The 60,948-nt window shown below is 32.8% G+C and overlaps 5 protein-coding genes and 1 long non-coding RNA gene across 6 annotated transcripts; 5 read left to right on the top strand and 1 right to left on the bottom strand.

The window, feature by feature from the left end:
• Positions 1 to 1,263: 1,263 nt before the first annotated feature.
• On the top strand, positions 1,264 to 3,053 carry LOC111994563 (probable BOI-related E3 ubiquitin-protein ligase 3). The gene is given in 4 exon segments (XM_024026452.2): positions 1,264 to 1,936; positions 1,939 to 2,171; positions 2,173 to 2,265; positions 2,426 to 3,053. Coding segments are annotated over 4 exon segments (954 nt in total). The 5' UTR covers positions 1,264 to 1,890; the 3' UTR covers positions 3,008 to 3,053.
• A 6,223-nt stretch (positions 3,054 to 9,276) lies between these two features.
• Positions 9,277 to 17,050, top strand: LOC111994531 (probable CDP-diacylglycerol--inositol 3-phosphatidyltransferase 2). Its single transcript, XM_065772262.1, is given in 9 exon segments — positions 9,277 to 9,546; positions 10,291 to 10,394; positions 10,898 to 10,937; positions 11,113 to 11,148; positions 15,200 to 15,265; positions 15,352 to 15,466; positions 15,544 to 15,600; positions 15,700 to 15,798; positions 16,719 to 17,050. Coding segments are annotated over 9 exon segments (678 nt in total). The 5' UTR covers positions 9,277 to 9,445; the 3' UTR covers positions 16,779 to 17,050.
• Positions 13,134 to 14,507, top strand: LOC136067037 (uncharacterized). Its single transcript, XR_010628558.1, has 2 exons — positions 13,134 to 13,382; positions 14,403 to 14,507. It is a non-coding gene; the product is annotated as an uncharacterized LOC136067037 (long non-coding RNA).
• Positions 17,051 to 22,451: 5,401 nt separating the features above from the next.
• LOC111994565 (chloroplast protein FOR GROWTH AND FERTILITY 2) lies at positions 22,452 to 27,100 on the bottom strand. Its single transcript, XM_024026454.2, has 2 exons — positions 26,651 to 27,100; positions 22,452 to 23,556 (listed from the first exon to the last, which is right to left on the bottom strand). Exons 1-2 carry the CDS (start codon positions 26,960 to 26,962, stop codon positions 22,717 to 22,719), a joined length of 1,152 nt encoding a protein of 383 aa, XP_023882222.2. The 5' UTR covers positions 26,963 to 27,100; the 3' UTR covers positions 22,452 to 22,716.
• Positions 27,101 to 42,204: 15,104 nt separating this feature from the next.
• LOC111994542 (SKP1-like protein 1B) lies at positions 42,205 to 43,219 on the top strand. The gene is made up of 2 exons (XM_024026432.2): positions 42,205 to 42,605; positions 42,837 to 43,219. The coding sequence occupies exons 1-2, from the start codon at positions 42,297 to 42,299 to the stop codon at positions 43,065 to 43,067; spliced, it is 540 nt and encodes a 179-aa protein (XP_023882200.2). The 5' UTR covers positions 42,205 to 42,296; the 3' UTR covers positions 43,068 to 43,219.
• Positions 43,220 to 55,984: 12,765 nt separating this feature from the next.
• On the top strand, positions 55,985 to 57,151 carry LOC112029087 (uncharacterized). Its single transcript, XM_024061780.2, has 2 exons — positions 55,985 to 56,066; positions 56,193 to 57,151. The coding sequence occupies exons 1-2, from the start codon at positions 55,985 to 55,987 to the stop codon at positions 57,005 to 57,007; spliced, it is 897 nt and encodes a 298-aa protein (XP_023917548.2). The 3' UTR covers positions 57,008 to 57,151.
• Positions 57,152 to 60,948: the final 3,797 nt, after the last annotated feature.

The raw sequence follows: 60,948 nt of genomic DNA, 5'->3' as shown, positions 1-60,948 counted from the left end.
TTTTAAATTTCCTAGAGAGGCCATTTAAAGGGTTGATATTTATGTGGATTGTAGTTGTTGAATACAGGACATGCGATCAATTCTTTTCTAAATTATCTTAAAACTTATTTGATGTATTGGTTTGATAGTAAAAAATAATAATTATAGAGTTCACGTCATATATTGAAATGTTATCACATTTATTAAGAAAAAAATTAAGATGGTATCTAGACCATAGGAACAAAATGACATACACAGATACAGTATACTAAAATATAAGAAATTTTTATTTGTTGCTATATGTGGTAGGATAAGTCTGTAGCCTGCCCTGCACTAATAAGATATACATGGAGTTTTAATTTGACTTTATATATATATATATATATATATAATATGTGTGTATATATATATTAGAGTAAAATTATGGCCAACTTTATACCTATTTTTTTTATTGATACAATAGTAGTTCAAATCTATGTGTAAATTTATAAGATTATGATTATTATTTCTCTCAAGTTTGATTAGAATAATCCTCTTTAATTTTGGAATTTCGCTTTACCTTGAAGTCCAAAGAATAAGAGGAACAACGATTGAGAAACAATTTCAAAATCCTAATTGATAAAGGATTTTTGTTAGATATTTGATTCAAATACCCAAAAAAATAGTGATAGTGATTAAGAGAATTTGAAGTCTGGAAGATATGCGTTGTTGTAAAATAAATCCTCACATACTCATTGATAGTGATAACATTAAAGAGTATTTGAAGTGTGGAAGATATGCATTGTTGTAAAAATAAATCCTTATATAATATATATACTCATCTATTAGTTCCTATAATATTGTGTAATTCTATCTTTAAAACATAAAAACACAACTATTATCAAGCAGTAATTTTCTCCAAGGTACTAAATTTTCAAAGGTAAAAAATTCTAGTAGTACAACTCAAATTTAGCTGTTACATTATATTGGAACAAAACTGAGATGGTATACTTAATTTAACAATCTTACCAAAAATACAAAATACTATTTATTTTTCTCAAAATAGAATAAAATAGTTTAAATGAAACAGTTTTTATTTATTTTTATACTCCCCAAAAAAAAAATAGAAATACGAGAACCCAAAAGAAAAAAAGAAAAAAAAAAATCCTATTCTTCAGCCTTTCCAAATGACCAAACTGACAAATCTCTGATTCTCCTCCTCTCTCTCTCATATAAATGAAAACTGACTTATTCACAGGGCTCAGAGACTCTCACACCCATATATATATAATACATATAATATATGTGTGTGAATGGACACACAGAGTCTAGGAATTGAATATCTTCTTTATTCAAAGAAAGAAAAAACGCCCTCTGAAATCTCTGACCCGATAGTTTAGTCACAAAATCTGCATGTGTACGTTGTTGCATACCGCGTCCCATATATCTCTCTCTCTTTAATGCTTAGACTATAGAGAAAAAAAAGGTAGAAAAAGTTAAAGATAGATAGAAAAGAGAGAGAGTATAGTATCCTAGGCTATCTCTCTTTCCCTTTCAAGTTTTCAGTTACTTTAATTCAATCAAATTTATCTATTACGAGTACTATTTAAAAATTATAATCACACTTCTTTCTTTTCTCAATTCCCCATATATGTATATATATAAGCACCACACCCCACACCCTACACCCCCACCACCTTCGTTTTTTATATGTTCCTCAAAACTATAGCAATATAGAGAGGGAGACCATTAGAGAGACACACACTACATGGAGTCCTTATGATTCAAGAACAAGTTTTGATGCAACCCCATTTGGTTATTTGTTAGAGAAAGAAGAGGGCTTGTTGCACTTGATCTGGTTTGGTCTGGTTCTGCTATTTTTGTGTTCTTTTGTTTTCTGAGAGAGGGTTGGTTTTTTTTTTTGACAAAGATATGGCTATTCAAGCGCAGTTGTATTCAGAGAATCATGGGTTTCCAATTTTGGGTCACATGATTTGATCATGGATAATGGTTGTGGCGTTGGTCTTGGCGGTTTCAATCACTTCAGTTTTGATCTCCAACAGAAACAACAACTGCAGCAGCAACACCAACAACTGCAACGCTTACAACAGATTCAAAACCAGCAGCAAAGGAATCAACAAAACCCCTTTCTTGACAACGGTAGTTTTATTGCTTCTACTTTGAAAAACAATCCCATCACCACCACCAAACAACAACAACAGTCATCTACCAATGCTGCATTCTCAAAGCATAACTTCTCAGTTTGAGAAGCAAAGGCAGGAGATTGATCAATATCTCAGATTACAGGTTAGAAAAAGCGTACCTTCAAGTAATTGAAAATTTTAATACTCTTCTTACATTGTTATAAATTGGATATTTGGATCAATGGAGTTCTTCTTAAATTGGTATAAATTTTTGTGCATTTTATAATATCCCATTGGTTTGCTTTTTTTTCTTGTGGAAACAGAATGAGAGATTGAGATTAGTATTGCAAGAGCAGAGGAAGCAACAATTAGCAGTGGTGTTAAAGAGAATTGAATCAAAAACGTTATTTTTACTGAGACAGAAGGACGAGGAAATAGCACAAGCGGCTAATAGAACAATGGAGCTTGAAGATTTCTTGAGAAGATTGGAGGCAGAGAACCAAGCGTGGCAGAGAGTGGCACAAGAAAACGAAGCCATGGTTGTGTCCTTGAATAACGCATTAGAGCAAGTTAAAGAAAGAACCCCTTTCGGCTTCTTTAACAATGATGCAGAGGACGCGGAGTCTTGCTGTGATGTAAATATGGAGAAAGACGAAGAATTATTACAAGAAGTAGTACAATATGAAACAGAGGAAAACAGAGGAGTGCTAGAAGTGTGTGAGCTTGAGAATAAGAGAAAGTTGATGATGATGACGGTGTGTAAAGGCTGTAATTCTCGAAGCTCGTGCATGTTGTTCCTTCCTTGCAGGCACCTTTGTTCATGCGAAGTTTGTGAGCCTCTGCTTGATTGTTGTCCTGTCTGTACAAAGGCAAAGAAGGCTAGCATAGAGGCTTTGATTTTCTAGGCAAATTTTCTGGGAAAAGTAAAGAGGGAAGGAAAAAAAAAAAGAAGAGGGAACATTGAAAATATGCTTGGATTTGACCTTAGGATGATGAATGAACAGAACCCATTTCGATGTTTGCACTGTTTTTAGTTTTTTAGCATTTAGAATCTTTAATTTTAGATTTAATTTGTACCTTAAAGAACCAAAAATCAATTGAACAGATTATATAGGACAGCATCTTTGCCTTTCATGGGTTTATTGCTTTTCCCTTTTTTAGATTGTTTTTTTCTCTGTTTTAATTTTTTTCTTGGCTGTGGTAGAAGAGGTAGATTGATTTGATTTGATTATTCATATCAGATTTTACCAATTATTTTGCCTTTGGCAGTGTTCTAAATTTACAGTGACAGGAAGGATTGAAAGCAATGTCAGGCACACTAGCCTGTCTATCAGTCCATGTCCACGCTTGAGTTTTGTTAAATTGGCTTAAATAATTTTGTGTTCTGAAAAGGATAGGAAAAGCATGCTGCCAAAGCTAGATTAGCAGAAAAACTTCACAACTGCGAGGAAAAGGACACCCCATTGTATGCATTAGAAACACCCAAATTTGCCACTTCATAATTGCAAGTCTGTTTTTTTGGCTTTGTTTTTTTTTTTTTTTTTTTTTTTTTTTTTCTGCAAGTATATATTTTAATGATTGATATTATCAAATGGTTAATTTTTCTTGGAACATGACCAAAAAATAATCTAGTTTGGATATCAAATACCTTGTTTATAAGGATTAGTAGAATTTATTTATTAATTTTTTGATAGGGTGGTAGAATTTATTAGTCCTTGGGAAATGTCAAATATAAGCATTCATTGATATTGAACACTAAGTTTTAAGAATAGAAAATTGAGTTGTTTATGTAGGTAATCAAATACGTAATCAATCCCATACAAAATAGTATTAGCTTGGAATGCGTGCTTTGAACTTGCCAAGTTTTTATTATTATATACATATATACACTATATGCCGTACAATTTATAATTTATTGCAGTCTATAGAGTTTAATAAGGTTGGAGATTTATCACACGCATTATAGGTTTTATTATATGTCTATCTCATGCACCCTTTGGTTGTCGCTCTTAGGTAGAAATAATAATCACTCACTCCACTCCAAAAACAACCAAATATCTTTCATAATCTCTATTACTAGGCCATGTCTGTCTATCATAATAAGTTTAATGCTTGACTTACTAAGGCATGTCTGTTTCAATTCAAACAAATGATAATGCATTGCACACGTTAATGGGGTTGGTTTCAAACTTTCACTCATAAATGAAATGTCACCCAATTCAACTCCATTAGGCTATCATCAATGCACATTTTGATAGATCAACCTACTACTTGATTGTATATATACACACATATTTAATATGATCATCTCAAGGTACATCATTTGTTTTTTGGAAAAAAAATATCAAGTTGCATTGGTGTAATTATTGTTTAATATTAAACAATTAATTAGATTAACATTTTCAAAATTACAAAGTTGGAATGCCCAGTTTTGGGTTTCTACATATTATTTAACATCTCATCTATTAATTAATGATTTGTTTAAAAAAAATTAAAGTAGAAAAAAAAAAACTTGAAATTTAAACTTGTTTTATATGATATAGTTATTGATATTGGATAGATTTTCAACTTTGCTCGGGGTTCAAACTTCGTGCTCCATATATATTTTTCGTCAACAAGAAAATTTATCAATCTAAGAAATTAATGGAATATTTTTTTCGCACTTTGAATTCAATATTTGAATAAAAGATGAAAACTAAAGAAAGAAAGAAAGAGAAAGTAACAAAGAAGTCATGGGACACTGATTAATTTGAGTAGTCTTTGGTGGATGTGGATTGTGGACTCATATGGTGGAAATGGGTATGGCGTTGACAGGAGATTTCAATTTTTCTTGTCCAATAAGTCGTCCTTGTTTATCGCAATTTGTTTCCACTAAACACCTACATCTTTTTTTTTCCTCTTTGTTTTTTTCACACTTTGATAATTGATTATAGTGGGGATTCATATGGGTCTTGGTCTCTAGCTACAGCTCTCTGTTTCAACGTGTCTACGCGTGTGTGTTACTTCCTTGCTGTTTCTCTAACATGCAAAGCAAAATTCATGGGGCCCTTGAAGATTTTGAGTAAGAAAATAACATGAGGGATTTTGAATAATGTTACTACCATTCACTTTCACCAAAATAGGTATAGTATATCATTTTGTGCTACAAGTTTGATATGATGTGAATGGTAAAAAAAGTGGTTGGTCCACGTACAGTTAACATGAAAAGCAAATACGTGGAGTTGTTGTGAAGATTTTGAGTGAGAAAATAAAATGAGAGACTTTGATTTGAGTTTCAATAATGACAATACCATATACATTCATGAAAAAATTTAGGACCAGAACCACAACTTTGTCACAGTTCCAACATGGTAGATTGTGAGTAGTGAAGAAAAAGTAGTGGATTTATGTACAAGTGTTAAACAGTTAATTATAGTCTACTACATATAATAGTTATAAAAAAAGTGTCATATGTGAAAAGCTGTGAATTATAGAGAAAAAATTGTAGGTCCATATGATAGTGAGAGAAAGCTAATTACAGGCTGCCGCATAAAACAATTATAACTAAACGTGTGATAATATATCATTATTGTTTTGAGTTTTTCCTTTTTATCTTGCTGGCGTGTTTAGTTAATGCTGACATGGAGGTAGATTGTTCATCCATGTCAGATTCCCAACAAATTTTCTAGGCTTTAATGGTGTGACTTTGAGGTGATATATACGATAATGAAACATAGCTTAAAAGTATTGTATAGAATCTTGAATTAGATGCATGGGTTTCAAATCAAATAGTGAAAAGTATAGGATTATGTTTTGTTGTTTGTCTGCTAATATTGCTATCCCATCGTGGTACTAGTTTAGTTTCATGCTTTCTACTCAGACATGGCTTTTCAATTAGGTATGGCTCCAACTCTTTAAACTTTTAATATTTGTTATCAACTTCTTATCAAAATTTATATGGAATTTTATGACTTTCATCACAAGCCAATCCGATCTATATTTGAAAATTTAAACTTATTCAAAGATTGCCTCTATATCTTACCATGAGTTAAGTCAAGCAAGTTAGATTAGATCAAGCTAACCTATAATTTTGAAAAAAAAAAAAATTTAAGCATTAATAACCACTTTTATATAAAATTACACAATATTTTATGAGCAAAAGAAAGACTTTTTTTTTTTTTTTTGGGGTTAAGGTATAAAAAACCAAACCCTAACAAGTTTGAATGTGTGGATCCAAACCTATTCAAATAAAATCTCAAACCCTTCCTACTATGGCATTGGATTAAGTCAAAAAAAACACACCAAACCAGCCTAACCCATTGGCATCCCATTTTCATTCTCCTACTATTGAAAGGCATTGCAATCAATTAATGTAATTTAGTCAAGAAAAATCTTTGACAGTCATTATTGTTATTATACAAAATTTCAAATCTTAATAGCTTGTTTGGACTAGAGAGATATGAAGGAATGAAATGAATTAGAAAGCTCCATTCCCTTATAAGCCCATTTTCTATCCCTCAAAAAATAGGAGGAATAGGTGAGAATGAAATGTGTTTTAATGAATTCTTGTTGAAGTCCTCATAATATCACTATTTTTTTTTTCTTTTTAAATGCCTTTTCTATACTTTTATTAAAGAAATGACATAATAATAATGTTGTTAGAAAATGATTCATTTCCATTCTTTTATTGACAAAGATTTAAACAATTTATGATATTTCATTATTTAATATTCTATTCATTCCATTTTATTCTTGTTCTTTCTAAACTCCCAAATATAGTGTAAAACTTCATGCGTGTTTTATGAATCTCAGAAAATATTTGTTCGCGTTCAATTCATTCTCCTACTATTGAAAGGCATTGCAATCAATTAATGTAATTTAGTCAAGAAAAATCTTTGACAGTCATTATTGTTATTATACAAAATTTCAAATCTTAATAGCTTGTTTGGACTAGAGAGATATGAAGGAATGAAATGAATTAGAAAGCTCCATTCCCTTATAAGCCCATTTTCTATCCCTCAAAAAATAGGAGGAATAGGTGAGAATGAAATGTGTTTTAATGAATTCTTGTTGAAGTCCTCATAATATCACTATTTTTTTTTTCTTTTTAAATGCCTTTTCTATACTTTTATTAAAGAAATGACATAATAATAATGTTGTTAGAAAATGATTCATTTCCATTCTTTTATTGACAAAGATTTAAACAATTTATGATATTTCATTATTTAATATTCTATTCATTCCATTTTATTCTTGTTCTTTCTAAACTCCCAAATATAGTGTAAAACTTCATGCGTGTTTTATGAATCTCAGAAAATATTTGTTCGCGTTCAATACAAGGGAGTCAATACCGTACCGGAGGCTGTACCGGTTTGCCCAACGGTACGGTATATTTCGGATACCGGTCAATACCGGAGTACCGTTTCGGGTTTACCGCTACTTTTTATATTTTTAAATAAATATATATATGTATGTGTGTGTATATATATTATAATAAATATAAAAGTTTACCATAAAACATTTCCTCAATTCAAAACTAATTATTCATAATTTTAAACTTTAGTATCAATTAAAGAAAAAAAAAACATACACACAATATAAAAAATAGAAAGCTTAAAAGTTACCATTGCATACTAAGAAAACAAACAATACTAATAAGTTAATGCAAATAAGTTATCATTCTACCCTAACAAAAATTCAAAAATTACAAAACTTAAATAAAAAAAAAAAAAAAACTTTTTTCTGTACCGGCCGGTATGCCCGGTACCGGCCGGTATTGCCCGAAATTGGCCGGTATGGCCGATACATAACCGGTACGGCCGGTATTTAAACCGGTACGAAACATTAATATTTCGATACCGGTATGCAACCGGTACAGTACGTACCGGCCGGTACGGCCGGTACCGGTACGGTATCGACTTCCTTGGTTCAATGTCAAAGAAATAGAAAACGATTTGTAATCTTTGAGATGAACGAACAATAAACGGTTTACTCTTTTTATTAAAATGAAAAACCAAAATGCAAATTATGACGAATTAATGACCCAAGGGGGCATCATCATTCTATGAAATTTGGTGTTTTCATAAACTCTTTGATCAACACCCAACTGAGAAGACGTTAGATATGAGGAGTTAATGACTTGAGGGGGCATTTTTATATGAAATTTATTTCTCTTTTGTCAATGATGGGCCACACTCATTAGCAACCATCATGTTAATTAGCAAAGAAAATTAAACCAATACCCTAAAGCCATTACTAAGCCATCTATAATATATCTTTATCATCTTACATACGTGTAAGATTGATTCCTACCCATTGCTTCTTCTAAGAGGTCGCTAGATGAAGACACACCAAGAAATTTGTTCAACATTTGAATATGTGCCACATTTGACGACATCCCTATTGAGTATTGAGTCATAGCCTAATGCATTGAATTTGAAATGAGAGGTTTTAAAGTTTTCGAACAGACTAAAACTCTTGCTATTATTGAGAATTTTCTTACTCTGAAAGGTAAGAATCATTCTAAATATTAAGATTGACACATGAAAATGAAAATGACCCCCCACCTGCCAAACAAAAAATAAAGAAGGAAAGTAAAAGTGAAAGGCTGAAAAGGAAATACAGAAATTAACTATATAACGAACCCATAGAAAGATTCAGCTAATAAAGAGAATCCCTGGATGGTGTTGCGTGCAATCTAAACAATAATTTCAAGGTTTGACCTTAAAATAGTTCTTAATTTCCTTAAGGTTTTTTCCCATTTGTTTAAAATATGTGTGATTGAATTGTTAGGTGTGTTTTGTGACAAGAAATGTGTACAGGGAAATAGTTTATTGGGCAGTTCAATATAGGAACTTTCCCATTAAGGGGTTTGCTCTATTTGTTTAAAATATGTGTGAATTGCATTGTTAAGCATTGTGTTTTTGACAAGAAATGTGTGCAGGGGAATAGTTAATTTGACAGCTCAATATAGGAGCTTTCCCATTATGGGTTTTGCCTATTGTTTAAAATATGTGTGAATTGCATTGTTAAGCATTGTGTTTTTGACAAGAAATGTGTACAGGGAAATAGTTCATTTGACAGATCAAAATAGGAGCTTTCACATGAGAGATTTTGCCTATTTGTTTAAAATGTTTGTGATTGCATTGTTAAGCATTGTGTTTTTGACAAAAAATGTGTACAGGGAAATAGTTTATTTGGCAGTTCAAAATAGGAGCTTTCCCATGAAGGGGTTTGCTCTATTTGTTTAAAATATATGTGAATTGCATTGGTAACCATTGTGTTTCTGACAAGAAATGTGTACAGGGAAATAGTTCATTTGGCAGTTCATTCATTTGTGAGTTTTGTGGAGAGAAGCTTTTTCAATGGCCAAGAGAACCGGAACCAGACCTGGGAAACTGTCTGTGTACCTCTACATTCCCAATATCATTGGTGGGTATTTGATTTTTTTAAGTACTATACTGTTGTTATGTTCCTGAATTTGATACTTGAAATTTTGTGCTGATGTTTCTTTGGTTGCATCTAATTCCACCCCAGTAGTGATTGATATTTGTGTAATGAGCACTTTATGAAAGGTCTAAATTTTGATTGATTTCTGCTACCATTAACCAAATGGACTGTAAGCTGTAACTCTCTATACTATGTTAGAGAGAAATTCTCCAACCCCATATGACCAAATTCCATTACTAAGTTACTGGTTATTTATTTTTAGACTTAAATACACTGTTGTTCCCTAAGGTTTAGCTCATGAGCGTCCTCTATGTTTAAATAGGTCACTTTAGTCCCTTAGATGACGTGGCCAAACTAAAAATTGACACTTCATCACTCAATAGGGACTAAACGTGATCACTTTAAGTTTGTTAGGTAAAATTGACACTTCATCATCAATAGGGATAAAATGGATCACTTTTAAGTTTTTAGGGTTTAAAGCGGCCACTTTAATTTTGCCAGGGACTAAAAGCAATCTCTTTAAACTTACGGGCTCAAATTGCTCATGAGCTAAAGTTTGGGGGACCAACAGTGTATTTTGGCCTTCTTTTTATGATATCTGTGTATTGGTTGAATGAATTTATGCTTAATTGAGTGCAGGATATCTAAGGTCATTATGAACATCATTGCCTTTGCTCAATGCTAAACAACAATGGCTTTTTTCTGTTCTATATTTTTCAGGTGAGAACCAATGTTGTGGGAAGTTTCTTTTGGTTTTGAGTATCATTGTTTAAAGTTATGTGAAAGTGGGAAATTTACTTGAGTTTGGTTTCAGCTTTGTATTTGATGCTCTGGATGGTTGGTGTGCTCGCAAATTCAATCAAGGTAAAGAATCGTTTATGGTTTAACTATGTTTTACTGAAGTAATCTAATGCTGAACATTTTATCCAATGGAGCTGATATGTGCCATAGTTGTGTGAATTAAACTAGTCATATGTAATTTTGCCTGTACATTCTCATGCCTCTTTTAGTCTTGGATTCACATGTCAGTTTTACTTTTCCAGCCTCAAGCTTTTGACCTTCACCTTTTGATGTAGTGGCTTCAACTTGATTTATTGCATATTTGTTGTTTCTTAAGGTGAATAGAGCATAAACTCAAAATGAAGAAGGAACCATATATAAAATTACTTGCTGCTTACTACGGCCTTATTTTGGAAATTGCAGTGTATTACTAATTAAAAAATTCCATATATTACTAGATAATACCATTTCTCATGTTAGTGACTTTTATTGAGTATAGTAATGTAATGATGTTTGTTACCTTTAAGAAACTGAAATAAATATGAGGTTTAGGTTTCATTCACATTTCTTTTTTCTTGCTGGTTCAGTTTCAACATTTGGATCTGTTTTGGACAAGGTAGTAGACAGGTGATTTTTAAGTTCTCTCTCTCTCTCTCGCCCGTCACACAATCATCTATGTCAATTTGATTTTTCTTTAGGTCTTATCCTTCTTTTTATACTCTTTTCTGTCATATATATCCACTGGGAAGTTGAATTACCTGATTGTGCCTATCTTGTTGTAATAATATGTTTTGTATCACAGGATTAGCACAGGTTGCCTGTTAGTAATTCTTTCCAAGTATACAGGTAAGCATTCTCTCAATTTTTCATTAAAGAAATTGCTTATTTTAAATGCATGCATATCTGAGTTTTTTTTTTTTTTTGGGGGGGGGGGGGGGNTCAAGGTTTGACCTTAAAATAGTTCTTGATTGTACATAGCATAAGTAGATCCATGTCATTAAGTATTACTAATTGAGTAAAATACGATAAAGAAGAGAGAGAGAGAGAGAGAGTCCAAAGGGCAAACTACATATTCAAAGAAAAACTCCATTCAAGGTTAAAGAACTCTTGCCATGCTCTGCATCCTCCATAATTACATATTCTTGGAAAATAATCCACACAATTTTTTATGAAAAAAAAAAAAAAACCCTAAATTTCTTAGGAATAAAAAGCAAGGAACTAAAAGTACAATTCAACACTTAATTAATGTTACAATAACTTAAAATCTCCAAGAATATTAATCCTCCAATCACATTTATTGTTATCTATATTAAAAAAGCTTTACAATGAAATTTGTATATATGTTTGAAAAGTAATTGAACTTGTAGGTTAATTACTTTTTTTTTTTTTTTTAGGGGAAAGACAACTCAGCTTTTATTAAGAAATACTGACTAAATCAGCCTAAAATACAGAAAGATATTGTGGTGGAACATCCTCCATCCACACAGATAAGTCTAAGATTTGTAAAGTATACCTAACTAAACTATGAGCAACCTTATTATTTTCTCTCTTAGTATGAGATAACATAATTCAGTAAAAAAACTAGAACATCACCACATCTACAATCAATAGACCACATGTTGTTAGAACCTCACTATCAGTGTTTAGTCTTGTCATTATGACTTGAGAATCCCTATTCAAAACAACTTGACTTAGTCCAATCTTTGAAGCAAACTGAAGGGACTTAGAGTTGTAAATAAGCCGAGCAGAGTGTTAAAAGTTCAAGCTGCTTTTATATATATATATATATATAACACTATTCAAGCTCAAGCTAACAACCTCATCACCAAACAAGCTTTTATGTTCAAACTTAGCTCATTTTCTTGTCAAGCAAGCTTGATTTGTTCGTGAGTTAATTCATTAACTTATTCTTTTCCTATAAATTGTGAAATTATGACTAAAATGTTTTACCTTTTCTTTTTCACAATTCTATGAATTTTTATTACAAATGGACCGTTTATATTATTAATAAATTACAATCAATAATTTAATATCATATAAACCTATTGAAAAACTTATGCAATATAATTTCAAGTCTAAATAAATATATTTTTAGACTAGAATACATAAAAAATATAATCAAGCTCCAATGTTCATGAATACATTATTTGGGTAAACTTGATTTGAAATATTTGGACCTCGGTACAACCCTTTCACAGCAAGTTAAAAAAGAGAGTAAAGCTATTGTGTACCATTCGTGTAATGATTACCCCATAAATATAAGTTATTGTGAGATAGGGGAGGGAGACAAGTGTCAGAGTTCAAGTCTCTAAGAGTGAACTTCACACATTTATACATTTAGATTAGGTTAAAGTATGATTTTTATTTCAAATTTAAAAATAATAAAAAAGAAGTAAAAACCCTTCCACCTAATCAATGTGACAAAACCCAAAAAATAAAATAAAAATTGCTCAATCTACAGTCTATACTACAACTATCCACCGAGCCAGCATCTCCTCTCTATCTCTTAAACATCATCAGCGGCCAAGACCTTGTAAAATAAAAACATAGCGAAACTACACTATTAGTTCATAAAATTTATCTTGTGAGCACAATTGATTTCTCAAATTTCACGTGAATGCTATAGGTTCCTCAAGTAAAAAAAATGAGTAGTATCAATCCATATGTTAACTTCTATTAGTAGATTACTTACGTAGCTAACATAATAGTGACTAGACATTTTTTTTAATAAAAAAATAACAAAAATTATTTTACACCATCAAGCCCATAACATGCAGTCTTTCATAAACAAAGGTGAATTGGTCATAGTTTAACAAATCTCTCTCTCTCTCTTTGGGAGAGAATAATTAGCCCAAAATGCATTCTTATCTTTTTGGGTTTAGGCCCAAAAACTTGTACATCCCCGACAAGTTTGGTTCCTATTACTTTTTGGGATTCTTTACTTTAACAAGGCCAAAGAATAGAACCCAAAAAGAGAAAGACACACAGAATAAACAATCTTCGAAGAATCAAACATACCGAGAGTTTTGAGGGGTTAGGTTTTGCTTTCAACGTTGGTAATTTTTTTCCCAGGTTGGTTTCCTATCTCAGACTTTGTTCAAATTTTTGTGTTCTATTTAATAAAGAACTTAGCTTGTTAAATTCCACTCTAGTGGGTCCCATTTCAGAGATCTGGGTTTCTCAATCTGGAGGGTCTAGATATAGTGGACCCATTTCCTCAATTTTATGTGTTTTTTAGATTATTGTTTGCTCTAATTGAGTGAATCCCTATTCAAAATAGGAACTTTCCCATTTGGGTTTTTGCCCATTTGTTAATATGTGGTGAATTGCAAGGTTAAGCATTGTGTTTTGACGAGGAATGTGTACAGTGAAATAGTTTATTTGGCAGTTCAATATAGGAACTTTCCCATTAAGGGGTTTGCCTCATTTTTTCAAAATATTTGTGAATTGCATTGTTAAAGCTTGTGTTTTTGACAAGAAATATGTACAGGGAAATAGTTTATATGGCAGTTCAATATAGGAACTTTCCCATTAAGGTTTTTTCCCATTTGTTTAAAATATGTGTGATTGAATTGTTAGGTGTGTTTTTGACAAGAAATGTGTACAGGGAAATAGTTTATTTGGCAGTTCAATATAGGAACTTTCCCATTAAGGGGTTTGCTCTATTTGTTTAAAATATGTGTGAATTGCATTGTTAAGCATTGTGTTTTTGACAAGAAATGTGTGCAGGGAATAGTTAATTTGACAGCTCAATATAGGAGCTTTCCCATTATGGGTTTTGCCTATTGTTTAAAATATGTGTGAATTGCATTGTTAAGCATTGTGTTTTTGACAAGAAATGTGTACAGGGAAATAGTTCATTTGACAGATCAAAATAGGAGCTTTCACATGAAGGATTTTGCCTATTTGTTTAAAATGTTTGTGAATTGCATTGTTAAGCATTGTGTTTTTGACAAAAAATGTGTACAGGGAAATAGTTTATTTGGCAGTTCAAAATAGGAGGCTTTCCCATGAAGGGGTTTGCTCTATTTGTTTAAAATATATGTGAATTGCATTGGTAACCATTGTGTTTCTGACAAGAAATGTGTACAGGGAAATAGTTCATTTGGCAGTTCATTCATTTGTGAGTTTTGTGGAGAGAAGCTTTTTCAATGGCCAAGAGAACCGGAACCAGACCTGGGAAACTGTCTGTGTACCTCTACATTCCCAATATCATTGGTGGGTATTTGATTTTTTTAAGTACTATACTGTTGTTATGTTCCTGAATTTGATACTTGAAATTTTGTGCTGATGTTTCTTGGTTGCATCTAATTCCACCCCAGTAGTGATTGATATTTGTGTAATGAGCACTTTATGAAAGGTCTAAATTTTGATTGATTTCTGCTACATTAACCAAATGGACTGTAAGCTGTAACTCTCTATACTATGTTAGAGAGAAATTCTCCAACCCCATATGACCAAATTCCATTACTAAGTTACTGGTTATTTATTTTTAGACTTAAATACACTGTTGTTCCCTAAGGTTTAGCTCATGAGCGTCCTCTATGTTTAAATAGGTCACTTTAGTCCCTTAGATGACGTGGCCAAACTAAAAATTGACACTTCATCATCAATAGGGACTAAACGTGATCACTTTAAGTTTGTTAGGACTAAAATTGACACTTCATCATCAATAGGGATAAAATGATCACTTTTAAGTTTTTAGGGTTTAAAAGCGGCCACTTTAATTTTGCCAGGGACTAAAAGCAATCTCTTTAAACTCACGGGCTCAAATTGCTCATGAGCTAAAGTTTGGGGGACCAACAGTGTATTTTGGCCTTCTTTTTATGATATCTGTGTATTGGTTGAATGAATTTATGCTTAATTGGGGGGTGTGGTGTTCTATGTAGGCCTGGCTTTATCTTCTTGTCACTGCTTGCCTTAGATATTGGCAGCCACTGGCTGCAAATGTACAGGTAGACAACCATCCCTATTTATAATCTTTTAAGTTCATATCTACTTGATGGATTTGGTTTGTTATTTGACAACTCTGCTGGATCAGTACTTTCTTGTCAGGCAAGGTTAGTCATAAAGATGTAAAAGACAGTTCTAATTGGCTTTTCAAGGCATACTATGGAAACAGGATGTTTATGGCATATTGTTGTGTGGCAGTTGAGGTAAATTTAACTTTGTTCAGTTTATTTACATGAGCAATAATCACTCTTCTCCTGATCTGACTGTTTCAAGTCTGCAGGTTCTGTACATAGTGTTGTTCCTTCTTGCAGAAAACCAAACTGAAAGTTTGATGGATGTAAGCCCCTTTTTATTTATTTATTTATTTATTGCTGTCTAAGGTTTTAGTTAATTCTCCAGGTTCTAGATTTCTTAATTGAATGATTTTCTTTTATAGGTCTTGATGAGGACTGCAAAGCAGAGTTTACTTATTTCTTCTATACTTGCTCTTAGTTTCTTTGGATGTGCAATCAAGCAAATTGTTAATGTTATCCAGGTAACAACCAATACCTTTATACTTCTGTCAGAACTACAGATAATAGTTAATAATACCTTAATAACTTCTATAAGAATTCCTATCCACCCAACTTATTTTGGACAATCAAGAACATTTGTAGAAATGAAGTAGCATTGTTTCCTATCAGAAAATACAAAGTATCATCATGCATTCCCTGAAGTTGGTAAATGCTGGATGCATAGGCTCATTTATTTGACATAAAAACAATGTTGTGGCTGGTCCCCATTCAAACCCTATTCTTGACATTAATTTTTTCTTTTTCCGTACTCTCCTTGAGTGGAGTTTAGTTTTGCCTTCCTATTCTTGTTTCTCTCTCCCCTATCTTATTGATCGTTGTAATCCGGGTTCTTGATTTGTGCCATTGTAGTACACTTCCTGTGTATTTGGTTGGTTTTTTTAATAAAATTTCTTACATTACTTATAAAAAAAAAAATATATATATATATATATATATTTTTTTGTAATAACATTGTGTATGGGATCTTGGCGATTTAGTGTATAAGAACATTGTTAGTTTTTTTAAATTAACTATTATTATTATTATTAATTATTTTTCAATCCATTTCATTATTGTAAATTCTTGCAATGCTATACATTTATTTGGCATTGGCAATGAATGCATAATATGCAGTAAAATTTCTATTATTTCATCAAGTTATGGATTATGGATATATCAAATTGTTCTTATATTGAGGTTGCTTAAATGGGTTCAGAATTTGTATTGATGCTGCTTATGGCTATCTTAAAGAACTCCTGCTAGGCACAGTACTTTTTTGCATTGAATCAACTGAAAGTTCTCTAGTAAATAATATATGTGAATTGTTATTATATGACTCGCTCGTGTTGTGTTTAAGTATAACATTTAATAACTATTTCTGGAAATCATTTCATTGTTGCAGATGAAGACTGCAGCAGATTTGTGTGTGCTTTATGACATCGACAAAAAGCAGAAGCCATGATATCTTTAATTGTTGATAGACATCTTTGTATCCTGCTGCCAGTGTCAAATACGTGTGTTCAAATTTTGCATCAAAAGTAACAAATATGCCGACTATCTATCAATTGATAATTACCTGATGCTAGTTTATAACTCTTAAGAGACAGCTTTCTCTTTCCCTTCTTTCCCCCTAGGTGCTATGGGGCCCTTGGCTTGAAGATGGTTTTGTTCATTTCATTTTTGGATTTTGTCTTTGTTTGTTTGTTTTTTTTTATTTATTTATAGTTTCCCCCATGGTCTATACTGTGGGAGTGGATGCCAGGAATTTACGTAGCTTGCATGCTATTGCCTAATTGGAAACTTGATTAGTGATGAATACTGAATTACTGATGATGATATTAGTAGAAGTCAAAAATCTAAAACTGACCCTTTAATTTTCAATCATTTTCATTTTAGTCCTCTAATTTTCAGTTTTGTCATTTTAGTCCTCTAACTTTTAATTGTTGTCAATTCGGTACTCTGCTTAATTCCAGTTATATCCTGCTGTTAATTGAGCCAAAATGACGTTGTTTTGGCTTTTTTTTATTTTACTTTTTTTTATTTTTATTTTTTATAATAAATTTCTGAATTAAAAGAAAAAAACTGATATTAAAAAAAAAAAAAAAACATTTAGCGTCGTTTCCCTTACCTGAAATCAAAACCAAGGACAAATCTAGCTCTGGCCATGAGCAGAACAAGGTGTTGTTCCCCTTAGTAGAACAATGAATTGCTCAAGGCTCCAGCTCCAGCCATGAGCCCCTTACCTTGGGGCGCTCATTGGTGACGAATCCTAATAGAACACCATACAATTAAGAAGCTTCAGACCAAGCGAGAGCGTTGTCACCAACAATGAACCAATGTGAAATGCATTTCAATCCAAAAGTTGTTGCGGAGGGTGATGAGGACCACAAGGGTGACAACCTTAGCAGCCGGAACAAGAGTTGAGACAAGAACTGCCGTTCCTTGTTGAGAATAGCATTTGCGAAGTAGGTGGCGGGAGTCGGGAGTGGAAGGGAGGGATTGGTCTTTGAGAGTTTGAGAGATGTCGTCTATGATTGCGCAGAGGTGTTGGACTGCCAAAGCGAGAGAGGATCCAATTGCAGAGGTCTTCATTGTAGTTGGTGATGGTGAGTGATTCTAGGAACAGTGTGGGTTCCCCTAAATATATTTTTTTTTTAATATCAGTTTTTTTTTTTTTAATTTTCTTTTAATTCTGAAATTTATTAACCGCAGGACATAACTGGGGTTTAACGGAGTACTGAATTGACAACAATTGAAAGTTAGAGGACTGAAATGACAAAACTAAAAGTTGGAGGACTGAAATGAAAAATGCTAAAAGTTAGAGGGTCAATTTTGAATTTTTGCCTTACTAGAATGCTGTTCAAACACTATATATTACTTTAGTACTCATTAATTGCTTCTTTCTACTGTGTATGACTAATTAGAGATAATGGTGAGTTCATGTTGTGACGGGTTTATTCTTCAAACTGTAAATGAACACAGAAAGTATGTGTATTTGTATATCTTCTGTCAATGATTCTATTGTTGATGTATGATAAGGTTGCGTTTAGTATTTGCTTAAAAAATCAATTTTTTTTAGACTAAAATGAAAAACTGACCTTCTAACTTTCTCAAGATTTCATTTCAGTCCTTTAACTTTGCTTTTGTTCATTTCAGTCTTTCAAGTTTCAGATTTATTCAATTAAGGCATTTCTGTTAACTTTTGTTAAAATTTTTAGAAAAAAAAAATTGAAAATATTTTTCAATCATTAATTAAATTTTTTTAATTTAAAAAATTTGAAGAAAAATTTATAAAATTGAAAAATTAACCACAACATATAACAAAAGTTGATGGAAAAACTTTAATTAAATAAACTTAAGAGTTAGAGGATTGAAATGAACAAAAATAAAGTTAGAGGACTCAAATGAAATTTAAAGAAACTTAGAGAGTTAGTTTAGCATTTTATCCTTTTTTTTTTTTTTTATACTATTTAGCTTATTTTTTGCTACTATTCATGGATTTCATTGCACTTTTTAGTACTATTCATGGGTTTTATTGTATTATTTCAGCTACTTTTTAACTTTATTTATAGTACTTTCAGTAAAAAAAATTTTAGTTTTACCTAAATTTGATGTCAATAATGGTGTACTAATCACAATCTGTCAGTTTAACAAGTAAAAAAAGTAGTTAAATTTGTTGTCTATAGCATTGTTGATCAAGTTGTAAAAAAAGTAGTCAAATTTGGTGTCTATAGCATTGTTGATCTTGTATCGAGTACAAGCAAGGACTTCTGTTTCCAAATATCATAGAATACAAAGGTCTCTCAAACACGGCATAATATTGCAAGTAGAAGAACAGTAATGATCACATTTAAAGAACTTTGATGATGATTTAACGAATTTCTTTTTTTTTTTTTTTTTTTTTTTTTACTATTTAGCTTTTTTTTGCTACTATTCATGGATTTCATTGCACTTTTTGGTACTATTCATGGGTTCTATTGTATTATTTCAGCTACTTTTTAATTTTATTTATAGAACTTTCAGTAAAAAAAATTTCAGTTTTACCTAAATTTGATGTCAATAATGGTGCGCTAATCACAATCTGTCAGTTTAACAAGTAAAAAAGGTAGTTAAATTTGTTGACTATAGCATTGTTGATCAAGTTGTAAAAAAAGTAGTCAAATTTGTTGTCTATAGCATTGTTGATCTTGTATCGAGTACAAGCAAGGACTTCTGTTTCCAAATATCATAGAATACAAAGGTCTCTCAAACACGGCATAATATTGCAAGTAGAAGAACAGTAATGATCACATTTAAAGAACTTTGATGATGATTTAACCAATGCTTGCTTCTTCTCTTTTTTAACATTTTTCTTTAGTCCACAGTTAATGCCTCTTTGAAAATGGTAAAGCAATTTCTACACTGAGCGCCCACACACACAGAGACACGAAGGGCAAGGAAACAAGTGCTTGCAAGTCCTCCAACAAATACAAGCTCGTTTTTGTGCTTGTTTAGATGTCCTTTTTTTCCCCTTATTTTAGAGTCAGCAATGGGAGGCCTAGCAGTTTGTGGACTCTCCCCTGTTAAATATGTAATGCGAAAATATGTCATGCGGCTAAAAGAACACGAGGATAATTATATTAATTGTCATATAGGGAATAATAGGAATTTTATTCCAAACTAGTTTGGGCTGAACCTTTTCTAGGAAATAATGCTAGAGAGTAGAGTCAACATTTTTCACAATTATTGACGTTGACATGACTTAGGCTCCGTTTGATTTGTGTTTTGGATGGTTTGCGTCTGCGTTTGACTGCTTTTTTTTTTTTTTTTTTTGACCAGCGCTTAGTGCATTGTTCATGGGTCATGAACAGTGCATCAAGGCAAATGAATGGTAACCCGTGCGTGAACAGTAACTTTTGTATTATTTTTTTTATTGTTTTTAGTTTTTAGCAAAATAAATAGTATCCAAACGGACACTTATTGACTTATTGTGATTGAAATATTGGAAAATTATTAAGTATTCTTGAGATACAATATCATGATATTTCACACTAATATATTCAAGCTACTTAATAAATAAATATGACAAAAATTCAAAAGGTAATCCAGAAAATTTAGTTCTTGTATCATGTGGCTTGCATTTATTGATGTGGAATATTAGAATGCCTAATAATTACTCAATATTTCTTTTATATGAGTCTACAACTCACCACACTATTTTTATCATGTACCAATTATAACATGTCATATCAGCAATATTTAAAAAATTATGAAAAATGCCAAACTTGACTTATCCCTTTAACTCCATAGTAAAAAAAAGTAATAATAATAAGAAAATTGTTTTATGAAGATGCCAACAGGACAAGAAGAAAAACAAGGGGCATGCAACTGATATCTTGCAATCAGTGGAGACCACACACTAAGCTCCAGATGATGTGAAAGATTGACTCCATACAGGTTACACAAGTAATACCTCAGAAACAATAGTGTGTGTCACAAACACGAAAACAGACGATTGTGATGATTAGATGACCTTAGAGCATTCACATCAGTCCGTGTATTTTACACGCCCATTTTTACACTAAAAACTTACTTTTTCTATTTTACACATCCTCTTTTACAAATTACCCACATCAATTCATCTATTTTATCACTACTTTTATTTAAATAATCAATTTTCTCCATTTTTTTATTATTTCCTCAACTACCTTCTATAAGGCGCGCGCTCTCTCACTCTCAGCTTATTTTTTTTCTCAACCATCATTTTTTCTGATTTTTCTCTCTCTCTCTCTCTCTCTCTCTCTCTCAGCCCATCTCCCTACCCATAACCCATCTCAATACCCACGAGCTCCGCTGCGCAGCTCTGATCCGAGCTCCGCTGCGCAGCTCCGATCCGAGCTCCGCTGCGCAGCTCCGATCTGCAGCTCCGCAGCTCCGATCCAAGCTCCCACAAGCTCCGCTGCGCAGCTCCGATCCAAGCTCCCACAAGCTCCGCGGCGCAGCTCCGATCCGCAGCTCCGCAGCTCCGATCCAAGCTCCCACGAGCTCCGCTGCGCAGCTCCGATCCAAGCTCCGCTGCGCAGCTCCGATCCTTTTTTTTTTTTTTTTTTTTGACCAGCGCTTGGTGCACTGTTCATGGGTCATAAACAGTGCATCAAGGCAAATGAATAGTAACCCATGCATGAACAGTAACTTTTTTATTATTGTTTTTAGTTTTCAGCAAAATAAATAGTATCCAAACGGACACTTATTGACTTATTGTGATTGAAATATTAGAAAATTATTAAGTATTCTTGGGATACAATATCATGATATTTCACACTAATATATTCAAGCTACTTAATAAATAAATATGACAAAAATTCAAAAGGTAATTCGGAAAATTTAGTTCTTGTATCATGTGGCTTGCATTTTTTGATGTGGAATATTAGAATGCCTAATAATTACTCAACATTTCTTTTATATGAGTCTACAACTCACCACACTATTTTTATCATGTACCAATTATAACATGTCATATCAGCAATATTTAAAAAATTATGAAAAATGCCAAACTTGACTTATCCCTTTAACTCCATAGTAAAATAAAGTAATAATAATAAGAAAATTGTTTTATGAAGATGCCAACAGGACAAGAAGAAAAACAAGGGGCATGCAACTGATATCTTGCAATCAGTGGAGACCACACACTAAGCTCCAGATGATGTGAAAGATTGATTCCATACAGGGTTACACAAGTAATACCTCAGAAACAATAGTGTGTGTCACAAACACGAGAACAAACGATTGTGATGATTAGATGACCTTAGCCTGGTTATCCCGTTTTAACAAACACTTTCTTGTTTAGCTATGAAACGGTCCATTACATTAGATAGCTGGCCAGATGTGCCGTCTCTATAGGTTCATTAGGTTGTACAAGTTTCCTATATGGATAAGGGTCTTTCAGTTTTCCAATTTTCACAAAGAGTTAAAAAACCCATGTAGCCTATACTCTCTCTCCCTTTTGTAGTTCTTGGTGGAGCCACAGGGTTTTATGTGGCATACACGTGTTCTAATAAGTCACACAAAACATACAGTGATTTTAAATGAAGCAATCAAAAAAGAGAGCATTACCTTTGATGAGACAACACAAGCATAAGACATTTTCATAACCATGTTGTTAAAATAATATGAAATCTACCATAATAGAATTACGAAAAAGTTCTCAAACTCGCTAGTTTCCTTTGTATGTTAAAAGTTTCAACCTTCATACAAAGAAAAAACCTTCAAAAGCAAAAGAAGATAATATTATGAGGCTGATTCTCAGAGGCAAAGAAGCTGTGCAGACGTACTTTTCCTGAAACAAATTGAATGATCCTTTCTGAGCTCTTTTTCTAACATTAAGGAGGCAAAATGTTGAATCTCCAAAGTTGGTAGGTTTATTAGTATAGGCTATACCCGAAAAACTGGCTAATGATAATGGCAAATCCAAGAGCAATTGCTACAAGGGAAGCAGCCCATGTGAGTTTTTCAGTTATTCTTGGTATCCTATCCTTTAATGCTTGACTACATGAGCCAATAAAGACCGTATAGCTTCCCATTGCAATCACAGTACCAACCAAGAACATAACTAGAAATAGAGCTCCGGCTAAGCGGGAAGGCAAAGCAAGAGCTGGCAAGACCATCATCAATGCATCTGGTTGGAGCCCATGGATGATCCCTGTGGCAAAAGTTGCAAAACCGACTTTCTTCTTCCCAACTGCTGGGTTGTCAAGGGCTTCATAAACACTAACATCACACTCACCATTTTCTAAGGCAACACATGGAGTGGGGACTTCTGAAGCCTCCCTAATGCCCATAGCACCAATAACAAGTAAGGTAATGCCCACAACTCTTGTGCCCCAAATTCGGAGAACCTCAATGTGGAGCTGATCCTTTAGCAGTAGAAATAGTAAGCCGAAAATAACCTGACCAGCATCATGGCCACACCCCCAGAGGGCTCCAACAGCAGCACTTTCCATTCGGGTACGACCAATAGAGAGTGGAGCTAAAGCAGCAAGGTGGTCAGGTCCTGATAGTGTGTGTAAGCAACCAGCAAAGAAGCCAGTCCAAGCACTAGTTAGTAATTCAGTCTGGATCAGTCTTTGCCCAACTGCAGCAGCTGCAGGACCCCCTGCCTTAGCTGCGCTTTGGAAGGTTGCAAAAGCTGCTGGCACAAAAACTGGCTGGAGTAAGATCATAATGAGAGCAGAGAGTGCCATACACGTACCAGCAGTGATTGCCTGAACAGTTTCCCAAATATATAAAATTTGTAAGATTTTCAAGCAAATAGGACAATTGACCATTTGAAGTTTAAAAACATAATTGAAGTGTTAGGACTTTGCACATCCCATTAAAAACATGACTATTTTAGGTAAATACACATTATTGCTTGTCAGTTGATCATATGATACAATGCCATTAACAATCAAAGACATTACTCTGTGCATTGAGTATACAAGAGTGCACAATTTTTTTTTTTTTATATAGGTAATCAGAAAGCTATTATAAATGAGAGAAAAATGAAAAAACAAGAAAGTCATGATGATGAACAACAAGAAATAAAAGAAACAAACAGCACAACAAACAGAGGGTGGTCAGGAAACTAAGCTAAGGGAGGACAAAAACTCAGAGAGAGAACAATCCATAAAACCCCAACAACGAGACCACTCCAAAAGACTACGATGGCATAAAACCTTTAACTCATCCAACGTGGATATGACAGCCTAGTGGATAACCTTTAACTCATCCAAAAGACTACACTGGCATAAAACCTTCTGATCACACCCAGAGTTCATCACAGTGACCTTAAAAGTCATGTATGATAGCCTAGTGGATATGACATCCTTTGTAGTGCTCCATGTTTGTGATTTGAACCCCACCTCCCCTTCCTCCACTATATCTACCCATCTTTAAAAAAAATGGCTTTACTTGAGCAGCATTGCAAGTTTTCAACTGTGTAAAGTTCCATCATTTCAGATGTGTTCAAATTTAAATGATTAATCCTGAACTTTCTTTCTACAAGAATTGAACAGTCCAAACACAAGAAGAGATGTGCCAACTAGCACCCAGTGCAAAACCACAAAAATCATAATGCATGAATTGTCATGCAATTAATAAACTAATGATTACAATGGAACACTGATCACACAGATGACACATTCAATATGGGTGAACTATACCCAAATCAAATATTAAATGAGAAAGATAGAATTGATTCAAGTTGAGGCAACAAGGTAGAAAACAACCTAAAATAACAAGTATTAAAAAGGGACATGTCGAATGATGAAAAAGAATACATGTGGCTAATGGTCACCCTATGGCCAGTGCCTAGCTCAACTCAATTATTTCATGCTCTCTGAGATGGATACCAAAAGCCATTGGTTAACTCTAATAGCTAGGTTTTGAGAGGATTATAGATGAGCTTATAGTCTTGTTACCGTATGCTACCAAAGGAAATGAGAGGCCTTTTGGTGCCAGAGCCATAGCAAGACCAACACTCTTCCAAAGTGGAAGATTCTTATTTCCTCTTTGGTGAAAGAGAAGGTCCTCAAAGCCTCTCCATTCCAATGATCATGATGAAGTATCCAATAACTCCTCTCAGAGCTCACAATCATCTATCTTTAAGAAAGAATTGAATCTGGAGCCTTCGAAAGCCAATATTCGGGTATAAAATTTGGTTTTTTTTTTTTGTGTTGCTTCCAATATAAACATATTAGGGACACCTGACTCTTAGACTTAGGACAGGTTGCCAAGGAGTGAGCAAATGCACTGATTATTATTGAGGATCCATAAATGACCTAAAATTTTGGGACTAAGGCCTGGTTGTTGTTGTAGATTTATGATCAAACAGATAACACATTCAATCTGGGTAAGCTATACCCAAATCAAATATTTGATGACTACTTTTGCAACAGAACAGTATCTCAGCACAAGTAAGGATACACAAACCTATTCCAACCTAAAACATCAAGGATCCAATGTATGCTTCCCATTAACAATTTCACTAAACAAATCTATTGGCATCAACTAATTCAGTAGTTCTGGATACTGGGTAAGTGTTAGTGGACAGCATGCAGACAGGTTACAGCCGTAGGCCTCCAATTCCATATCATAATGATGAGGCATTGTAAGGAGATCAAAAACTTATTGTATAATTGGATGTCGTACTAGAGATTTCTAATATACATTATTTGTGACAAAATACACAGATGAAACAGTATAAAGTCTGACTAATGAATAATCTTCTAAAGGAGATAATTTGAATGGCTGAACTTAAGCATTAAAATATTGGTGTAAGTATTAACTCTACACTTGGCACCAAGTTCATAAACCTTGGTTTTTCTTCCTGCGATCAAATTAACACCAATTTTTCTAAAAGTTATTTATCAAGCACCAACATTACAGAGAAAAAAACAAAAATACATTAAAAAAGGATTTTCAATACTAGAGTCTAGATGTATGTTTCTAATTTAATGCTATCAGGAATCTTTCGTGACAGTTAAAAGAATGAACCTGGCTCATAAAAAATATAGCAAGTTGCGTTAGCATATATAGGCTGAGCTGCCCAGCAATGTTTCCTAATCCTACATGACTTGCAGCCAAGTTTGCAATTTAGGTGAGACGTCCAAAAACCTACCTTGAGCAGGAAAATTATATAATACTCTGGGAGCAATGCCCCCTCTTCTCATATGAATTATGAGTCTCAGTCTCACCATGATTTCATTAGTGAGAGAAGGGAGCATTGCTCCTAGAGTACTGAATAATTACTCCCTTGAGTGGGTTCCGGGGAAAAAAAAATGTTCTCATTTTGATAGCCAAACAGATCCTCATAATCCAATTCCCAATCTCAAAAATCCTCAAGTCCTAAAAGTATTAGCCCTCTGATATCTTCAACAAATTTATGAGGCATTGTCATATTTTCTTATCCAAACAGGACTACTACATACACCAAACTTCAGCTCCTATCGCTGAATTATATATTTCCCATAAAAAAATCATAATTAAGGTACACAGAATGTTCATTAAGGAAACTTGAGAAATTCAATCCAAATGTTGGCATTATAAAGCATTTGGGCTCTCATAAATTGCTCATAAGCCATAAGGAAACAAAGGAAAATGTGAAAAAAGACCTCAAAGTTTCTTCTTTTTCCCTAAGTTTTCTCAAAAATCCAATCAAACACAATAGTTTCTTAAGAACTACCATGAAATCCACACAGCAAAAACAAAGAAGTAAATGCAGCATATGATCATTTGCAATAAAAACGGACAAACCCCCCAAAGGGAAATCCAAAAAATTTTCAATTTTTACACAAAATCATTGCACAAAGACCACACCTTTCGTTTCTCAGATGCCCCAACTGCGATCTGTTTAAGCAAATTGAGTTTTGGCACCGACCCATTTGGCGACCCGACCGGAGAAGAAGGCAGAGCATGTAAATTATCCAATGGAGACGATGAACAAGCAGAAAAGGGAGATGGGTTTTCGTTTTTGCAAGAGAACGAGCCAACTCGCCTCGACCCGGCCCGAGTTAGCGGTGAAAAGGCGAGTCTTGCCGAGTCAACTCGGGCGAGTCGAGGGACAAATGGGGAGGGTTTTAAGGTCAGCTTGAAAGGGGTTGGAGATGAAGAGTATAGAAGCCTTTCCATGACCTCTCTGGTCTCTCTCTCTGCCTGTGAAGAGGTTTAGAGCTATAGACTTTGAAAACAGAAGCAGAGAGAGAGAGATGTGAAAAGAGAGTGGTGGGGTTGAGGATAAAGTGGCTAAAAGAAAGTTAACTGAATTTTGAAAAACAAAAAAAGAGATTATAATAGTTTTAAAGTATTAAACTAAACCTAGCTTGATAAGGAAAGAAAAAATTGTCTTACCCCACAAAAAAAGAAAATTAAAAAATTTCTGTATTCAAAAAATTACTAATTATATATTTAATTTGGGGTGGAGGAATGAAAAAAAAAAATTGTCAACTTATCATTTAAAATTGAGATCACTTTATCTATATGTGACTTTGCTTCCATCTTAAAAAAGTTAGTTTATTTTACTATTAAGCACATTTTTGCTATTATTCATGAGCCTCACTGCACTTTTTGATATTATTCATAAATCTCACTGTACTATTTCAATTAACTTTTACCTTTATCTACCATACTTTCAGTAAAAAGTTTTCAGTTTTAGCAAAATAAGCGAATCCTAAACATATGACAGTGGAACTATAACAGCTTAGTTTGTAAACATTAATCTAAGTTTATTGTATTATATGTCTTAGTTGCTAAGAAAAAAATAATAATTTAGATAAATGAATAATAGAATATATATATATATATATATATATTATATAATAAAATGATGATAAATTATAACTCCTCCCCTAAAAAAAAATTAATAAAGCTAGTTAAGGGTTGAGCTTTTTTTAGGAATGGCTAGTTATTATTTATTCCAATTCAAGCAAACAATTTCTTCTTATTCTCCTTCTTATGTCTATAATATGAAACATTTAAGTATTATAATGTATTTTTACATTTTTTTCAAAAAAAAAAAAAAAAAAATCCAATGAAGTCACATTTCCCCATGACCTAACAGCTAACCAAAATCTGCATATGGAGCCCAAAACAAACAAAAAACCCTAATATTTGGTAGAATTGCTGAAAAGCATCTTGCACACGTGAAAGTCACTACCTAATATTTATACCTTCCTCTTGATTCTTCCTTCATTTTCTTTGTATGTTTCTTCCTTGTTTGATGTAGCAAATGGATCATATACATGTTCAGCATTTTTTTTTAAATAGAATTTGTGGAATCATTACACTCATAGGCGGAGCTAATGGGGTGCCAAGGGGGCCACGCCCCCCTAGATTTTGAAATTTTCTATTAATTTTTTTATTTTTTATATCTGGTAATAAATCTAAAAATTATACAAAAATATATTAATTGTTCTCCTGAGAAAATTTCTTGGCTCCGCCACTGATTACACTGAAATTTTGGTAATTAGTGGACAGACAAATGATGTTGATTTATCATTGATTTTATATATATATTTAAAAAAAAATTAGATTTTAATTTTTTATATCTATCCTTCATACCTATTTCATGGGAATGGCCAATGACTTGACTAGGGCTGTCCATGGGTCGGGCGGGTCGGGTTTGTGCTCAACCCGCCGGCCGACCCGACCTGATCGGGTGGAGGCTGCATCAACCCGCCGCCGACCGAGAAACTGATCGGATCGGGCGGTTCAGACATCCGGTTGGTTTCGGGCGGGTCGGTCGGAGTCAAGATCTGAGATACCGGCGAGAAAACGGCGAAAAGTCAGTGAGATTTCGCCAGATCTGGAAGAAATCTCACCTGATTCGATGAGATTTCACTAGATTTGGACGAAATATCACTAGATCTACTTGATAAGTCACCGAAATATGAAAATTTGAAGTCGGAATCTGGAAATTTGAGGCCGGAATCTGGAAATTTGAGGCCGGAATCTGGAAAATCTCGCCGGATTCTGGAAAATCTCGCCGGAACTGGGAAAAACTCACCGGAATCTGGAAATTTTGGCTGGAAATTCATAAACATCGGTCGGATCGGATTTTTCGGGTTTTGAGGGTGGAAAACCGAGACCGACCCGCCGGAGTCGGTTTTTGGAACAAATGACCCGCCACCGACCGGTGACTTGATCGGGTTTGCCGGTTTCGGATCGATTTCCGGTCGGATCCTCCGGGTGGGTCGGGTCTCGGATGGGTCTGGACAGGCCTAGACTTGACAATGTCGTTGGCCATCATCATTTGACTAGTCCAAATAAACTAGCGGCCTCATTGTGGCCACCACAATTAGCTCCTTAAAACAAATAGTTTTCCCTCACGTCTACTTCTCCTATTCAACTTGTCACCAACTTAGGCCACTTAAATAATTTATTTTTTTGGTGAATATGCTGCTTAATATTTAATGAAGGCCAATGATCTCTACATTAAAAGAGGCCATTCTCTCATATTTCAAGTAAGGATAGTAAATACCCATTATTTAAAAAAAAAAAAAAAGGTTAAGGATAGCAAAGTTGTTGGATTATGACTTTTTATAGCTTTTAAATAACTATAAGTTAGTAAAAGTTTAACTTTTTATTTTTTAAATAAACAATCTAATTTTAAACTAATAGATTATTTTTAANTAGGGCTGTCCATGGGTCGGGCGGGTCGGGTTTGTGCTCAACCCGCCGGCCGACCCGACCTGATCGGGTGGAGGCTGCATCAACCCGCCGCCGACCGAGAAACTGATCGGATCGGGCGGTTCAGACATCCGGTTGGTTTCGGGCGGGTCGGTCGGAGTCAAGATCTGAGATACCGGCGAGAAAACGGCGAAAAGTCAGTGAGATTTCGCCAGATCTGGAAGAAATCTCACCTGATTCGATGAGATTTCACTAGATTTGGACGAAATATCACTAGATCTACTTGATAAGTCACCGAAATATGAAAATTTGAAGTCGGAATCTGGAAATTTGAGGCCGGAATCTGGAAATTTGAGGCCGGAATCTGGAAAATCTCGCCGGATTCTGGAAAATCTCGCCGGAACTGGGAAAAACTCACCGGAATCTGGAAATTTTGGCTGGAAATTCATAAACATCGGTCGGATCGGATTTTTCGGGTTTTGAGGGTGGAAAACCGAGACCGACCCGCCGGAGTCGGTTTTTGGAACAAATGACCCGCCACCGACCGGTGACTTGATCGGGTTTGCCGGTTTCGGATCGATTTCCGGTCGGATCCTCCGGGTGGGTCGGGTCTCGGATGGGTCTGGACAGGCCTAGACTTGACAATGTCGTTGGCCATCATCATTTGACTAGTCCAAATAAACTAGCGGCCTCATTGTGGCCACCACAATTAGCTCCTTAAAACAAATAGTTTTCCCTCACGTCTACTTCTCCTATTCAACTTGTCACCAACTTAGGCCACTTAAATAATTTATTTTTTTGGTGAATATGCTGCTTAATATTTAATGAAGGCCAATGATCTCTACATTAAAAGAGGCCATTCTCTCATATTTCAAGTAAGGATAGTAAATACCCATTATTTAAAAAAAAAAAAAAAGGTTAAGGATAGCAAAGTTGTTGGATTATGACTTTTTATAGCTTTTAAATAACTATAAGTTAGTAAAAGTTTAACTTTTTATTTTTTAAATAAACAATCTAATTTTAAACTAATAGATATTTTTTAATAGTTGATTCTAAATTTTTTGAATTACGATTTTGATGTTTATTGCTATTTGTAAAGAATCATTAGAATCACAATCCATAGGTTGGGGCCTTCTCGTGAGTTTAAGCATGTCTTTGGAATTTGGTTTAGTCTTTTTTATTGAAATTTGTTAAAAATATAATTGTATGTAGAAAGAAAATTTTAAAAATTGCATATAAGTTTTTTTTTTTTTTTTTTTTTTTTTTTTTTTTTTTTTAATTTTTGAGAAAGAAAAATTGCATATAAGTAAACAAGCTAATAAGCAAAATGATGAAGGGGAAAAAAAAAAAAATCCAAATGCAGTTTTAAGTGAGATTTTGGCTTTAACTTAGCTCGTGCTTCTTGTGGATTTGGTCTGAGCCCTTAACTAAACCAAGGTTATGAGGTGGTTGAAAGATTAGCCACAGGTTTCATCCACTTTGGAAGAAGTAGGTGAGGCGGTGGACTTTGAATTGGCAGCAATATTGATAATTGGACTTTTCCTACTTTAGTTTTCTCAGCACAATTTAAAGTAAAGTGTTTGATGAGTTGCTTAATTGAAGTCCACATCTCATACATGAAAGCCGAAACACACACTTGCTCACGCTTGCCTCCACATTGACACATGTGGCCTCTCGATTGATTGTGCATGGCACACTCAGTCACGCACACAAGGACAAAGATAGGCCAATAATATTGGACTCCCTGATGTTAATTGTTTGCGTGAGAGGACTGAGTGATGAGTCCTTCGGGAGGCTATATATTTTGGGCTAGAAATGGAACATTCCACAATATAGTTGGGGCCAAAGCAATGGCAGATGGTTTCTGCATTAGGTAACCCAATGTGGGGTTTGTCTTTTGGGTCCATATCAAGTGGGTTTATTTTAGAGGAAGGTGAGAAGAATAGAATGTAGTTGGTTGGTCAAAACCAACATTTGGGTATAGATTTTGTCATCGGGTGCGACATAAGGATAGGCCTTGGCCCATTGGTACAGAACCAACCAGTTGACTTGCTATATTTCTTGGCTGCATTTTGGGCTAGGAATCTAGCACTTCTGTGAGGCCGATGCTGGCCCTTTCAACAAATCATTTAGAAAACTATTTAAGGCCTTAAGTAGAAAAAAGATTTCATACACTTACACACAAATCCGTGCTTCGTGCTTTCACTAAGGATACGTTCGGTACACTGAATGAAGATTACGATAAGAATTGTAATCTTTATTACTAGTAATAAAATGTATTGTAATGTAATAAGTAAACATATTCATTAGTTTGGGTGTGAGTTATAACATTATAATGAAACTTAATATTTATTTTAGAAAATATCTTATTCATACAATTATATCTCCTCAAATTTTTTTTAAAAAAATTTAAGAGAGATATGTGTTATTTTTTATGAATTTTTATTTTTATAATTGTTAAATGCATATGAAAATTTTGTTTATTCGGAAATATATTAAGTTTTTAAATTATTGCACTTACTAAGTAATAATTAATACAACTTTTTAAAGAGGAATAGTTATTCCTCATTTTTAAGAATAACTATTCATAAGGAATGATTATTCCTTTTAATAAAAACATAACAAAACTAAAGAATAACTAAATCATAGAAATAACTATTACATTACAATACTTATTACAGTCTACCAAACATGCCCTAAGAAACTGATTGGTTTTGTTATAAGGATTCAAAAACATGCTCCTTATTTAAGGGCAAAAGATTGAGTTTAGCTAACTTTAACTCAAAATCTCTCTATATATATATCTAAAAGCTGAAGGATAGCATTTATTATTGCTACACTTCAGTTGAGCCACATTATCAACCATATCACCTTTTTTTTTTTTTCCTTCATTTTTTAAACTTTTTTTTTTTTTTTTTTTTTTAATGATTGAAGAATATTTGCATTTTTGTTTTATCAAAATGATATTTGGATTTTTGATTTGGCGTGAAGCATGCCTATATATCATTCTCTATATCATACAATTTTTAAATTTTTAAGCACATATAGTATGTTCAAATCACACTCTTATTGCCTTTCGATTTTATCTATAAAATAAAATACTAAAGATTACAAATTTTGGCCAAAAAAATTATTGATAAAAATTTTTTGACAAAAATTTTTGCCAAAAAAATTATTGAAATATTGGAAAAAACTAACAACAAATGCACCACACATCATGCATAACTGGGAGCTACTAAAATTTGATCTTTTATGCAAATCTATTTCGACAAGAAACTCACATGTGTAATTGCTTATAGCCTGTTAGGAGTGAATGCGATGTTGGGAGCTACTAAAATTTGATCCTTTATGCAAATCTATTGCGACAAGAAACTCACATGTGTTACAGCCTCTTAGGGGTAAATGTGATGTAGAATTAGGAATTTGTTAGTCTAATGTTTAGTTGTGGTGGGTTTAAGGTTAGGAAAGAAGAAGAATTAGAGAGAAGTTAGGGCTATTTAGGGGTGAATGTGATGTTAGGGATTTGTCTAACGTTTAGCTGTGGTGGGTTTAGGGCTAGGAAAGAAGAAGAATTAGAAAGAATATAGGGCTGTTTAGGGGCTATGTGAACAATAATCCAATGTGCATATTGCTCAAAACACTCAATTTTATTAATCAACTCATTCTACTCCTTGAATACATTGAACACCATATATATATACTCATTCTACTCCTTGAATACATTAAGTGTACTAGTAGTAATATTAGGATTCCTAATAGTACAGGGACTACTAGTTAATCCTAATAAATTAAACCAAAGCCCATACCCATAATTAAATAAAACTTATTTAATAAAAACCATGTCCTATAACTATGGCCCAAACCCAACAATTGTAAAATTACTAAAATGTCCTTGACTCAAGAATAACCAAATAAAATATCATGTACTCTTATTCTTTGACTTTGCCTTAGTCTTAGACTTCCAAAGAAAATATCCTTTTTTTTTAACCATGTCATGATTCTGCTACCAATTCTTCCCCTTTGAAAATAACTCGATTTCATTGAGTTAGGAGCTGGACCAATAATGACATCAGAAGGCACAATTTTCTGTAACTCGATTTCATTGAGTTAGGAGCTGGACCAATAATGACATCAGAAGGCACAATTTTCTGAATAAGGAAGGAACTCTGTTTTAACTTCAAGTTTGCTTGTCTCTTGCACATGTAAGAGTGTACCTCTTGTTGCCTTTAACAAAAAAATAATTATTGGCACGTTCAGCATGGTGTGCATTGCGATCCCATATCCATGACCGACTCAAAATTATGTGACAAGGCTTAAGGGCAGCACATTACACATAATAGTCTCCTTAAACTTGCCAATTTCAAAGGTGACTAAGCATTGCTTATCAGCCTTCATCTTTGTACTTGTGATCCATGCGACATAATAAGGATTCAGGAGTGGCTCTACTTTTAAATTTTAATATCAATTTTTGCACTGCATCATCAGATATTGTATTAATACAACTCCTAAGATATTGCATTAATACAACTCCTAGTACTCTCAATTACCAAAGAACATATTTGTTTCTTGCAATTAACTCGAGTTTGAAAAAACTTTCCCCTATTATTTGTATAAATTTTATATTTGGTTCTTTTTTAGCTATTAATTGTCAAATTCTTATTTGATCTACTCTTGCCCACTATATGATTTTCGGATTTTAATTCTTTGAGGGCAAAATTGTGTGGTAGAATGGATTCACTATACGCTCTGATTAATTTGTTCAGGCTAAAATTTACAGGTATATATGGAAGAAAAGTCGATGGGGAAAATTAAAAATATTAGTTAGATTTTTATAATAAAAGCTTTCAGTACTAGATCTGAAAAAATAGGTATTCTTTGTAATTATAACATGACTAGACCGTCTACTCTTGTTATAATTACATAGAGCTACCTATTAAAGTTTGGGGAAAAATTACAGGTTTGAAGAAATATATACTTACCGGCTCCCCTCCTCAAATTTTAAAGTTTCGACTCCTTAAAAAATTTTATATAAAAAAGTTAGAAAATATAGAAATTTATATTAATTGGTTCCTAAAATTTTTGAACTAATCTAAAAAAATCCTAAATTCAACTGGTAAAGTCTCTAATAGTTGTATAAGAGATTTGAAATTCAATCCCCACCTATACCAAAAACTGATTAATATCTTGATCTGATGATAAAGAGCTATTATCACGAGTAGACAAAAACATTGCCCATCATCCATTGCTTATCCCATCAACCCTCCAAATACAAAACCCATTTTACCCTTTAACAAATCCCTAATTAATTAACAATATATATAAATATTTCTTAAACAAATCCCTAATTACCCAATTCTGTCTTACTCTTCATTGCAAGTGGTATATCTCACTCTCGCTCTCTTTCTCTGTGATGTACTCTACAATGGCTTGTGCATTTGTGTAAAGTGGTTTAACTTGAAAAGTCCCCTGAGAAGCCGAGAGGTGTTTGTGTGTGTTAATGTGTAATAGGGCTGTGGGCTTTAGGCCCACCTTGTTTGTTCGTATAGTACACATACTTGTACTACCACTTTGTCTCATATATAAAAACACTCATGTATATTTTATTTTTTGAGAAATACAATACATTCATTCAGTATTTCTAACATGGTATCAGAGCCACTGCTCTAACTTTCTTGTGTCTTGTAGTTTTTTTTTTTTTTTTTTTTTTTAATGATTGAAGAATATTTGCATTTTTGTTTTATCAAAATGATATTTGGATTTTTGATTTGGCGTGAAGCATGCCTATATATCATTCTCTATATCATACAATTTTTAAATTTTTAAGCACATATAGTATGTTCAAATCACACTCTTATTGCCTTTCGATTTTATCTATAAAATAAAATACTAAAGATTACAAATTTTTGCCAAAAAAATTATTGATAAAAATTTTTTGACAAAAATTTTTGCCAAAAAAATTATTGAAATATTGGAAAAAACTAACAACAAATGCACCACACATCATGCATAACTGGGAGCTACTAAAATTTGATCTTTTATGCAAATCTATTTCGACAAGAAACTCATATGTGTAATTGCTTATAGCCTGTTAGGAGTGAATGCAATGTTGGGAGCTACTAAAATTTGATCCTTTATGCAAATCTATTGCGACAAGAAACTCACGTGTGTTATAGCCTGTTAGGGGTAAATGTGATGTAGAATTAGGAATTTGTTAGTCTAATGTTTAGTTGTGGTGGGTTTAAGGTTAGGAAAGAAGAAGAATTAGAGAGAAGTTAGGGCTATTTAGGGGTGAATGTGATGTTAGGGATTTGTCTAACGTTTAGCTGTGGTGGGTTTAGGGTTAGGAAAGAAGAAGAATTAGAAAGAATATAGGGCTGTTTAGGGGCTATGTGAATAGTAATCCAATGTGCATATTGCTCAAAACAGTCAATTTTATTAATCAACTCATTCTACTCCTTGAATACATTAAGTGTACTAGTAGTAATATTAGGATTCCTAATAGTATAGGGACTACTAGTTAATCCTAATAAATTAAACCAAAGCCCATACCCATAATTAAATAAAACTTATTTAATAAAAACCATGTCCTATAACTATGGCCCAAACCTAAAATTGTAAAATTACTAAAATGCCCTTGACTCAATAATAACCAAATAAAATATCATGTACTCTTATTCCTTGACTTTGCCTTAGCCTTAGACTTCCAAAGAAAATATCCTTTTTTTTTTTTTAACCATGTCATGATTCTGCTACCAATTCTTCCCCTTTGAAAATAACTCGATTTCATTGAGTTAGGAGCTGGACCAATAATGACATCAGAAGGCACAATTTTCTGAATAAGGAAGGAACTCTGTTTTAACTTCAAGTTTGGCATGTCTCTTGCACATGTAAGAGTGTACCTCTTGTTGCCTTTAACAAAAAAATAATTATTGGCACGTTCAGCATGGTGTGCATTGCGATCCCCATATCCATGACCGACTCAAAATTATGTGACAAGGCTTAAGGGCAGCACATTACACATAATAGTCTCCTTAAACTTGCCAATTTCAAAGGTGACTAAGCATTGCTTATCAACCTTCATCTTTGTACTTGTGATCCATGCGACATAATAAGGATTCAGGAGTGGCTTTACTTTTACTATCAATTTTTGCACTGCATCATCAGATATTGCATTAATACAACTCCTAAGATATTGCATCAATACAACTCCTAGTACTGTCAATTACCAAAGAACATATTTGTTTCTTGCAATTAACTCGAGTTTGAAAAACCTTTCCCCTATTATTTGTATAAATTTTATATTTGGTTCTTTTTTAGCTATTAATTGTCAAATTCTTATTTGATCTACTCTTGCCCACTATATGATTTTCGGATTTTAATTCTTTGAGGGCAAAATTGTGTGGTAGAATGGATTCACTATACGCTCTGATTAATTTGTTCAGGCTAAAATTTACAGGTATATATGGAAGAAAAGTCGATGGGGAAAATTAAAAATATTAGTTAGATTTTTATAATATAAAAGCTTTCAGTACTAGATCTGAAAAAATAGGTATTCTTTGTAATTATAACATGACTAGACCGTCTACTCTTGTTATAATTACATAGAGCTACCTATAAAAGTTTGGGGAAAAATTACAGGTTTGAAGAAATATATACTTACCGGCTCCCCTCCTCAAATTTTAAAGTTTCGACTCCTTAAAAAATTTTATATAAAAAAGTTAGAAAATATAGAAATTTATATTAATTGGTTCCTAAAATTTTTGAACTAATCTAAAAAAATCCTAAATTCAACTGGTAAAGTCTCTAATAATTGTATAAGAGATTTGAAATTCAATCTCCACCTATACCAAAAACTGATTAATGTCTTGATCTGATGATAAAGAGCTGTTATCACGAGCAGACAAAAACATTACCCATCATCCATTGCTCAGCCCATCAACCCTCCAAATACAAAACCCATTTTACCCTTTAACAAATCCCTAATTAATTACCAATATATATAAATAGTTCTTAAACAAATCCCTAATTACCCAATTCTGTCTTACTCTTCATTGCAAGTGGTATATCTCACTCTCGTTCTCTTTCTCTGTGATGTACTCTACAATGGCTTGTGCATTTGTGTAAAGTGGTTTAACTTGAAAAGTCCCCTGAGAAGCCGAGAGGTGTTTGTGTGTGTTAATGTGTAATAGGGCTGTGGGCTTTAGGCCCACCTTGTTTGTTCGTATAGCACACATAGTTGTACTACCACTTTGTCTCATATATAAAAACACTCATGTATATTTTATTTTTTGAGAAATACAATACATTCATTCAGTATTTCTAACATTGTATCAGAGCCACTGCTTTAACTTTCTTGTGTCTTGTAGTTTTTTTTTTTTTGTTAGTATTTTCCGCTACCTCATCTTCTCCGACTAGTAAACCTTTTTGGTGCCTTCCCTTGACTGCTCTGTTGCTGTCAGAGGTCATCAGGATGAATCTCTGCCGCTAGAAGCTCTCTCTCCACCAACAAGACCACTGCCTTTGTCGTATTTGTCCCTCCGGACTTTTGTTTAAGACATATAACATATCCTCGAATAGATCGTCAAACGATCTAATCAACGCCAGAAAAAACATCTTCATCGGACACCGCACGCGCCTCCACGTGCCCAAAGTTCCAGTGAGTTCCTCCATGCGCTTCACGTGCCACTGGAAACTTGGCTTACATCATTTGGTTATTCGTTGACATCACTTGCTAACGTCATCTGCCACGTCAACCCTAACTATGCTAATGTCATCTGCTGTGTTAGCCTTCCCCTGCTGTCGTCATCTTCTAATTTTGCTGACGTCATCTTCAGTTGACTTGGACTGACAGTTGACCATTGACTTTCTACTGTTTGATCGTTGACTATTTTTGCTAGAGTTGACTTTTTGCAGTCCATGTGCTTTTTATCCAGTTTTTCGTGTAGATTTTATTTTTTGCAGTCCATTTTTGCATATTTTGCTTCTAAATGAAGAATAAGGACATGTCTTCTTTTTATTACAATAATCATCATTGACATTCCAACAAACGTTTTTTGCAATTTTTGCAAATGTTTTGGTCATAATATTGAAACTTGCTATCAACACAAAAAATAAGCTGTTTCTATTTCTGCTACTACTGTTGCTAAAACTGAAAGTATCCAACCAATGGCTCCCATCTCCCCAAAGTCCAAGTCTTCTAGTTCCACTATCAACATTTCCACAGTTGACCTTTAAAACATCACCGTTAATACCATTCATATGGTTGGTAATACATCTTATTTCTCTTCTCTCTCAGTTTCATCTAGTATGTCTCCGTCCTCTTAGCTTATGGGTTTTGCTTGTTGCAACCACATGACACCAGACTCATCCTTATTTTCTCAACTTGAACCTACACCATACCCTCTTAATATTCGCATAGTTTTCCATAATGTTTGGTCAAAATATAGGTCTGTCTCGACCTCCAACCTCTCGGTTCTTGGGGTCTTTATTGTTCCTAACCTTTCTTACAATTTATTTTCTTTGGGGCAATTAACTGAGTTGGGTTACCACATTACCTTTGATTATTTTTGGTGTATTGTGCAAGATCTGAGGGCAGGACAAGAGCTTGGGATCGGTCCTAGAGTTGGACATATGTTTCCTATGGACAACTTTCGTCTTTCACATGTTGCTCCTGTTTCTGTTGCTGCTGCAATTTCTTTTATTCCTTCCTTTGCACTTTGGCATGCCGACTTGGTCACGCATCCTCCTCTCGAGTACAACACTTGGCTTTTAGAGGTTTGTTAGGTTCAGTGTCCACAGAAAATTTTGATTATGTTTCATGTCAGTTAGGAAAACAACCAGCTTTACCTTTCAATACTAGTAAATCAATGTCCATTGATATCTTTGACTTAATTCATTCCGATGTCTTAGGGCCTTCCCCTGTCTCTAGTATTGGTGGATCTCGATATTTTGTTGTCTTTGTTGATGATCATTCTCGCTATAGCTGAATTTTTTATATGAAACATTGTTCTGAATTATTGCAGATATATTCTAATTTTGCAAAAATGGTTGAGACTCAATTTTCCAAACTTATCAAAATTTTCTATTCTGGTAATGCTCTTGAGTACACTCAATATGCTTTCCAAGCTGTTTTGCATTTCTATGGCACTATTCATCAACTAACTTGTTAAAAAAAAAAAAAAAACACACATATCTAAGTTCATGTTCATATTTTAATAAAAAAAACCTAACCGTTTTCATAAATGTACATCATAGGATTTGAAAAAAGAAAATTTGTGAAATTAAAATCCATTAATATTTAAGGAATGCAACAACACCAATAACAACTAAGCCTAAGTCTTAATCTAGACCACAAATCCTTGATAGATTAGTTAGGGTGACCACATACACTCTTTCCTCATTCTTTACGCTCTATCTTATTTGTAGGGGGGGTGAGGTCGAGTATGGAATAGAAACTGTGGGCCTAGCTCGAGGAGGGAAAAAGGTCCACCTGCACATCAATCCTGGCCCAACTCGTGGATTAGAGCGCAATGAGAAAAGATGAGGAGGTTGACCTCCCGAGGAGCCCGAGTAGCAAGCGTTCCTCGAGAATTACAAAGCAAGCCAATAGTACCAGAAGACAAGAAACCGAGGAAGGTGGAAGAAATGTGTGAGCAAAGAAGAAAGGAAATATCTAAATAAAGTAGCCAGCACCTCTGCATTTAATACACTGTACCAATTCAAATGGTTGCATTAATAAAGGAATGACCTTTAAATAGTAGCCTCACAGCTTGCAGCACAGTTTACCCCCTCCAGCACAGCCTTGATGGGACAAGCATCTAAAGGAAGGCCCCTAGCTGTACAAGTGGAGGGCTAGGATGCAATTCAAAGGACTATTTAAGGAAAGGAAACCCCTCCAAATTGAAAAAAGAGAAATTGAAAGAAAATAAAAGAACTGTGTAGGGAAACCCTGTATATGAAAAACTTGAACTCGATACTAATATTGGCTCCTCGACCAAATTTGAGAAAGTGTTAATTCCCAATTTGATCTTATATGAATGATTTATTGAATTTTTTTTTTTTTTTGGGTCTCAAACACAACATTTAGATCATAAGATTGCATTAAAGGTTACCTTGGAAACCCATAACTCTAAACAAATTAATGGCATTGGGCCTAATAACCTAACTCCATCATCCTATGTGGGCTTAGTGTATTGTCGGGCCCATACATTATTTTTTTTTACTTGGCTTTTTTAAACTAATATGCATGTCCAACATGCCAACCATTTTTAGGCCACAGGTCTTATCTTGGTAAGTTATGAAAAATTATTATATATAAATACAATTGGGCAAAATTTAGGTATAGTACTTAGTATTGTTTCTTAGATTCAATTTTTAAGATTTTGCCATGTGACTTTTTTTTTCTAGTGGAATGAAAGTATATTTTTTAATTAACTACTACATGACAGAATCATAAGAATGAAATTTAAGGAACAGTACTGTATATAAGTTTTGTCCAATACAATTTATGAATTATATTTAAAATATGAGAAAACATAGGGTCAGGAGCTAGCGTAAAAGTTGTGTTTTACGCCAACCAATCCTGACTTGCCACGTCCCTTTTTTTTTTTTTTCTTTTTTTTTTTCCTTTTTTTCTCTCTCAACAGAAAAGATTAAGCAGTCTTTCAAAAAACCTAACGGTTGACCATTAAAACACATATCTAAGTCTTCTCAAAAAAAAAAAAAAAAAACACACACACACACATATCTAAGTTCATGTTCATGTTTTAATAAAAAAACATAACCGTTAAGAAATGTTTTGTTTTCATAAATGTACATCATAGGATTTGAAAAAAGAAAATTTGTGAAATTAAAATCCATTAATATTTAAGGAATGCAACAACACCAATAACAACTAAGCCTAAGTCTTAATCTAGACCACAAATATTTGATAGATTAGTTTGCGTGGCCACAAAAACTCTTTGCTCATTCTTTACGCTCTATCTATCTTTATCTTCTTCTTTCTTTCTTTTTTCTTATATATATTACTTGGCTTCTTTGAGCTAATATGCATGTCCAACATGCGAACCATTAGGCCACATGTCTTATCTTGGTAAGCTATGAAAAATTAATATATATAAATACAATTGAGCAAGACTTAGGTATAATACTCATTATTGTTTCTTAAATTCTTCTCTTAAAATTTTGTCACGTAACTTTTTTCTAATGGGATGAAAGTTTTTTTTTTTTTTTTTTTGAAAGCAAGTATATTTTTTAATTAAATAACTACTACATGGCAGAATTATAAGAATGAAACTTAAGGATAAGTTTTGTCTAATACAATTTATAAATTATATTTAAAAAATTAAACAACACATCATAGTTCAACCTTAGTTAAACTTTGATCTGATCTCAACAACTTAGAAAGAACTAATTCTTTGAATAGTCCTGATTTCAAAACTATGGTGAAAGACTTTTTTTTTTTTTTTTGAGAGAATCTAGATTCAAGACTTGTGTGGACTTAATTTCCTTTTATCACCCAAAAAAACATGTAAATTTTTATTTTATTTTTTTAAAATTACATATCTTCTAGATACTTCTATATCGCATTTGCTTCTTAAATAAAATAAAAATCAATGAAAGTTAACTTCTTTACGAGTCCTATACGACAAAGGATAGGTTTGTTAGGTACCCTACACGAAATCGACGCCCCCTCAGTCTCCTTATTCTCTTATGAATACCTCACCATTCACCACCTTCAACCCTTTTCTTCCACAACTTCCAAACTCTCTCTCTCTCTGTCTCTCTGATTTGAACTGTGAAAACAACACTGTCTTCGTCTGAGAAGGTGGTGGAGAATATGATAACGCTGGTGAGCTCAGACGGCGAGACGTTCAAGGTGGAAGAGAAGGTGGCGATGGAGTCACAGACGTTAAAGGACATGATCGAGGACGGCTTTGTAGTAAGTGTAATCCCATTGCCCAAGATCGCAAGCCAAACCCTCTCACGCGTTATCGAGTACTGCAAGAAACATGTCGAGGCTTCTGATCAGTCTGAGGTCGATACCTCTTACCCTGTCGACAAGACCGACCAATCTCTCACTGCCTGGGACGACGAGCTCGTTAAGGACATTAAGGTCGACCAGAACATCCTCTTTGATCTCATTCAGGTACGTTGCTATAGGAATATTATAACTTAGAAATTCTTGTATTCTATACATTGTGGTTTAGTTTACTCCTTTAGTATCTTTTTGGTGTTTGTTGTGTGCATTACCTTAATATGTAGGACATGTTGTATTGACAGTATTCATTTACTTTCACTCTTTTATCTTACTGCTATCATTATCTTCTCTAATTTTCTATTCATTGTCTTACTTGGTGGATGTTACTCCTATTTTCAGGCGGCCAACTTTCTAAACATTAAGGGACTCTTGGATTTAATTTGCAAGACTGTGGCAGACATGATGGAGGGAAAGAGTGTACCAGAAATTCGCAAGATGTTTCACGATTATACTCCAGAAGAAGAAGAAGAAGAACAAGTTCGGAAGGAGAACCAGTGGGCATTTGAGCATGCAGTGATGATACTAATTTATTTATTTATTTATTTATTTTTTAATTTTTTGAGAATCTGAGTGATGAAACTTGATACAATGATAGTTCAGCTTTTGTTAGAAATCTCGTGTTGTTATGCTTTTAATAAACCTTAAACACATAGCTTCATTAATTTGTTTGTCAAAATGTGTTAAGATTTCTTATCATTATTTTATATATTGGCTTCGGTGTTTGCTATTTGCATAGTGTTTTTGCTTGCCTATGAGTACATAGCTTTAAATGGTACTTGGCAGACAGTGTATATCTGACAATTAAGTTATGGTGCTAATTAACATATGGTAAGAGCTCATAATCTTAATGTCGTCAACATATTATTTGGCTAGGCAATTTTTTTTAAGAAGAATTTGGCTAGGCAATAAAGATTTCATATTTGTCACCTCTATATATTAAAAGGATTTAGAAAGTTAGTTATGGTTTTAAAAAATGTTAAAAATACCCCTAATTTAATTAGATAATCCTTTTTTTTTTTAAATGGGGTTAAAATTAAAATTCAACCAAAAAAAAAAAACTACCTGATAAATTTTTTTTTTTTCTAAAAATTAGCACACTTTCTACTTAAATATACCTTACACATGTTTGATACATTTTTTCCTAAAAAGTAGCAAACATTAAACCAGTCGTTCACTCAGGGCCGGCTGAATGGTAGAGCAAGAGATGAGGTCGCCTAAGGCTCCAAGTAAAAAAAAAAGGCCCCCAAATTTTAACCAATAGGGTTATTTATAATCAATAAATAAAATAATATTTTTTTACCAGATGGAAAACAAATAAAAATAGAGAAAAATGCAATGTCCACAATATTTTTCACCATACTTTTACAACTAATGCTAAGTAGCAGACTATTACAACCTCTTATTGATGACAAAAAAAATAACTATAGTGATATTTTCAAATAGAAAACAAAAAGTAACTTAAAACCTAGGATTTGTTGTAAAAAATATTGCGAATGTTGCACTTCTAAAAAAAAAAAAAAAAGAATAATGATAAGAGTTTTGTTAGCAAACTTTTACTAGTTCTCATCTAAGTCTACCACTAACATTACTCTTTTATTTATTACTATCAATCTGCCACATCAACAAGTATGAAAAATTTTGTCAAATTTTTTCTGTCTATAAAATTTCTAAAAAAGAAAAAATTCTACATAATTCATGTTAATTAGTAGTAATTTTGCATCTAAAACAAAATAATCAAATTTCGTCTTATGCCCCTAAATGCATCAAGCCACTCCTGCATTCACTCCATTTCAAATTCTAAATTTTAGTTTCTTAAAAATTCTTTCTTGTGTAACCTCATTAACAATAGATAAATTCAAATTGAAAAATTACATTAAACTCAAAATAAAAAAAGAGCCTCATTGCGTGCTGAGGCTAGTATTTATTAAGGTATAAACTAATTATATGATACTTAATTCCTGGGTTTTAGAAACAATTTAGTGTGATAACAAGGTATAATTTAACAATAAATTTAGTGTGATACCAAACCTAAATTTAGGTTTGGTATGTGTTCGCCAAAAACAAAACAAAAAAACGGAAAAGAAAAAGGGTTTGGTATCTGCTATTTGCATGGTGTTTTTGCTTGCCTACGCCAACGAGCTCATAATTTTGATGACTTCTCCTATTACATGTTTATTAAGCTTATGTGATTATTATTACTAATTTTTTTGGGTGAGAGATAATTTATTAGTGTGATAATGTGAATGTTCCTTTTTTGCCAATGCCACATACCATAAGTTAGTGCAACAATGTTGATGGTTAAAATGCTTTGGAAGTTGAAGGGTGGAAATTTTATATTTGATTCTTTTTCAGCTGTTAATTGTAAAATTCTTTCGTTCACCAAAAAAAAAAAAAAAAAATTAGGTTTGGTATCTGCTATTTGCGTGGTGTTTTTGCTTGCCTACGCCCACGAGCTCATAATTTTGATGACCTCTCTCCTATTACATGTTTATTAGCTGGTGTGATTATTATTACTAATTTTTTTGGGTGAGACATAATTTATTAGTGTGATAATGTGAATGTTCCTTTTTTGCCTATGCCACATACCATAAGTTAGTGCAACAATGTTGATGGTTAAAATGCTTTGGAAAGTTGAAAGGTGGAAATTTTATATTTGATTCTTTGTCAGCTGTCAATTGTCAAATTCTTATTTCATCCACTCTTGTCACTACATGACCAAATTCAACCTGTTTTTTTTTTTTTAAATGATGGAAGAATATTTGCATTCTTATTTTATCAAAACGATATTTGGATTCTTGAGTAGGTGTGAAGCATGCCTATATATCAATCCCCATATCATACAATTTTTAAATTTTTTTAGAACATATACATAGTATGTTCAAATCACACTCTTATTGCCTTTTGATTTTATCTATAAAATAAAATACTGAAGATATTACAAATTTTTGACAAAAAACTTACTGATACAAATTTTTGGACACAAATTTTTGCTAAAAAAATTATTGAAATATTGGAAGAAACTAATAACAAATGCTTATATTTTGTTAGGGGTGAATGTAATGTAGGACAAATTAGGGATTTGTTTAACATTTCACGTGTGTAATTGCTTATAGCATGTTAGGGGTGAAACTGATGTAGAACAAATTAGGGATTTGTCTAACGTTTAGTTGTGGTGGGTTTAGGGTTAGGAAAGAAGAAGAATTAGAGAGAAGTTAGGGCTGTTTAGGGGTGAATGTGATGTAGGACAAATTAGGGATTTGCCTAACGTTTAATTGTGGTGGGTTTAAGGCTAGAAAAGAAGAAAAATTAGAGAGATTTAGGGCTGTTTAGGGGCTGTGTGAACAGTAATCTTATGTGCCTATTGCTCAAAACAGTTAATTTTATTAATCAACTCATTTTACTCATTGAATACATTGAGCACCATGTACATATACTCATTCTACTCTTTGAATACATATTAATCAACTCATTCTACTCCTTGAATACATTGAGCACCATATACATATACTCATTCTACTCTTTGAATACATTGATGTGACCTTTGGTACAAGGTAATATTTTAGGATTCTCAGGAATATTTAAAGATTCTCATATTTAGTTGCATATCACACTAGTGAATTTGGATTCCCCCTTTAACCTCCTTTAAGTAAGAATGTGGATTCCCTTTAAAATAGGTGGATATCCAGATTTCCAAACTTAAAAGAAGTTGTATTTTTTTTTTTTTAATAAATTGACAATTTTAACCATTTTCCCTTATCATTTAAGCACTTGAGATAAAATATAAAACAAATCATCAATATCTTTTCCTTTGTCTTCATTTCTTCCCACCAAAATAACATTGTCTCTTCCTGTCGAAACAACATAAACTGGATAGACAACTTTGTTGATATATTTATCTTTTCTTCCAATTTTAATGAATTTGTCATAATTTATAGTTTATTTTGTTTTTCATTATTAATTTAGAGGAAGAATATTATTATTATTATTATTGAACTCGATTATTAATATTTTTTTAAAAAGACTTATATTGGATTTACAAATCTAAGGATAGAATGGGAAAAATAAATAATTCAGTTAAAATTCCTAAGAATAAACTAAACATTATAATCTCATGTTCCTAAAAATCTTATTAGATTCCCAATTAAACCAAACATAGGAATAGTTACATTTTTAGGTATCTAGATTGCAAGACATCACATTCTCAAGAATCTAGATATTAGGAGTAATGTGGATTCCCACGTATCAAATGCTACCTGAGTGTACTAGTGGTATTAGGATTCCTAATAGTACAAGTACTACTATTTAACCCTAATAAATTAAACCAAAACTCATACATAAAGACCCATAATTAAATAGGACTCGTTAATAAAACTCATAGCCTATAACTATGGGTCATACCCAACAATTGTAAAATTACTAGAATACCCTTGACTCAAGAGTAACCAAATAAAATATAAAAAACTAATTAAATATCATGGATACTTATTCTTGGGCTTTGCCTTTGCCTTAGGCTTCCAAAGAAAATATCATTTCTTTAACCATGTTATGATTCCGCCATCAATTCTCCCCTCTAAAAATAACTCAACTTTGTCGAGTTGGGAGTTAGACCAAGAATGACATCAGAAGGTACAATTTTATGAATAAGGAAGGAACTCTTCTTTAACTTCAAGTTTGGCATGTCTCTTGCACATGTAAGAGTGCACTTCTTGCGACCCAAAATTATGTGACAAAGGCTTAAGGGGCAGCATATCACACATAACAGTCTCCTTAAGCTTGTCAATTTCAAAGGTGACTACGCACTGCTTATCAACCTTCAACTTTGTGTTTGTGACCCATGCGACATAATGAGGATTCAGGAGTGGCTCTACTTTTAATTCCAATTTTTGCATTGCATCCTTAGATATTGCATTTATACAACTTCTAGTGTCAATTACCAAAGAACATATTTGTTTCTTGCAATCAACTCGAGTTTGAAAAACCTTTCCCTATTATTTGTATAAATTTTATATTTGATTCTTTTACAGCTATTAATTGTCAAATTCTTATTTCATCCACTCTTGCCCACTATATGATTTTCAGATTTTAATTCTTTGAGGGCAAAATTGTTGTTGGGGTTTATGCTCTAAAATTTAATTTATTGACATGTCATAAATAATTAAATTGTTTTATTATATGAGATTATCTATAAATGAATTAATGGGACATTATCATAGTCCATGAGATGCATTGTATGTGATTTAGTCACAAAAGATATAAATCACAAGTTTTTTGTAAACTCAAAACGTAGTTAGTAGCCGGTAATGAAATTGAGCATTTCATCTGCGAAGACTATAATATATCAACTAAGATGATTTGTTTTGATAATGGAAGTGGAGACTTCTAGTTGGTGTGTTGATATGTTTTAAGAGTTAAGACATATTGAACTAGACCGCTGTGAAATTTATTATTCTCTTAATGACTGTCAAATGAATAATAAATCTCACGACTTCTATTTACATGAACTCTTAATCCTAAGAGAATAATGGACTTGATCATGAAGTGTAGGTTGCTTTGATATATCAATAATGAGATCTATAAGACACGATCAAAACCTCAGTATGTTAGGCAACCACATTTAGTGTTGATGAAACATATATTCTTAAGATGGAAGTCATAGTCTCTTAACGGAAATACAAAATATTCATTTGAGATAAGTTTAATGTGTTTGGTTATTCAGAGAGTTAGGCTCAACCACTTTAGTAAGGAGTTACTAAAATATATATTTATAGAATTGGATTTTATAAATATATGATGAATAATTTAAAGGATTATACCGGATATTTAAGGATTAAGATATAGTAATCTTTAAAGTGGCAGTCTACATTCATGACTTTGTATTACTACAAATATTTTATGAAGGGGTTGTATGTATAATAAAGTCTTGGAATAAAATTTATAGATAAGGCCTAGAGTGCAACTATATTTATATAGTGATATTAAATATAGTTAATGGTAACTTTAAATTTGTCAATAGTGAACAGAAAAGCCTAAGGCCTATTGGAACTAGTGTCTTATTGGTCTCTTTTGATCCCACTCCAAGCCACACACTGAAGCCCAATTGGAAATGCCCAAAAGGCTAGCCTAATTAGATAATCAGTTAGATATAAAGAGATAAACATACAGAATTTTGTACGTAACATGATAAAGAGCAATCATTGTGAAATGGTGTGTATGTGTGAGAGAAAGCCACTCTCTTATTTTCTCCCTTGTATTGATTGAGGGATCACACTTCTTGGGTGTTAATGGAATTGGAGTGAAGATTAAAAGTGTTCTCAAAGTACTTCTGATATTTTATTTTGAATTTCACTGCATCAAAGTACGCTTTCTATTATTTATTCAAGAATTCAAGGTTACGTGTTATCTCTCATGAATGAAATAGATCCGTGATTATTGCTTCCGCTGTGTGTTTTGTATGAGATGCAAAACTAGATTTTCCAACAATTGGTATCAGAGCGGTTTTCAATATCATGCTTGTATAACATGTGATTGAGTTTTTAGAATCAAAGAAAATAGTTTTCTTGGTGATTTAATTTTCAATAGTAAAGTTTATGCATAATTTTGTTTTGAAACTGCTGTGATTAATATATGTGATATATTGGTTGTTGATTCGGAAACCATTGGCTTGATATTTGTTTTACTTATGGGTCTGAAATGTTTTGATAATCATGGTTTCATGAATTTATGTATTTCTTTAATCAAGATTCATGAAACTCAAATTACTGTGCAAGATAATTAGATAGTGTCTTTAAGTTTCATGGAGCGAATCTACTGAACAAACGCTGTAATAGATTGCACAGTTTGCTTTCTATGTTATTAGCGTTGGAATTCATATGCCATGATTTATATATGTAATATATAGATTGAAGTTTATCCTTGGCCATAAACTTCTAGATGATTTGTTGTTTGGATATAGTTATTGAATGTAACTGAAATAACTGTCATGTGCGTGCATTTGGTTATTGCACCGGTTGGATATAGATGTATATCTTTGCATGATTTCGTGGACCCATGTGGCATTTTCAATCTGCCATTAGCATGTTTTTTTTACATGTTTATTATAAAGCCTTTTGATTTTGCTAGACCTGCATGTATGAATGAATAGCTTTCATTCTTGAATAATGAACATGTACTGTTAGTCTAGTGATATATATACGTGAATTCATGTGAGTATATAAATCTAAATTATAGATTTTCACATGATGTTCCTTTCGAAATTAATGCTAGGATTATGAAATTAATTCCTAATAAGATTAGGATTATGTTTTCAAGGTTTCTAGCATTATTAGGGTTCTTGATAATGATCTTGAAAACCTTAATGTTTGATCTGTAAATATTCGTTGATAAAATCAAAAGGTGTTTTTGATGGAAGAAAGCAATGACGATGTCAAAATCAATTCTTGGAAAATTCTGAAAAATTCAGTTATGCGAGTTTTGATCGATTGATAATTCTCTTCGACCGATCGAATGTACTTTTCGATTGATCGAACAGGATTCGAGAATCAATCGAACAAGGTAGAAGCTAAGTGATGAATTTCTTCATTTTTCGATCGATCGAGTAAAAGGTTCGACCGATCGAAGGCACTGAATTTTGAATTTTCACTTGTTTTTGACTAAGTGTTAAAACTTTGATAAAAAGCAAAGCTATGTGATTAATTTTATAGTAGTTAAATAGAACTCTTAGTCCTAAATTGTTTTATGATTAAAAGTCCTTAATTTATTTTAATTAGAGGTTTTTAATGAGATTAAAATTCTAATTAAAATTATATAGTTTCTAATGAGATTAGAATACTTTATCTAGTAAATTAAGGATAGAGTTCTATATAACTAATTTTTTATTCATTAGTGTTTAAGAAATCCTAAATAGTTTAGGACTTCCATTTTAGTTAGTGATACTAATGAGATTAGAGTCTTTATCAAGTGCAAGGTTATTAGTTGTGATGAGATCACAATTATTTAAGAAAAACCCAAATAACGAGTGGAAATGCTAAAATAACCTTTTTGTTAAGTTTATTGTAATGTGAATAGATACGTTGTCTTGACTTCGAGTCTTGCATTCCAAGTGGAGGGTATTTACTTCACAGATTACATGATTAAACTTCTTTGTGATTGCACAAATGTTCGTTACGCTATAGTGACGTGACTTAGTAACATCACATCGAATTTAAACAATTAAACACATTTGATGTGTAGGGTTAAAATTGTGATAAGATCACAATGATTTCAGGACAATCCACTTGTTTCAAAATTTCTAGTGCGAGAGAGATACAAGGGTTGGATCTTACAGCCTCCATTATCGGTTCATAGTGGTGTGGGGTAAGCATCTCGTCTTGGCGTATATGCCTCGCGATCCCAAAGGAGGATGTTTACTTCATGGTACTACAAGATTGAACTTACCCGTTTAAAGTAGTGTGAACAAGCACCTCGTTTTGGCGTATAAGCCTCGCAATCCCAAAGGAGGGTGTTTTGTTTCATGGTACTACAAATTTAAACACTATAAAGGGAGGGAAAGCCACTCTCTTATTCTCTCCCTTGTACTGATTAAGAGACCACACTTTTTGGGCATTAGTGGAATTAGAGTGAAGATTAAAAGTGTTCCCAAGTACTTTTGATGTTTTGTTTTGAATTTCACTGTATCAAGGTACGTTTTCTATTCTTTGTTCTAGAATTCAAGGTTACATATTATCTCTCATGAATGAAGTAAATTCATGATTGTTGCTTCCCTTGTGTGTTTTCTATGAGATGCAAAACCAGATTTTCCAACAATTGTGTGGTAGAATGGATTCACTATAAGTTCTGATTAATTTGTTCAAGCTAAAATTTACAGGTATATATGGAAGAAAAGTTTATGGGAAAAATTAAAAATATTAGTTAGATTCTAATAAAAACTTTCAATACTAGATCTGAAAAAATAGGTAGCTCCTTGTAATTATAACAAGACTAGACCGTCTACTCTTGTTATAATTACATGGAGCTACCTATTAAAGTTTGGGGAAAAATTACAAGTTTGAAGAAATATATACTTACCGGCTCCCCTCAAATTTTAAAATTTGGACTCCTTAAAAATTTTTATATAAAAAAGTTAGAAAATATAGAAATTTATATTAATTGGTTCCTAAAATTTTTGAACTTGTCCAAAAAAAAAACCCAAATTCATTAAATACTAGCATTATGCCTGTACGATACACGGCTTAATTAAAATTCATATGTAAATATTTTTTTATTTTATATTAATTTACTTAACATTAAATAATAGAATGGAAAATAAAAATAAATAATATTTTACTTTTAAGTTATATAATAGATTCATATTGTGTGAAACTAAGGTATTATAAAATGTATGTGCATATATATATATATATATATATAAAGTAATAACTTATTAAAAGAGTACAATAAATATGTTTGTTTTCAAAATGCATAAGATGATTTATTCTTTTTTTTTTTTCCGTATTTTATTTCTTGTCAATATCATGAAAAAAAAATGTATGCTTTTCTTCAAACTTAAATGGATTTGAATTTGTAATTTATTTTTTGGCAAAATTTATCTTTATTTAAAAAAAAAATATATATATATATATTAGTTTTTTTTTTTTTGGTTACTTGTCCTAATTTTTTTTTTTTTTTTTTGTTTTGACGTTATCTAAATTAGATTTTTTTTTTTAATTAAGTTTAAGTTAATATTAATAGATATTAGCTATCATCTGATACTTTATCCACAAAAAGTAAAAAACAATAATTAACGTTTCTAAGCCCAACCCAGTGCAATGCACGAATTAATAAAAGAATTAGGACAAAACTTAGATACAGTACCTTAGGTGTTATTCCTTAGATTCTCCTCTTAAGATTCAGCCATATAACTACTTAACTAAAAAATACACTTCTATCCTATGAGAAAAAATTCATATAGCAGCATTTTAAGAGGAGAACATAAAGAACAATACCTAAGTACTGTACCTAAGTCTTGCCCAAAGAATTATATATAAATTTTAAAATATATATTTTTTGATAATATAATTAAATTTAATAACAAATAAAATAGTAAAAATATTTTAAAGATTATGGCAAGTTTTAAATTTCTAAAAGCTTTTAGTAGTAAACGGCTAGGCTTTGTATAGTTTTGGTCATAAACTTATAACATGAATAATTTTATTGAGAAACACTAATTAATGATTGACGAGAAATGTTATACCCAGTTGAACTAAGATATAACTTTTACTTATTCAAATAACAATTAAAGTGAGGAAGGGTGAGGAACAACAAATAATAATTATAGCATACCGGCATAATAACATTCATATTTAATTATAATGAAGCGCTTGCATCTCAAAGTGTCAAATTAATATCAACACTAAACATGCTAAGATGTTTATGTTTATTCATGTAAATAAGCATAAAATTAATATCAACATCTAACACCCTACTATTGCATGAATTATTATTAAAATTGACCTAATATTTTTACTTTAACCCCAAGCAATCATCCCGAATTTACAAATTAAAACTACCCAAATTTATATATATAAAAAAAAAAAAATGAAAGCAAAATTCACTGTAACACACACATAAATATATAGGCACAAAGAAACTCTGAATTCAATAATTACAAATAATATTAAATTTTTTTTTTTTGAAGAGACAAACAATATTAATTTCTAAACATTAAAAAACAAATATAGAATTAGAGTTAAAGTAAAGAGATTCACATGAAAATTGAATTAACTTTGACAAGAAGGGGGAGGCAGCGAAGTTATGGAGATTTCAAATCACCTTAAATATCCATTTTTTTACATCACCCTTTTTATATTTAATCAATTTTCTATCTCCATTCTTTGTGGAGTGATGTTCGTTATCATGGTTTTGGATGCTCAAATCTTGGTCTCATAGCTACTTATGGGATCTACACATATTGGAAAACAGATCTTTCAAAAAGTGAATAAGATTTTTGTTAAAATTAATCTGTTAGATTTCGTGGAAGATATACAATTGATTCTGAAGACCATAATAAGCATATAAATTAGATCAAAGTTAATGAAAATAACTTAACCAAAAGGAAACCCGCACACAAAACATATTCAATTTGATGAAAAAAAAAAAAAAAAAAAGAAGGGAATTTTATGAAAAAACAAAAAGAAGAAGGCAAATACATACATGCAAGTATCATGGGTAAGGTAAGTATGAGAAGGAATAAATACATCAAGAAACCATACGGTAAGAAAAAAGGAAAAATATACCAAACCATATATATATCCCCACTTTTATATTAAATAATTTTAAGTTGTGAAGAAGTTGATAACNCAAAAAAAAAAAAAAAAAAATCTAATTAGATTATAAATTTGACTCCAATTTTATATCATGTATCTTATCTAAATTTTCTAATTTTTATGCCCAAATAAATGATGCATTAACATTTAACACGGAAGCCAAGAAAACCACAATGATAATGCTCATTAGCCTAAGCAAGAACATCTTACTTGCACATTTTTATGGAGATTATAAATTGGACTCTAATTTTGTGTCATGTATCTTATCTAAATTTTCTAATTTTTTTGCCCAAATAAATGATGCATTAACATTTAACACGGAAGCCAAGAAAACCACAATGATAATATTCATTGGTCTAAGCAATAACATCTCACCTGCACACTTTTATGGGTGATCTCAATAGAGTCTGGAGCTCTTCTAATCCCACAACTAAAATCAAGGAGTCCAACGAGAAAGACTATAAAAGTAAAGAGAGATGCTATGTCTACAATAATTTTACAACAAATCACATGTGGTTAGTTGTTATTAGTTCAAATTTGAAACTAACACTGAGATTACTTTTTTGCCCCAACAATAATAACCAGTAACAACCTGCCACTTAGGATTTGTTGTAGAAATGTTGTAAAAATGTTGTAGACGTATCATTTCTCAAAAGTAAAATATCATCTCCTCCTAATTCCATATCGTCATCCTATGTCTTCTCCTTTCTCAACCTCTACCAACTAGATCCACACACTACCCTCTCCTCCTCCTTACAGATTTTTTAGAGTAAGGTCGGGTTCAAACACAATGTTCAATCTCACTCTTCCTTACTTCACACTCTCATACATTAGCGCTTCATTAGCACCTCCAAAAAGATTCCAAGCTCAATTATCAGTTTTTATTTTTGAATGTCCCTTTATATATTTTAAATAATAAAATGCAATATTCTCTTTTTTCTTCACTGTAGCATCACTTAAATAATAAAATGCAATATTCTCTTTTTTTTTATTCGTTGTTTTATCTAATGCTATCCTATGTATGATAAACCAAAAAAAAAAAAAAAATAAAGACCAATAGCATTACTTAAATAATAAAATGCAATATATATTTTTCATTGTTTGATTTAATTCTATCATCCGTGTGATAAACCCAAAAAAACAAAAACAAAAAAATTGGCCAATAGCATCATTATAATTAACCAGTCTCGTGCGGTAGCACGGGGTTACATACTAGTTTAAATAATTGATAAGCACATTCAAATATATAGCCATGTAGATTGTGTTTTGATATAAACTAAAATTCTCACTTCCAAACTAAAATAAATTCAAACAAAAATCAAACCAAAACTATAAAGGGGAGTGAGAGAAGAGTTGTGTGAGGAACTCAAAAAACACAATACCAAAACATATCAATTCAAAGTAAAGATATTAAAAAACACAAAAATTCATCAATATAAAGTAGAGTTGCAAGAAAGATTGAAGAAGAGAGAGAGAGAACATAATGGAAAAGGTGGACCGAAATAGACCAATGGATCAAAATGGACCGAATGGACAAAAGTGAACTAAAATGGACTGAAGTAGACTGAAATGGACCAAATTGATTGAAGTGGAATGAGTGGACCGAACAGGACAGAAATGCTACTTTGATGTGGCTCAATAGGACCATAGCAATAATGAATGTTATGCTTTGGCTTTTAGATATGTTGTAGATTTGTAGATTGTCATCAACACTCCTGCTTTTACAACAGCTTAAATGCTTTTAGATATTTTGTAGATTTTTTTAAGCTTTAGCATCGCACAGGAAACGCCTATATGGCATATTGGTATTACAAGAATATGTAGTTAGGATATCATCTATCTACAATGTGAATGTGAATGTAGAGTAACCTATACTGGGCTGCCTAAACAAATTCATTTTGATTTCTTAAGACTCATGAACTCAGCATCTAATTGCAAATTGTGTTTATAATATATATTTTTTTACTACTATATACTACAATATCCCCCCAAATTGCCACTATAGATGCCTTTAATAATTAGCTACCTACAATTAACTATCGAACTTCCATTCCACCCAGCTCAGAAGTTGATTGGCAAATTCAACACCCTCATTGCCAATAATAGAAGTTGACATTGACTCTGTCTATCACATTATTGGTTGACTTAGCTCGCTAGACTCAACATTATAAGCTTGGTTTGCACTATATGAGTTTAATACTTCAATTGCACAAACCAATTCAGAGAGATCAGAAAGAGAAAGTGGTAGGAGAAAAAGTGAGCTACAAGGGTATAATGAATGGATAACCTGAACCTGAAATTCACCATTTCAGCCACCAATATCCATTACAGCTCTCCAACTATCTGCCACGACAGACCCTAAACTTAGCCTTGTGTTCAGTCTGCAAACTTTGAGCCTCTGGATCGATTTACTGTTGCACATTCTGCAACTTCTTCCTCCATATCTCATGTTCACGATTGCCTCAGCAAATTACTCACCCATTTGACCAAAACCATATCCTTTCTCTATTCCCAAAACCTTTATACCCAGAAGGATTAGTCAACTGTGATGCATGTGGGAAGGAAGGTAATAGCTTTTCCTACCATTGTGGATTGAGCAACATCGATCTCCATACTACTTGTGCTTCCATGCCATTATGTATGGAGCAGCTCAATCTCACATTCTCATCTCCTGATGATAACAAAAGCTTCTCATGCGATATATGTATGGAGCAGCTGGGGGTCAAACAGTGGCACTATCGATGTAGCTTGTGCGATTTTGATGCTCATTTGGGCTGTACTACAGCAAATCCAAGACCTCCTCTAACCCAAAACTGCATAGTTCCAGCTAGTCCTCATTATCAGGTTCTTGGAAATCAATCACAAACAGGACCTCTCATGCAAAACTATATGGCTCCAAGAGCTGGTCCTCAGTTTCAAACTAGGTATCCTGTGCAAAATCATGTGAACTATGCCCACCAGGGTTCCTACGGATCTGTTGGGCCTATTGGAAATAGGCAAAGAAATGGTATGCTGAACCAGGCAATTAAAGGAATTTCAGAGAGTTTGGGCCAGACATTGGTGCAAGGACTACTAGGTGGCGGCAATGGCAGCAATGGTGTTATGAATACTTCTGGAGGCGATGGTAGTGCTAGCGAGGGTGGTATATTTTGGGGATCCACAGACAATTCTGGTGGAATAGATGGAATAGAACTATCAAGATTATTCTAGCTTTTAAGATTTACACACATGAATTTTACCTAGTTTGTTGTTTGTTTTTGTTATTGCGAATAACTTAACCACTATGAGAATACAGTTAATGTGATCATACATACCATGTGGCAATTACACAAACTTGATGATAGAAGCTTGAAGTTGAGATGCAAACAAATGAAGCTTTGGAATCAATTACGATTTAAGTACTTCAGAGTTCCACTCAATTTATTATAGCATTGGGGATATGAGCTGCCAGGAATGAATAAGTATGCCTCTCTGATGTGATTAATTTTGAAAATAAATCTACACGTCATCCAAAATTTATATTTGCATTTTATGATGATGATTTACCAGTAAGCTTACTGTAAGCATAAGCAAACATGTAGATTATTTTCCCATTTTAAGACGCAATATGCCAATTATTTATCTTATGGGATAGGTTGGATGATGGATGAGGACCTGTATTTCTCTTTGCCTCAAACGCAAATATTTAGTGAAATTTATGTTCATATACTTTGTTTGGTTGTGTAGTTTAAACAAACATGTAGATTATTTTCCCATTTTAAGATGCAATATGCCAATTATTTATCTTATGGGATAGGTTGGATGATGGATGAGGATTTGTATTTCTCTTTGCCTCAAACGCAAATATTTAGTGAAATTTATGTTCATATACTTTGTTTGGTTGTGTTGTTTAAACAAACATGTAGATTATTTTCCCATTTTAAGATGCAATATGCCAATTATTTATCTTATGGGATAGGTTGGATGATGGATGAGGATTTGTATTTCTCCTTGCCTCAAACGCAAATATTTAGTGAAATTTATGTTCATATACTTTGTTTGGTTGTGTTGTTTAAACAACACAACACATTTTTCACAACTCTTTTCACACACATGTATTTTCATAACACTTAAACAACGTTACTAGAACAACATTACCAAATGGGCCCTAATACTCTATAATAAAAAGCTTTGTTGTGGAGCACGGCTGCACAAGGGAAGTGAGGGTACTTGGTAACTGTGTTATCATGTTTAGCACAGACTACATTTAAAATGACAATATATCCTTAACATCAAATTTAAGTCTTTTTTGGTATTTCTTCTTAAAAAAAAAAAAAGTTCCTTTTGGTAATTTTCATCCACAACAAAAAAATTTATAGTTTTCAAACTGCAATTTTTACAAGTTTTACCAAACGTTTAATTGTGGCTTTCAAAATCGAGGACCTATTTGGTAAGAGATTTCTAGTAACATTGTTGTTGTTTTGTGGAAATATGTGTGAAAAAATGTGTAGAAATACATGTAATGTTGTTTAAATACTGAAAACTGTTGTTTAAACAACAATACCAAACACCCCCCGAGTTTTCAAAATGCACATTTTTAAAACGCAGTTTTCAAAATAGCCTATCCAAATAGACTCATAGTCTTCTTTTTATTTTTATTTTTTGGATTTGCTTTTTGTAGGACATGTTTAATTTAAATTAATTTGCTTCCTCAAAATATCCTTAAATAGATTTGCTACTGAAAGCTTAAATAGTGTAAAACACTATAACTTGTTTAGACCCCCAATTTTAAACTTACGGCTAAATTACTTTTACTCTATTTATTTAAGTGCAAAACAAGAGTAAATGAAGCACAATAAACCGAAACTACTCTAGTGCATAAATATAGGCATTACACAATAAATGTAAATCACAAAGAGTAAGAGAAGAGAGATGCAAACTTAAGATAACACCTAGACGTGTTATTGAAGAGGAAATCGAAGAACTCGGCAAAAAATCTCTTTGCGGCCCTCCAAGTCGAAATGATCCACTAGTGAATAAGTTGGAGTACAAAAATATCAAAAAGACTCACCAAGCCTAATTTACCCAAAGTACTTGAGCCTCCCAAGCTCTAGCTACCAACAGACTTCTTGTTCAGTCTTATCTTCACTAGTTATCCGAATCCCGCAATACTAACTTTGCACCGCCAAACCTTACCGGCTTCTTTTGGCAAATACCTACTGCTTCCTAAACTCTAAAACACTTCTACACTTTGAATATGTGTGGATTGTATTTTGGTACAAATCTCCTCTCAAGGTACAACAATGGGAGAGAGGAGGAGAAGAAACTACAAAGGAATTCTCACTTAAGGATGAGTAATTCTCTCTAAAATGGTGGGTGTTGAAGAAACCTCTCTAGGATTTTATTCTGAATAGTCTCCTTACAATTTTGTGGATAATGAGGATATATATAGTATGGGTGAAGCGTATAAGAGTCACATTTAAAATCCAAGCTGTCTAGGACTGTTCACAGGTTAGGCTGAGTCAGGATTATGCCCAACTCGGACTTGACCTGAATGATTTGGGTGGAGGAAAATATGACTCGAAACTGACCTAAATGATCTGGTCGGATTTTTTTTTTGTTTGGGTCTTGTCGGTTTTGAGTTATGTTGGGTTGGTCTCAGGTTTTATCACTGGGGCCGATATTTGGCTGGATCCAGCGAGATTTCGTCCGGATAACGGCGAGATCTCGCCAAATCTCAAAGGATCTGGACCAAATCTTGACAAATCTCGATGAGATCTCACTAAATTTCGTCCGGAAAGGTTACAACTTTTGGTTCAGGTCAGGTTTCACGGGTTTTGAAATGGAAAACCGACAACCAACCTGCTGGGGTCAGGTTATAGAGTTGGGAACCTGCATCCAACTCCCGGAGTCGTCGGATTGAGTGGTATTACTCTTTGTAATTGTATGTTGGCAACGTGAAGAAGTTGAGTGGTATTGCTCTTTGTAATAGTATGTTGGCAACGTGAAGAAGTTGAACTTAAAAATTTTCCACGTATTTTTAAATGATATTATTGGTTAATAATCTACGTATAAGTCAGAGTAAGAGATGTGGTATATCTATTCTTCTGTTTCTAGTACCTTTATCTGAAAAATTTACTGATAAAACCGAGAGCTAAAATTCAAGATTATGGTGCAATAATTTATTGACCAGATCAAAGTTGTACTAATTAATACAGTTCATGCATGACATATAAATGAAGTAGTTTACGCAGGTCATATTGAAAGTGTTTGTGCAAACACAAAAATAATGGAAACAACACTAAGAGAAACTGAATAGTACGCTGAATATTATTAATTTAAAGAGAGAAATTACACAACACTATTTGGACTGAGGCGCGGCACTCGCTCTCTTTAAGGAGATTCAAGCCCTTGGTTGGCTAATCTTTGTAACCGGTGCAGACCTTCTCTGACTTGTCTCCCCCAGGATACAACAGCCCAACAAATGTTGTATGGCTAGAACAGCTTCTGCACAAAGTGTTCAAGCCCAAAACTCCACCAGAAGAACACCTTTCTTTGGCCCGAAATTTCTCAAGTATCTAGGAATATTATTGAATTCACTCTCTCACACAACACTCTTTGCTTTTAACTATTTTCTTCATTCACTCTTGATATGAAATTAGTCCATAGCATAGCCGTATATATAGTCTTCCAACCCTTCACATAACCTACATGTTATTTATTAATTTAGAAAACTTCTCTTAATTTATTTAATCTAACTTACATACAAGTAACTCTTTCTTTAACAAATTATAACTCATCTCTTTATTCATCGTCAGTTATTTTGAGTTTCAACATATTTAATTTAAAATGTACTAACATTCCCCCACTCATTTTAATATTAAATTCGGAAAATGAGAGATTACCGGGCAAAGAGGGATTATTATGCATCATGAAGGTGTGCTTGACCCCAGGTGTGATTTTTCTTACCTTTGTTATTAGTCATTAAATTAATTAATCTATTATATGATATGTAAATATAATAAACTATTATTAAAACTGATACACATATACTTTGTCTAATTTTTTTTTATATATAAAAAGGAAAATTATTGATAATTTTATTTCTAATTTGATACTTGACAATTCCCTCTTAAAGAGTATAGATTACAATTTTGAATAAATTTTTTTAA

Source organism: Quercus suber, unplaced genomic scaffold (genome assembly GCF_002906115.3).
Source record: "Quercus suber isolate HL8 unplaced genomic scaffold, Cork oak 2.0 scaffold_56, whole genome shotgun sequence".
In the NCBI taxonomy this organism is placed as follows: Eukaryota; Viridiplantae; Streptophyta; class Magnoliopsida; order Fagales; family Fagaceae; genus Quercus; species Quercus suber.
The sequence above is the reverse complement of the archived record's forward strand: the minus strand, read 5'-3'. Positions and strand labels throughout refer to the sequence as shown.

Bases quoted from the DNA above. Each gene is read 5' to 3' on its own strand.
- LOC111994565 (XM_024026454.2), bottom strand. From the start codon at position 26,962: ATGGAAAGGCTTCTATACTCTTCATCTCCAACCCCTTTCAAGCTGACC. The intron at 23,557-26,650 runs GTGTGGTCTTTG...GAAACTGTTCAG, and splicing joins GGGCATCTGAGAAACGAAAG to GCAATCACTGCTGGTACGTG.
- LOC111994542 (XM_024026432.2), top strand. From the start codon at position 42,297: ATGATAACGCTGGTGAGCTCAGACGGCGAGACGTTCAAGGTGGAAGAG. The intron at 42,606-42,836 runs GTACGTTGCTAT...TCCTATTTTCAG, and splicing joins TCCTCTTTGATCTCATTCAG to GCGGCCAACTTTCTAAACAT.
- LOC112029087 (XM_024061780.2), top strand. From the start codon at position 55,985: ATGAGTTTAATACTTCAATTGCACAAACCAATTCAGAGAGATCAGAAA. The intron at 56,067-56,192 runs GTATAATGAATG...GCAAACTTTGAG, and splicing joins AGAAAAAGTGAGCTACAAGG to CCTCTGGATCGATTTACTGT.